The sequence below is a fragment of the Primulina eburnea genome, chromosome 1, assembly GCF_022965805.1.
Source record: "Primulina eburnea isolate SZY01 chromosome 1, ASM2296580v1, whole genome shotgun sequence".
NCBI lineage: Eukaryota > Viridiplantae > Streptophyta > Magnoliopsida > Lamiales > Gesneriaceae > Primulina > Primulina eburnea.
The window spans coordinates 49,711,625-49,783,713 of NC_133101.1; the positions used below are offsets into that span (position 1 = coordinate 49,711,625).

The window sequence follows — 72,089 nt, forward strand, 5'->3', positions numbered from 1 at the left end:
ATGAGATAATTATGTAAATATATATTCTAGATATGATATCAATGTTTAAATATAGTTTATTTCTAATAAAACTCTACCTTCCTTATGAAATATGTTTCCTTGTGAGGTAAAACATCTATAAATAAGGTATCAAGGACATTGGAAAAGGGCTTCTTGAATATCGATCATACATACACGGAGTGAAGATTTTTCAAAGAAGAATAATTCTCGAAGCCGTTAATGTTTGAAGAGTGGTGATCACCGTGTTGCTTTGAATGTTTCCAACATCTACAGACAACATCCGTAACGATGTTGACTGAAGATTGCATCTAATTGATCGTGGTTTTCGGGATCAAGTTTTGCTTTCTTATTATTGGTAGTTGTTAGAAAGCTTTATTTTCTCAAAGTGTTGAGGAAATTGATTTTTCTGAAAATCACTAGTGATAGGTTTTTGTGTAAACTATTTGGTTTTCTAGTGATTAATTTTTGCCATAAGGCACCACACAAGTATTTATACTTGTACAAATCTAATCTCGTCCATTTATTTATTTAAACTAAATTTGTATTACAAAATATAATATTCCACTGCATGTTGTCCAATATGTTGTAACATCTAGCACAACACTTAATTCTGAAAAGACAAAAATTTGCATTCTATACTGATTTGGTTATGTTAGATATACTTTATTAACTATCGAACAACACGAGTTCTTACAAGTGGTATCATATCTTACTCTTGATATACTAAGTGTTGATTCTGGTTTTTGTTTTGTTTGACAGAACTAATCAAATGGACACTTCATTTGCAAGCGCAGCAATTCGACCACCAATCATAGATGGTAACAATTACAGCCTATGGAAGGTCAAAATAAGATACTACATAAAATCCATAGATGAACGGGCATGGCAGCGTGTCATCAATGGATGAACTTCACCAGTCATGATAGATCAAGAAGGTGACAACTTGCCAAAACCTGAAACTGACTGGACTGCTGATGAAGTGCAAAATTTGAACTACAACTCAAAGGCATTGAATGCTATATTTACATAGGTTGACATGAACATGTTCAGTTTAATCACAAACTGTACTTCTGCTAAAAGTGCATGTGATACTCTCCAAAGACACTGTGAAGGTTCTGAAAGTGTGCGACGAACCAGATTGACGATGCTCACTTCCAAATTCGAGATGATGAGGATGGAAGAATCAAAGAACATACTCGATTACGATCGTCGCCTACGATAAATTGCTAATGAGGCATTTAGTATTGGAGACTCTATCTCCAATGAGCGTCTAGTAAGCAAGGTCCTCCATTCTCTGCCCGAAAGATTCAACATAAAAATTTGTGCAATAGATGAGGCTAAGGACACTTCTCAGATGGCTTTGGAAGACCTTATCAGTTCACTACGCACTTTTGAGATGAACCTGGACATGCAGAAGAAGGATAAAGGGAAGACAATTGTACTCCAAGCTTCAAATGACTCCAACAATGAACTCCTTCAAATATCTCAAGAACTCAATGATTCTGATCTCTGCGAGGATTCTATCTCATTTATCACAAAGAAATTTGGTGATTACTTGAAACGAATCAGAGATAAGAAGAAGGATGCATAACCATCTAAATTTCCAAGCCTTCCTGCACCTGAAAGGTCACAAAAGTACCCTGCCAAGCAACAATTTCAACCAAGGACTGAAGGCAAGGGAAAATACAATTAAAAAAGGTATGATTCAGTGCAGTGTAGAGAGTGCAAGTGCTTTGGACACTATGCCGATGAATGTGCTAACAGATTGCGAAAAAACAAAGGCTACAATGTGTCTCTAAGCGATGAGGAATCCGATGCTGAGGAGAAATCCACTGATGAAGAAAATCAAACCTCCTTGACTGCATCATTGATAGAAAATCTCAGATTGCAGGTGAATCCTTTAGGTATTGCCCTAGGTGTTGGCACACATGGCCGCAACATCTGCAAAAACTCAGTATGTTTGAAATCCATAACTTCTGGAAATTTGAGTGGAGATGATGAATCAGAAGCTGATGATGAAGAAATCACTCTTGAGAGTGTGCAAAAGCTTTATGAAGAGTTGTTTGAAGATTGGAACAAAAGAAACAAGTTGAACTGAAGTCTTATGAAAGAGAACATTGATCTAAAATCCGTAGTTGCCAAACTTGAAGTAATTCTAAGCAAAAAAGACTTAGAACTGGGAAAGACCAAAGAAGAACTTCAAAAGGCAACTGAAACCTTGCCCAAGTTTACTTCGAGCACATCAAAGCTTGAATCCATACTTTCGATGGGAAGAGATGACAAGAAGGGTCTAGGGTTCAAAGACAGTGTGCATGAAACTGGTGAATTTTCAAAACCCACTGTCTTTGTGAAAGAAAAAACTGAAACATTCACACCGCCACAATCTACACCTTCAACCAAAAGCTTTCCACCGAAAAGACAACCCACTACACCTCTTACTAAGAAGAGAAAACGAAGGTATGTATGTCATTACTGCTTTAAGCCTGGACATATCAGGCCATATTGTTTTAAACTCAGGGATGATCGCATGAATCAAAAGTCGAGTCGGATGTTGCCCCGAATGTTGTCCAACATTTCCCGCAACACCTCTCACCATCGACCTACAGTAAGACAAATTTGGGTATCGAAGGTAAAACTCACTGTGAAGTAGTTTACACTTCGTTAAAAACTAATACTGTAGGTCATTGGTACTTTGATAGTGGAAGCTCTAGCCATATGACAGGTTCAAGAGTAACATCTCATCGATTATGTTGAACAAAATTTTGGCAGAGTAAACCTATGGAGGGGGAGCCAAAGGAAAAATTGTTGGAAAGGGTACTTTGAATGTTGAATGCCTGTCAAAGCTCCACAATGTGCTTCATGTTGAAGGATTAAATTCAAATCTTATAAGCATAAGTCAATTGTGTGATGATAATTTGCTTGTCAAGTTCTACAAACATGTGTGTGAATTTTTTGATGAATCTAACATATGCATCATGACAGGTACAAGGTCATCGGACAATTGCTACCAGATTGGTGAAGAAGTGTCGTGCAAACAAGAACAAATCACTGAACTCGACCTTTGGCATCGGAAACTCAGTATTGTAAATTTCAAAACTTTGAAGAATTTGAGTAAATATGAGGCAGTGAGAGGTATGCCTAAACTCTCATTTGGAATTCCTTATGTGTGCGGTGAGTGTCAAAAAGGAAAACAGACTCGCGTGTCACACTCGGTGTTGGCAGCATCTGGGACAACACGCTATCTGGTGTTAATTCACATGGATCTTATGGGTCCTATAGAAGTCGAAAGCTGTGGAGGTAAAAAATATTCTTTCGTATGTGTTGATGATTTCTAACGGTTTTCATGGGTTAGTTTTATTAGGGAGAAATCAGATACCTTCAGTATGTTCAAACAATTGGTCAAGAGAATCACAAACTTTCATGATTTGAAGGTAAGAAGAATCAGGACTGACCATGGTAAGGAATTTGTGAATTCTTCTTTCTCATCATTTTGTGACAGGAAAGGTGTCTCACACGAGTTTTCGGAACCAAAAACTCCACAACAGAATGGAATTGCCGAACGCAAAAACAGAACAATTCAAGAAATGACAAGGGCGATGCTGACCTCAAAGAATATCTCAAAGCGATTTTGGGCAGAGGCCTTAAATACGGCTTGTCATATCTCAAACAGAGTATATTTGAGAAACGGCTCAACTATGACATCTTATGAGATAATCATGGGAAAGAAGCCTAATCTCAAATACTTTCATATTTTTGGATGTGTTTGTTACACTTTAAATGATAGGGATCAGCTTGCTAAATTTGATTCAAAGAGTGATAAGTCTCTGTTTTTAGGATATGTTACCAATAGTCGAGCCTTTCGTATGTTTAACCTAAGAACGAGGACAATTATGGAATCTATTAATGTTTTTTGTGATGATTGTGCAGACCTCAAGAAGAAAACTGCTGAGGATGACGTTGAAGACCTTCTGGAAACTCAAACCTCAATGGACAATACAAATGTTGACCCAAGGGTTGCAACATCTGGCGCAACATGTGACACTGAAGTCATCGAATGACTAGAAGATGTTCACAGCGATGATGAGGCAGTAGATGATGGACCATGTATTCCAAAAAAATCCAAAAGAACCATCCGTCATCTCAAATCATTAGAGGATGCGTGAGGATGTCCAAACCAGGAAGAAAGATAAAGTCGACTACCGAAAAATGGTTGGACTAGTGTGCATGAACACCATGTACTCACAGGTTAGATTTTCATGCTTTGTATCCCAAATTGAACCTAAAAATGTCGATGAAGCTTTAAAATATGAGTTTTGGATCAATGCTATGCATGATGAACTTGAAGAGTTTGTTCGAGATGATGTTTGGGATTTAGTTCCTCCTCCTGACCATGACAATATAATTGGAACAAAGTGGGTTTTTAAAACTAAAACTGATGAGTCAGGACATATTATTCGAAACAAAGCAAGGTTGGTTGCTCAAGGGTACACATAGGTTGAAGGGGTTGATTTCGATGAGACCTTTGCTTCTGTTGCCCGCATTGAGTCAATCCGAATTTTGCTAGCCATTGAATGCTACATGAAAATAAAACTATTTCAAATGGACGTCAAAAGTTCTTTTTTGAATGGTTTCTTGAGTGAGAAGTACATGTTAGACAGCCTAAAGGATTCGAAGATCCACACAATCTAAATCATGTGTACAAGTTTAAAAAGACTCTCTATGGTTTAAAACAAGCACCACGTGCTTGGTATGGCAGAGTGACTGACTACCTACTTGAAATTGGATTTAAACGAAGTGAGGTAGATAAAATGCTCTTTATTCAAAAATCCGAATGTGAGATCCTCATTTGTCAAATCTTTGTTGATGATATCATTTTAGGCTCTTCATCCTAAAAGCATTCTAATGATTTTGTTGAATGCATGTCTACTATAGTTGAAATGAGCATGGTTGGTGAATTAAATTTTTTTCTTGGTATGCAAATCAAACAAATGCATGATGGGATCTTCTTGTGTCAAAGTAAGTATGCTAAGAATCTACTAAAGAAATTTGATAATGAAAACACCAAGCACATGAAAACACCGATGGGCTCAAATGAAAAATTATCCAGAGATGTTGCGGCCGAAGATATTGACAATACCCTTTACCGCAGCATCATAGGAAGTATGTTGTACTTAACTGCCAGTCGCCCTGACTTAATGTTTAGTGTTTGTTTGTGTGCTAGATATCAATCTAATCCTAAGATTTCTCTCTTAAAAACCGTCAAACGTATCTTACGATACATAGCCGGAACCATTGACTTAGGATTATGGTATACTCATGATACCAACTCAAATCAAGTAGGGTTTTTTTGATGCCGATTGGGCATGGGATTTGGATGATAGAAAAAGTACCTCAGGAGGTTGCTTTTACCTTGGAAATAACTTGATATCATGGCGTAGTAGAAGACAGAACTGTGTTTCACTTTCAACTGCTGAATCCGAATATGTGGCAGCAGGAAGTGGTTGCACTCAACTCTTGTGGATGAATCAGATGATAGAAGACTATGGTCTTAAGAGTGAAACCTTAGTGGTGTACTGTGACAATTCTAGTGCAATAAACATTTCACAAAATCCGGTACAACACTCTCGTACTAAACATATTGACATGCGTCACCACTTGATTAGAGATCTAGTAGAGAAAGGATTGATTCGAATGGAGTTTGTTGATACAAATAACCAACTGGCTGACATATTCACCAACACATTAGATTTTGAGAGATTCTTCAACCTTAGGAAATCTCTCAGCATGTGTTCTGCCTACTCATTCATAGATGTTGTCTCAGATGTTACAACATCCCTGGACAACATCTAACATGCATGTGCATCTTTAGGACTTAGAAATTTTGCATTTTCATGTATTCTGTGATATGATGTGTTGGAGTGATGTTGCTTAATCTTCTGGTACACTTACAATTCTTTATTCTATTTTCTTTAACACACTTGGACATGCAAAATATTGTACTTGAGTCACTAAATAATGAAGGATAATCATGTACATCATGAGTTTGTTCCATGTGAAAGGGATTTGAGTAGATTGAAAATACTTGCAAATATGCTCTGTGTCAGAAGAAAAGAAGGAGAAAGCTACCTAAAAGAGTCAAAGAAGACTGTATTTTTTGTGTGGGCTTATGAATTCAATACAGAAATCAAAATAGAAGGATTGGAAAAAGCTACCTAGAGGAGTCCAAAAGAAGACCGCTCTTCTAGTGTGGGAGCTACCTCTTCTATGATCTGAAAATGGTAAGTACCTAAGTGTGAGGAAAAATCAAAAAAAATTTTAGGAATTGGACGTGTTGCCGAAGATGTTGCCAACATTTGTGACAACATCTCATCTGTAAACATATTTCATATTTGTTTCATGTTTCTATTTCTGTTACATTTTGTTATTAGGAATAAATAGGTCATGCATAAACATATCATCGTGAATGCCACAAGGATATGTGTATTTCAACAAAGTAAAATCCAATGAAAATCCAGACTTTGCAACAATTTCTAATCTATGTGATCCTTAATGCCTAGTGGGGCTAAAATTCGATGAGAAGTTATTTCTGAAAATTTTGAAAGTTGTTAATCTTAAGTTGTCTCAGTACTGTCTGAAAATGTGTTAATCCCTTAATCATTGCTGTTATTTTTTTTTTGTTGGGAGAAATTTATGTGAAGTGAATCGTTTTTTTTACAGTTTGGACTCACTTGATTGTTTGATTTTGTTACCGTTGCAGTGATCATTCATTCTTATCTCATTTTTTTACCGTCTAATTCGTCATTATTTGCCTAATTATTTCTCGAATTTCCGTACCATCTTTTCACAATTTCTCTCTGCAAAACTTTTCCCCAAAATTCAATTCTTATCTTCGCTTGAAACTTATCTCGTGAAAATGGAAGGAAAAGGCTTTGATCCACACGATATCCGAAGCGAAATGGGGAATACAGAGGATGTTTCCTCACCTCCCGCAACATCTGCTACAACACATTCTGCCCAGAACCTGCAGATCAATCCTGCTGCTCTCATGCCCGAACCTCTGGAAGTTATTGCTCCCAGTGAACCTGGGAATGCGATTGATCTGGACAATCCGCCAATAATCCAGTTCTTTGATCCTCCGCGCCCCCATGTTCGCTGATCAAAGAGACAAGCTGGATATAACCCCGATCTTACTCCCAGGAAGAGATTTCGCCACAAGGGCCAACCCCCCACTCGCCCCTCGCTGATTGACGACGGTAAAACATCGGGCGATGATTCTGGTGATGCTAACTACGAGTTTGTAGCACGCAAGAAGACTGTCTCTCCGCCTAAGGAAAGTAATTCTTCCTTCAGCGAAGCCACTGAATCTGATAAGGACACAACCCTTGTTCCTCCTTCTCAGCCCTCACCATCTACTGAAGAAGAAATCATGTTGGTCCAATTTATGGCCAACCTGAAAAAATCAGAAAATTGATGCCTCTGCTGCTACTATTGCTTCCCAAGAATCTGAAGGTTCTACTGAATCCAGCAATTTTCCTGACAAAGGTGCCGAAGACGATGTTGTTTCTGCTGAAAATTAGTCTGCTACACAGGATGTTGCCGAGGAGGTTGCCCACATTGAGGACAACACTGACCTCGGTGATTATGATTTGGACTCAACTTTCGCTACAAAATTCTACACCGAACACGCAGTTTCACAGTGGCATCTTTATGCAAATCGTGACGTTATCGAGGAAAAGAACATCGACACTGATGCCTTTGAAAGGCATAATCTGATTACCTTCCTGAAACACTGCTCCCTGCTCTCCACAGTCTCAGCAGTCACCCCGTTTAGTCGCTGGCCGGTGCTGGAATTCAACTCAAACCTCTCACCTGGAGTAGGTGATGAGAGATCTGCAAAGTATGGGAAAGTGTTTGTTCGCAACAAAATCTTTGAGTTCAATCCTTCAATCATCAATTCGCATTACCAGACTCCTACATAAGATGAGGATGGTCTTTCCCCAGACATACACTTTGTCACTTGCACAATCACTGGGGCTTGTCTCTCACTTTCCAAACCATTCGCAGAAGTTATCATATAATGGCCCGAAAATTCGAGTTTGAAAATTTGCGGAAAAATTAAAATTTTCTTTTTAAAATAATCATAATTGCCTCATCCACAAAATCAACTGATAAATCAAATTTAAATGTTCAAAATAGCAGCAGAAGAAATTAATACTCGCCAAAATAACCAGTTAAAGTATTCAACAACTGACAAAATGTTTGAGCATAAAAAAATTATGGCGAATGCTGTAAATGAGGTCCTCGGGTTCCACTACTGCCGACCCAATCTAGCTCACTGGTCCCCGCCCTCGGTCCCGACATCATCGGTACCTACAACAATCAAGTCTAGTGAGCCTAAAGACTCAACATGCATATATCGTAAATAACGAGTAAATAATATAGTAAAATTTCATGGGAGTAAAAATATCATGTCATGAGCAATTATAATACGTGCATAACTGACTGAAAATTATAAGTGAAATGCTTGCTCAATCGAGCCCTATCGTAAAATAGCATGTAATAATTTTCTGGTGAGATTATGGTCTACGCAAGTGGCCCCTGCACTGAACTAAATTGACCGGTAACTAGCGACCGGACCGGTAACTGGCGATCGGGTGAAATAATGAATGTCTGATCAGACTAATGCCACAGTATACTGGGTGGTACATAACTGAACTGACCGGATAATACAATGCTCCCATGATAGTGAAATGGCCACAAGCAATATCGCATAAATCTCAAAAATGAATATTTTATATTTTTATGCACGTAATATAATTAAATGGCGTAATGAAATATCCTGTATTATTTTACCACATGGATTAGATCGTTCCCAGGCTCGCTGCGACCTAAATTTATCATGAAAAATATGCAAATGAATTTTCTCGACCAAACTTAGTAATTGAATCCAAAAACGAGACAATTACGCCCAACGACTTCGTATTTAATCATGACTTCTTGCCAACCCGAACCAACACCGAACCATCCTTTAGTCATGATTAAAATACACTCAAAATGATGAAATAATGCTCCAAACATTATGCAAGTCGAAATTTTGGTGAATGGAGGCCAAAATAGGAAACGCTCTTTCGAGAGTCAATTTGGCACATCGCACCGTAATTTCTCGTACGACCTCAAAAATGATCTGAATCATGAACGGCCAAAAACATGACCTTCCAAACTTGATGGGTCACTGTCCAGTCCAAGGCCATAGGCTAAAAGCCAACTAAGAACTCGTACGAGCCACTGAACCGAAGCACCAAGTTGCTGTCCACAAAATACAGCTGATGGCCATTGGGACGTGAACCACCGACCATAACCTCTTACCAACATCCTAAGGAATGATTTGAACCATGTATAAGGGCCCTAGGCCAGCAACAATTCGCATCACACAAGAAACCAACCGAAAGTCCCACCCGAGAGCACCCTTGCATGCGTGGGGTGTTTTGCTTCGTTTGTTGTCTCGTGTCATTCCAGTGGCCATTTTATTGACCATGGCACGATCTAGACATCCAGAGGTATGGTATGAACCGTTGCTAAGGGCCATAGGCCAACCAAGATCCACACTATTCCGCAAAACCGAATGTTACACTTGTTGGAAAATGAGGAGGCCGAAAGGGGGTAGGGGTTGTTCTTGTTTTTTGATTTAAAAACCGATGTAACCATAGGACCAAGCCTCAAAAGGGCTACTTTTTATCATCTTAGACATGCTAGGGAAGTGTTCTAACCATAGCTATAGGCCCCTAGGGCAGCCATGATCAGAAACTTCCTCTATGGACAGCAACTCAAGAAAAATCGAGCACACAATGACACTTAATGGGGTGTTGCTGTCATCTCTTGATTTCAGCTAGCATGGGACTCGAACCAATGGACAAATGTGTTCCTAACATATCCTAGTACATGCCTAGGAGCATCCTTGGAAGCCTGGAATCAAACCAATACCTGAAACCATCAAAACAAGGCGACCCGTGAAGCAAGAAATGGAGGAGCCGAAATTCTGCACTCATTTTTCTCAAAATATGGTCATGTATTTCGGTTTTTGGCTTAATGAAATCATGAGTATGATGTTTAAAAATATTAATATGGCTTGATTGAAGATCAAAGAAGAACATATACATGCCTGGTTTCGTTTTGAAAAGAAAACGAACGAAACACAATGACGCGGCGCGGAGGAGATGGAGCGTTTTGCTACCTTGCTTGCTACTCGATTTTTCCCTCTTGTTATTAGCTATGAGGCGCACGAATTTTCTACTCTGAAATGCTCTGAATTTTGGTCATGGGGGAGGGGAAGTGATGGTTAGGAGAGTGAGGGAGATCCAATAATAAAGGGATACAAATGGTATGACCAAGTCTCCTCTCTTTTGAATTTTGAATTGGTTAATATCAAATGATTGTTGGAGGGATCTAGAATGAGGTGTGGCCGAATTCTCATGCTAATCTATACTAGGATAATGTTCTAATATTAATTAATTAAGGGTGAAAAGATTACCATGCTAAGGAGTGACAAGGAAATGGTCAAAGGGTGAGTTGGCATAGAATTGTTGTCTCACTAAGGGGGGTGGCCGAAATTATTCAATAAATGGAAGGGAAATATTGTTTGGTTAGTAAGTTTTTAAACCTTAAGAGCCTTACCTATCCTTTAAATAATTTAGTGAATTAACACCTCAATTAAGGAACCTAAATGAACTTATTTCCTACTCACCTCAAGTTACTAAAATAATTCCTTAAACCTCCTTTTTAACTTAAATCAACTTACTAGCTAGCTAAAATAAACTCTGGGAATGATTTCTTAAATCTTAAATTTTATCTCAAAACTCCAACTCCAGTCCGGCCTCACTGAATTAACTGAAAAGATAAAAATTAAACTACTGCATAAAATAATTAACTTTAAAGAAAAGCATTTAAATACTCATGCAATGAAATCATTTTAATTTAAAATACTAGAATTATGCATGTCTTATACGTAGTCTAATTTACGGATTCTACATATCAGCAGCAAAGTTAACTTCATTCTACTCGGTGCTTCACAAGCTGTCAGTCGGACACCCTCTACCAATACCACTACTTTCACTCGACACCAAGCTTTAGTCCTATACTCATTGGAACAAATGGGGTCTTCAATTTCGGGAAGCTTGTGTTCAACACAGTAATGAAATACGATAATGTTTGACTTAAATCATCGAAGATCCCATACCCAAGCCTGATTTATGGGCTTCTGATCTCACAAGGCTTTGTTATGGATCTTACTGAGCATCTATCTGACCTTGGTGAACCTTTCAAGATTTACCCTGCCTTCTTCAAAGGAAATATAAAGATTGATCTTCCTTGGTCTGGTCCCGGTCATGCATCGGCAACACCTACTGGACCGCGCAACCCTCATGCTTCTCCTATGACCACTGATTACATCATGATCTCTGTACCTGATGCTCACGCTCACATTGATCATGCTATGGCAAAGGTTGAGCAAGCCAAGGCTACTATTGCTCATGCCATGCAGATGATTGAGCAAGCCAACACTGACATTACCTACTACGAAGTTGTGGCCAGAAACTTTCGGCTCTTTCTGGATGTAGCAGTCTTTCCCGGACAAAAAGGGGGAGATGATGATCAAACAACAGCTGGTCCATCTGGGACCAAGGATGATGAAGAGGATGAAGAGGAGGAAGATGATGATGATGGAGCGGGCGCTGCTTGAATGTGATTTTGTTTTTGTTTTTAGTAAATTTGTTTTCTGGTGTGATAGAACTGCTTATTTCTCTATGTTGTGAACTGTTAATGAAATGGTGCAGGTGTTGTCTCAAGTGTTGCCAACAATTCTACAACACCCGTGCTAACCTTATTTTATTCAGGGGGAGAAAAGTTCTCTAACTCAGGGGGAGTTGATTTGAGCTAATCAAAGATAAATGGGTTTGATCTCATTTTGTCCAAGAAAGGCAAAAAGGGAGAGATTGAAGGGAAATCATAATTCCGTATTTAATTAATATATTTCTTAATTTAAAGTATTTCTCTAATATTATTTTTCCTTGTTGATTTAAATTGAGTATAATATTTAATGTGATTTTGTCTTTCTATGATAATGAGATAATTATGGAAATATATATTCCAGATATAATATTAATGTTTAAATAGAGTTTATTTCTAATAAAACTCTACCTTCCTTATGAAATAGGTTTCCTTGTGAGGTAAAACTCTTCATCTATAAATGAGGTATCAAGGACATTGGAAAATGGCTTCTTGAATATCGATCATACATACACGGAGTGATTTTTTAGAGAAGAATCATTCTCGAAGCCGTTGCTGTTTGAAGAGTGGTGATCACCGTGTTGCTATGAATGTTGCCAACATATACAGACAACATCTGTAACGATGTTGACTGAAGATTGCATCTAATTGATAGTGCTTTTCGGGACCAAGTTTGCTTTCTTATTTACGTTTTAATATTATTGGTAGTTGTTAGAAAGCTTTATTTTCTCAAAATGTTGATGAAATTGATTTTTGTGAAAATCACTAGTGATAGGTTTTTGTGTAAAAGATTTGGTTTTTTAGTGATTAATTTTTGTCATAAGGCACCACACAACTATTTATACTTTTACAAATCTAATCTCGTCCATTTATTTATTAAATTGAATTTGTGTTACAAAATATAATATTCCGCTGCATGTTGTCCGAGATGTTGTAACATCTGGCACAACACTTAATTCTGAAAAGACGTGAATTTGCATTCTATATTGATTTGGTTATATTAGATATACTTTATTAACTGTCGAACAACACGAGTTCTTACAATCCAATTTTCAATTGAAAACAATATAATTTGTCCAAGTGTTGACGAGATTATTCAACATCCTATTTTCAATAATTACAATTTGGATTTCAGATCACATGTTTTCTTCCTTGACTTCCTGAAATGTTTGCGATAGTTTTTTATACTCCGTTACCATCTTATTAATTGCAGTGACTAAATCATCTCGTGTAAATTAGCCATTAGACACTTCCATTGGATGCATAATATAAGCTGGTGGTTTCTGAGTTCGACTCAGCCCACTTGTTTTTTCTCTTTTCTACCATCAACACCTTTTGTTCTCTTTTTTCTGAAAGATTTCTTTTCATATCTAGTTTGTCTCTTTTTAGGTGGATTAGTTTCATCCTTCTTTGGTCAGGTCTATTCTTAAACAAAGTGGCATATTCTTCCACAATTAAAACAAGCTTGATCAGATGAAATATATTTTCTTAAATTATTTTTCGTACTAATGTTCTGAAATTATTATCATTATTCCTCGTGAAATTTCCTAACTTCTTCGCAGAGAGGGGCATGACATCATCGCTTAGTTGTTCAGTAGATTTTGATGAAGATTATTTTGATACGACAAGATCCTTTGTTGGTTGAGAGGTAGATGGTTTTAAATCATTAAAAAGTGCAAGTTTTGCCCTTAAATTATTGGTAAGAATCCATAGGAATTATGCTAGTTTTGTATAGAATCATGTGTGCTTTTGTTTAGTTTTGTGTTAGCACGGATATGATAAATTATGATTGTGTAATATATGGTTGGCAGAAGGAAAAGATTTCAAGTGACAAGAAGAAAAGAAAAGAAGAGTCCAATGAATTCAAAGATACGTGGAGTTGAGTCCTAGCACCTCAGTGCTTGCCCGTAGGCGCATAAGATCAGTCGAATTATGAAGAAACAAATGTAAAACACCGTAGCTTTCGCACCTCAGCACCATTTGCGCGGCGCCTCAGCATCAGTGCGAAGTTAAGAGAAACGTCTCAGCGTAGACCACAAAGCCTAAATTCTTAGGACATGCATTTTAATGTCTGAGAATGAAATTCGGTGCCTCAGTGCCACCTGCTCGGTGCCTCAATGCCGACAGTCCTGTGAAAATTGGATGATTATATATGCAACTTGGCCATGAAAATATTTGACATGGGCTTTCTACTTTGAATATTAGGAGATCTTGAGTAACATATGATGGGGATCGGATGTCACACATAAAGTAACACACGACACATGCAGAAATCACGCGAGAAGAGATCGAGGAGCAAGAATTCAAGGTACGAAGATGAAGATGGCAGATTCCTGATGGAGAAGCAATATTTGGCTTTATTATTACTTTTATTTCGTCCCATATCTCTTACATTCATTCTTAGATTCACTAATGCTTAGTTTTGTTTTTTTGCTATGAAATAATTTCCCCTTCTAGAGGGACGACGCAGCTTCATTTGAAATGGTGTTCAATATATTTGGACTTTTATGTTTGAATTATGCATAATTTATTTGTGTATTGTTAATCTTCTTGCTTTCAATAGATTGGCCAAATGAATGATGTTATAACATGTGATCTAATCACTCAGGAGAGAGGACCTATATTACAATAGTAGAAATACATTGTGGGTCTTTATATTCCCCATAAGACGTATAACCTCATCTAAGTCTGGCAAAAACTTGTGTGAGACGGTCTCACGGGTCGTATTTGTGAGACGGATCTCTTATTTGGGTCACTCATGAAAAAGTATTATTTTTTATGCTAAGGGTATTACTTTTTATTGTGAATATGAGTATGGTTGACCCATCTCATAGATTATAATCCGTGAGATGATCTCACATGATACTCACTCTCTAAGTCTCAGTAAGAACATCGTTGCATATATTTTTTGATCTAGAGTTTAGATAGAAATATCAAAATTGAAGTTAAATGGTAGATTATATTCTTTACTTGGGAGAGAGGTAATATATATAAATAATTTTTCTTGGATAATAAACGAGTTGAGTTCATTAATATAATCGTTATTTTGAAATAAAAATAATGGAAAATAACGTGAAATCGAACGTGTGTTAGAATTTAATTTAGTGATTAGTTAATTGATAAAAACTCTTCACAAATTTCGAAATAAAATTGAGATTACTTAAATTACAGTACTAGATTTAATTTTAGTAGACACTTCTCGTGTGAACGCCACTCTACTTATTATATATTATAACTTGATATTGTGTGCTTGCGAGTGAAAATACGCAACATGCATTCTTGTTTCCCAGCTCGAAATCCCAATCTTTTAGATCAGCGAACAGGTCATGTAGCTTGCGCTTATTCGAATATTTTGATTCTCGGATGGCTACGGTCTTGACATTTCATTTTCTTGGAAGGGCTCGCATCACTTTTAGTGCAACTTCCCAATTGTTGTATTTCTTCCCAAGAGTAGCTAACTCGATTACAATTCCACTTAATTTTTCATCAAACTCATTTATGGTTTCTCTAGCTTTCATTTTGATGTTGTCAAAATTCTGAATATCCACTGTCAACTTGTTCTCTTTCTTCTAGTCATTTCCTTAGTATAGTTGTTTTTGTTTCTCCTGTTTCTCCTTAGTTGTTGACATGTTTTTAATTTTACAAAGTATATTTTTATCTAAATTTTTTTGAATGATATATTTGACCACATTGTTAAGATTGACCTTCATCTTATCATTGCAATCCACTCAATTCTTGGTTTCTCAATAATTTTTGGAGCTAAATCTGGTATGACTACAACACAGTGTTTGGTTCAAATGATAAGATTACTGAATGATTAATACATAAATGATAAATATATGATAAATAAAGATTTGTATGGTGTGCTAAAATCCTTGTTGTTTTTGGTGAGATTTGTAAGGATCCGATTAAATAATCACTTAATTTTGTACTACCAAAAATACCCTGTGATATATTTGTTTATTTTTTAATTTTATACGTAATTTTGTTACCTATCCGCACATTTACTCCGCACACTATCTTCAAAGAAAACCCTAGCCGACAAAAATGTAAAGAGCACCGCATAGATCTACGAATTTTTGTTGAAAATCTCTAGATCGTAATGTGTTACAGGTCAATCTGACATCCAAAGGAGTGAAATTGGATTGTGCAAAATCGCGAGAATATGTAATTGATAACATAATGTGGGGAAGAAAATTCGATCTCCAATCTTTTTACTGCACGTGAATGTAAGTAATTTTGACAAAATTTAAGAGTTTCTTTTTGTACAAACATTTGTTCATTCACTACAACAAAAACGGCATACGACAATGGATTTTATCTGTTGTCGTAGTCTTTTTAAAACTGTTGTAACTGAGGGTGTTGTTAAACGTCCGTTCAAAGTAACAATTTTTATCCGTTGTGGTAGGTAGAATTTGCGACGATTTTGAATAAAACCGTCGCTACAATTAGAGACGATGTATTAAACCGTCGCTAAAATTAGCGAAAGCAATCAAGACCGTCGCTAATTTAGCGACGGTCTTGATTAGCGACGGTAGGTAATCATGATTTCCTGTCACTAATTTGTTTCGAAAATTTAAAAATATTTTTAATAATATAATAAATCTAAAAGAAACTAACAATCGAAACTAAAATCGTGTCAGAGAGAAAAATTTGAAGTGTTGTGAAGTAGTAAAATCGTGTAAGAGAGAAAAAATTTAAGTGTTATGAAGTGGTGAGAAAAATTTTAAGTGTTGTGTGAAGTGATAAAATCGTGTAAGAGGGAAAAATTTTAAGTGTTGTGAAGTGTTGTGGAGAAAAATGGACCGAAAATGGTGGTATTTAGAGAAAGTTTGCGACGGTTTTAGAAAATCCGTCGCTTAATATTGCAACATTTTTCAAAAACCGTTGTTGTTTGTCCAAAAACAACGCTAATGAACAACGATTTTTTAAAACCGTTGTCGATTGTCCAAAAAAACTACGCTAGTAGACAACTGTTAATGTTGACCCTAAAAAAACGCGCAAAGACAACGGTTTTATAGAGCCATTGTCATTGACCCTAAAACCGTTGTCTTTGACCCCAAAAAGACAACAATTTTTAAAAATTATTGTCTTTGACCCCCAAAAGACAATGGTTTTCGCTAAAACCGTTGTTAGAAAACATACGACAATAGTTTTTCACAAAAACCGTTGTCGTATGTGCATTGTTTTATGCAGAATTTCTTGTAGTAATTTTCGTTACATTTTTAGAAATATACTTTGAAATATACAACAACCCAAATGGGTTGCAAGTTGTATGGGTGTAGGTTGTACATGTTATTCAACTTTGATTTCTCTGGTTTTCGGTGGTTTAGGATTTCATTGTCATATTCTCCGTTGCCAAACAATTAGTTGGGTAAAAATTTATTTTAACCACATATGTATAGCTATCTAACTCATTTAAAAATTCATTCAATGAATCTTTAGCATAGCTTTTGATATGATCGGTTGATAGGTGAATGAGTGTTTAGATGGAGGGGGGGGGGGGTTGAATAAACACTTGACAATTTTACCACATTTTCAAATAATGAGTCAGTTTAGTGATAAACTGAAGTCCAGAATCTTGTTATGTCAATGTCGATCAGTTAACTAATGAAAGTGCGGAAATAAACTGAAATTAAGAGACACAAGACTTGTATCTAGAAGATTGGATATTCACTAAAAGACTTTGACCATTACAAGACTTGTATAGACCCCCTTCAGTTTTGAACGTAACAATGTCAAACTGAAACTCTTAGTTTCAATACAGTTTATCAGTTCTCAACTGATCTGAAACTACTTAGCACAACTGATCTCTATAAGATCGAATATTACAATGATAAGAGTTAGTGCTTGTAAGCTCCATGTATAGCCTTAAATGCTATGAATGTATATGCTAAGTGTGAGCTTTTGAAATCTTTTAATTATGAACAGAAAGCTTGTGAAGAGATTTCAGCAGAATAAAAACTTGGTAGTTCGGTTCGTGTCTTCTCAGCTGCTTTTCTCGGTTATTTATAGGCTTTGCTTCCAACGGTAACAATGAATGCATTTGAATCTTTCTATCCGTTGTTTGTCACGTCATATTCTTCTGACAATCATGCATTGTAGCATTGCTGAAATACGTCGTTCCCAATACATGTTTCAGTCTGCTTTTGTACAGTTTTCGGTTGATAGCTACGTTCTTAACTGATGGTGTGTCAAACTGTTTTATCAGTTTGACACAACCGATAGAATTAGCTGATAGCTTTCAACTGATTGTAGTAAAACTGATCAGTTCCAACTGATCATCCAGTCAACTACATAGTTCAGTTAGCTTAGTTCAGTTGCCTTATTTGTGCACTAATCTTCAGCTAGGCAACCAATAGTTTGCGTATTTTTTAGATCAGTTCTTTTAAGTCTTCTGGATCAGTTTGTTAAATCTTTTTACGCTCGGTTTGTCAAACTTCCGAAATTAAGTTTCCCAAAATTTCCCCATTTTCGGTGTTTGAAAAAACTTAGAAAATATGAAATGATCAAGATGAATATTTTGTAGATAAAATAATCATTTATTGATAACTCTTTCAATGTACAGATTCGTATAAAGAATGAAAGAATAAAAGAATCTTCCGTTGACTAAGAATCCTTCAAAATCTACCAAACTCTTCAAATGAGTAAGAATATAAATATCGTTTTATAACTGATCTGGGTCTCTTTATTTCTTTGCTCTTTTATCAGCTGGTCCTTGATCAGTCAGTTGACTAAGTCTCTTCTTGAATTTTTTCTGCTGATCTTTTTCTTTTTCTTCTTCCCCCTTTTTGTCAAACTTATTAACCTTGCTGGATAAAGCATGAACTTCCGTAGTGGCATTTGATAAGGCATGCACTATATGTTCTTGCAGCAAATCCATTCTCTTTGTGACTACATTCTGGAGGAAATCCATGTGTTTTGTGAATACTTCTTGAGCTTGGAAATGAGTTTGAATCTTCACTCAGTCCTTCTTTAACTGAAATATTTGGAGAAATAGTGAAGTAATATCCTTTGTGGCCTATTGTAAACTCTTAAAATTATTCTCCTTTATAGAATCAATCTTCAAGGTGTGCTGCAGATGAGTTGATTTGAGGTCAGAAATGGATGAGATCACATTTTGAAGGTTGGACTGAATGTCTTCGATTCAGTACCCGTTGGTATCTCAAGAGACATAGCTCCAGAGGATTCTTGTTCCTGCTCCTTGTCTTTTTGATTAAAGATTACCAAGGCTTTATCAGTTGATTCAGTCACAACAGTAACCGTTTCTGAAACATCTTCTGGTATTGCTTCATGTTTAAATTCTGGAGGAGGACTGAAAATATGAACAGTAGTTGAGCTGAAAGGCTCGTACGTTTGTTTATCAACTGATACCGTAGTTGGTTCTTCAGTTTGTTGATCAACTGATACTGTAGTTGGCTCTTCAGTTTTCACTTCTACAGTTGGTTCTTTGTGCAACTGAGCCACTTCAGTTTCATCTAGAAATTCTTGTTTAGTCGTGGCAATTGACTGAACTAGTTCTTCAGTTTCTTGCAAAATAGCCACTGAGGCCGGTTGTTCAATTAAGCTTGGTTCTTCAACTGTTTCTGTAGTTAGAATATTCAGCTGGATATCAGTTGCGACTGATTGTATTATGTTGGAAACTAAATTCTGTAGTTTGACAAAATATGAATCAACCAAAAATACGAACCAACTGATCGAGAAAACTGAACTCAGCATCTGAATCAATGCAACTGAAAATTCAGTTATTCTCCTCACCAGTAACTGAAACACGTCAACCGACAAAAAGACTGCAACTGAATGTGGAACGACGCACTTCAATCAATACAACTTGGAGAAACTGATCAACCAACTGATACGCACAAGAAAATTCAACAACTGACTCAATAACTGAAATCAACTGACTGATCAGTTGGAAACTGATTAGTTGATATATTCAGCCGTATGCTAAGCACCCTTCAACTGAACATGTCTCGGGAAAATCAATCTTCAAGAGACATAGAAGATTGCAATGCCGCACTTCAATCAATACAGCTTAGAACAACGTATTTCGGCGAAAGCAATTAAGACGCTGCACCACAATAAATGAAGCAAACAATGTCCAAGGAATAATCAAGTAGAGATCAACGGATACAAAGATTAAAATTAATTTCAAGTTACCGTTGGAGAAAAGAAGACTATAAATATGACAGAAGAATAGCTGAAGAAAAAAAAAACTCGATTAACAAGCTTACTGTCACTCTATCAAAATCTTAGCTCACTCTTGCTTGATTTATTCGTAGCAGTTAAGGCTACAATTTGAGCTCACTAACAAGTTGTACATCGTTGAAATTTGATAGTGCTAAGATCAGTTACGCACTGAGAACATTCTGTTAAGCTAAGAGTTTCAGTTTTTGGCAGTGTTAAGTCCAAACTGAAGTGGGTCAGTACAATTCTTGTATTTGATCAAAGTCTTTTAGTGGATATACTATCCTTGAGATAGAAGGGGTGACGTAGGAGTAATTGAAATCTCCGAACATCCAGAAACAACCATTGCGTATATTTATTTTTGTATTCTATCTTCTTCAGTCAGTTACTTTCCGCAACTGATTCAGTTTAACTGATTGATATTGACCAACAAGATTCCGAGAATCAGTTTGTCACCAAACTGAACTTAAAATTCGAAAAGATTAGTTTTAATTGTGAGTGTTTATTCAACCCCCCACTCCTTCTAAACACTCTTGATACGTGATCGAACAAAACTTGCACAGTTAAATCCCCAATAAATTATTATTTTGTATGCTCAACGATTAATCGCAAGTGCACGATGTCAAGTTATAATATAGTGTACGTGAGTACAAGTATCGTTCCGCTGAAGACTGTGTTTAACAATTATTATTTTCAGTTATTTAACATTTAGCAACGAAAATTGAGTTGTGTGATTATTCATACTATACTCAAATAAATATGCAACTAAAATGATTTAGCAAGTAATGAATGAGAATTTAATCTAAAATGTTGAGTTAAAATTCAATGAGAAAAGGATTTGTTTGGAATCTCGGTTCACCTACCCTCGTTATTTATTAATTCGTTCGATCGTGATCTACGCTTCCGACAGGATTTCCTAATATATTGAACACACTCTCTCGAGCTATGCCAAACTAATTTTACTCAATGAAGTAATTAAATATCTCTAATTATTTATCAAGAGAAAATCGCATTTCGATCTCTGAAATCCCTTAGTTTTCGACCCTTAGGACTATGACTACCCGCACGTATCAAATTTCATATATCTATGTAAATTGTAGATCGTGGATTATACTACTCAATCCTATCACTCGTTATTCTCTCGAACTCACTCATGATATGAAAACGTCGTTAAAGTTAGCTACGCTTTAATGACACGATAAAACAACAATAAAATCAAGAATAACGCACAATCAAAATATAAATTAATTCAAATCAACATTCGGGGTAGGATCCCCTTTAATCCCAACAAATAATAAAGTTTAGCTACTAAAATTCATAATTAAATTCAACAAAACAAAGTTTAAAAGATGCAAACAAAGTTAGAAATACTAGAGTTGACGAAAAACGCAAGAAACGATGCCCGGAATCTTCAAATCTTCAATCCAAGCGAGAAAGTGCTCTCAAAAACTCTTGACGGCTGAAGAATAATGTCTGAATACCTCTGAAAGTCGACCCCCAATCCTTCCCATAGCATTCTTCTTCCAAAATAAGGTAAGAAATCGAGCATGAAATTTTTCCAAAAATAGGTGGCGCTCGGGCGGTAGAAAAGTACCGCTCGAGCGCCACACCTTCTGTAAATCTCCTTGAGAAGTGCGGCATTCGCGCTCGGGCGGTAGAAAACTACCGCTCGAGCGCCGACTCTTCTGTACTTGGGCATTGTAAAACATCTCTCGCGCTCGGGCGGTAGAAAATTACCGCCCGAGCGCCGACCTTTCTATCGACTTGGTCACCTTTCGCGCCCGGGCGGTAGAAAATTACCGCTCGGGCGCCGCTCATTCTGTCCGTTGCCTTCTCTTTTGTACACTTTGCTCAATTTTGTGGTTTTCCGGCCATTTTTCCTGCAAATTCGTCATGCCCGAGTGAGATATGATAAAATGCAAATGTTTACTCTAAAATGAACAGAATGTAAATGAAATGCATGCATGCACAATGCAAACACAACTAAAACTATTACAATAAAACGCGTAAAAACCACTCCTATCAACCCCCTCATACTAACCTTTTGCTTGCCCTCAAGCAAAATAGGTTACAACCCACAACCAAAATACGAAATAAACACAAAATGAAAGAATTAAACTAACGAAACTAATGGTGAAGTAGCAAACCGGTATCTCCTGCCTCAGCGGGTGTTTGAACCACATCCAATTAGTCAAATCCCAACATTCATCAATACCCCTTTTAAAGCACCTTATAACATTTTGATTTGACCAGAAAGTGTGGTCGCGTGTGTGCTGTGGGTCTCACTAGCTCGTGCTTCAGATAGTTTTTGTTTGCAAATCATGTGAGTCACCAAATCAACAATTCAATGCAAGTCTTCCTATCCTGAGTTCTGTTTCTAGTTGCGACCAACAAGTAAACACAAAGTGGCAAAATTTTAAGGTTGTACAACAGGAATTTAGGGAGTCAATATCATGAGGTTTCAAATGGCTCGAAAAGATGGGACGTACACTGATCATTTTCATTATGCACTTGTCAGAAATTTTTTCTGACATTCCTCAACGCCTTACATCTCCATCTATTTAGCCTTGGGATAGGATTTTATCCCTTTTTGGCTCCCCCACACCTTACATCCCTTTTTCCATTTACAACACTCTTGTTGTAATACTTCTCTCTTTTTTTTTTTTTTTTTTTGTTGGTGCATAATTTTCTCAAGTGTACTCCCTAAATTTTGAGTATATGGAATGTTTGTTTAGTTGGCTTAGGGATAACTCTTGAGGTATTATGCACAATTGGGACGAAAGTTATTCCGGTGGGTTCAAAGGATCTACGCTATTTCATGTCACTGGTCGGTCGCGACTGTCAACAAAGTTCATTCAAGTTCGACTTGCATCCCGTATTATTCTAGTTCCTCCCACAGATTCTTAAACTCGACTATCGTGTACACTACTAATAATACCCACAATGTACGCATATAAAATAAACATTTCATTTCACTGAGGGTATTCATAACATGTGATACGACTAAGTAACATGCAGTTCATTCATCCACAATCATCATCGGCTACCAATTCACTAATTTCACCATCACGGCTACTCATGCAAGACACAGACGAATGCAAACAAATAAAAAGACGTACAACGACCCCCTCATACTAGAAGTGTGCAATGTCCCTATTGCACAAAAGACTCAGACACAGAAATGCAAACACAAATGCAGACTAATAAACATGAAATTTAAAACATGCTAGAAATAAACTATAAGAAAGAAAACAGAAAGCGGTAAAGAAATAAAAGTGCGAAGAAGGGGAAACAGTAAACTCCCCTGGTCAAGACTCGTCGTCGTCGTCGTGCTCGGGTGGTGGCACTCCGGCAGCGTCCCCCTGCTGAGAATAATCATACTGGAACTGGAATGGGGGAGGAGGTAGCGGAGTCGGTGGAATGGTCGACGGGTCAACGCCCCCGTGCACAAGCAAAGAGCGCATCATGGAGTCAATGTGAGATAAATGGTCCGTGACGTAAGAGTCGAACTGACTCTGATGCGCTTGGAAGGCGAGATTTTCATCCATCTTGTGATTCTGAGTTCGCCTGCGGGGTTGTGGTGGGCGATGTTGTGGCACGGCAGTGCTTGATCCACCGGCATCCTTCGCCCGAGGGGGAAAATCCGCCCGTCGTTTCGCTCTTTTTCTTTGTTCGTCCTCCTGACAAATTGGCTTCATCGGTTGAAGCCACTCCTCATCTTCGCGAAACACCACTCCCGCTCTCGCACACAATTCCGAGACAATGGTGGGGAAGAACAAGCCCACATGACTGTTGTGGGCACTCAGTGTGATTTGTGAATTGATAAGTGTGCCCACGTTGATGGCGTATCCCTCGGTCAAAGCATAAAGCAGCACCGCCCGCTCTTTCTGGACCTCGCTCTTATGCGAGACCGGCATCATTCTCCGAGCCACAAATAAATACCAAAGGGCAACTTCGGCTTTCAAATACTTCTCGTCAAAACAACTCGGCGAGCAGCCCAATGGTTTCCATATTGCGCCCGGATGGCACAATGTGGCGAGAATCGTATCATTATTCGGGTTGGCAACTAATGTCTGGAAGTGGCAGTCGTCAACCTCCGCTGTCCCTAACAGTGCATTGATCGTCACCGAGTCATACGGTACATGTTTACCCCTAACAAACACCAAACATTTCGCCCCTCCGCTGCATTGGCATAAAATTCGCGAACCACAGAGACTACCGCCGCCTTAGGTTGCTCACCGAATTTGTCCCAATCCCCTTCTTTCCAATTCCACAATAGGTGTCATGTATCTATCTTCAAAAGTGCGACGAAATCCCCTCTCGGATATGGGATTTCTATGTATTTTAGCATGATCATATCTCTCCCTAGCCGCCGCACTGACAAAACGTGTTCTATCAAATGAGGATGAAGAGGAGGAGCTAGGATTACCTCGTTGCTTCTTGGGAGCCATTGTGTTTGAAGGGTTGAAGATGAAGATGGTGCCGGAGAAGAAGACCCGATTGATGGAATACGCGTGCGTCCCGAAGAAGAATATTCGCTTTGCCTAGGATTGGGGAAGGAATCGACCACCTGCACACAAGAATTGAAGAGGAGAGTGGGGGAGGGTTAGGGATTTGAGGGGGGATTTCGCACAGAATGAAGGGGAAAGGGGTTCTCGTGACTTTAAAAGCAGTCGCGCTCGAGCGGTAGAAAACTACCGCTCGAGCGCCGAGTCCTCGGGAAAAAAAATTTTAGAGGCAAATGTTCGCGCTCGAGCGGTAAAAGATTACCGCCCGAGCGCCAAGCTCTCTGGACATTTTGCATTTGCTTCGCGCTCGAGCGGTAAAAAATTACCGCCCGAGCGTTGAGTTCTCGGGAAAATTCACACTTTACTTTTTTTTTTGTTAAATAAAACAACAGTAAAATAAAATATACTGACATGAAAGAAAAAGAAAATTAAATTAAATGCACGAGAAGGGAAAGGAAAGTAAGTTCTCAATTTATCGTCGAGAGCTAGACTGTCGGTCTGTCTAGTTCGGCATGTCTTGGAACCGGGTGATTCCAAGTTGTGGCTCAATTGTGCCACCCATGTAGTGCTTCAGGCGCTGGGCATTTATCGTAAATATCCCATCCTTCCCGTCTTTCAATTCTACAGCTCCCGATGGATATACTTTCGAAATCACAAATGGACCAGACCATCGTGATTTCAACTTTCCGGGAAATAGTCGCAGCCGGGAAATAGTGCTTTTGTTGCCCAATATGCGCGATGCTCTAACTCTACAGGTAAGTGACATGCTTTACCAAACAATAATCTGTACGGTGTCGTGCCTATTTGTGTTTTGAAAGCAGTCCTATATGCCCAAAGAGCATCATCTAACCTCACCGACCAATCTTTCCTATTGACACCTACCACTTTTTCTAGAATTCGCTTAATTTCTCGGTTAGACACTTCCACTTGACCACTCGTCTGGGGGTGATAGGGGGTAGATATCTTATGTGTGACACCATATTTGCTCAAAAGTTTTTCAAATAGTTTGTTGCAAAAATGCGTGCCACCATCACTAATGATTGCTCGTGGTGTTCCAAATTGGTTAAAAATGTTTTTCTTTAAAAATTTTAGGACCACTTGAGCATCATTAGTGGCATACGCTTCCGCCTCTACCCACTTAGACACATAGTCCACCGCCACCAAGATGTATTTTTTCGTGAAAGAGCTGGGGAACGGTCCCATGAAGTCTATTCCCCACACATCAAAAACCTCACATTCAATGATATTATTTAAAGGCATTTCATGACGGTTAGAGATGTTACCTGACCGCTGGCATTTATCACAATGTAGCACATAAGAACGAGCATCTTTAAAGAGAGTTGGCCAATAAAAGCCACATTCAAGTACCTTCGATGCCAGTCCTTGTTGGTCCGAAATGACCACCTACCTCACGGTCATGGCAATGGTTGAGAATTTGATCAAACTCTTCCTCCGCAACACACCGTCTTATCATGGAATCTGCACAAATTTTAAACAAAAACGGTTCCTCCCAAAAATAGTATTTCACGTCAGAAAAGAATTTCTTTCGTTGGTGAAACGATAGGTTTGGTGGAGGTGTGCCTGTGACAAGAAAGTTAGCGAAGTTTGCATACCAAGGACAATTTCTCACCTCAAAGAGTTGCTCATCAGGGAACCAATCATTGATAGCACGATCGACAGAATCATCACAAATAAATTCTAATCTAGACAAGTGATCTGCTACCACATTCTCGACTCCCTTCTTATCTCTTATTTCTAAATCAAATTCTTGTAACAATAAAATCCACCGAAGAAGGCGTGGCTTTGCATCTTTCTTAGCAAGCAAGTATTTAAGGACAGAATGATCAGTGAATACAATTACTTTGGACAAAACAAGGTATGAATGAAATTTGTCAAGTGCGAATACTACTGCAAGTAATTCCTTTTCAGTTGTCGCATAATTCAATTGAGCCTCATCTAAGGTCTTACTTGCATAGTAAATTGTGTGAAATACCTTGTTTCGCCGCTGGCCAAGTACGGCCTCCACTGCACTGTCACTGGCGTCGCACATGATCTCGAAGGGCAGGTCCCAATCCGGTGCCACCAAGACAGGAGCCGTCACCAAGCGCTCCTTTAAATCCTCGTATGCTGCAAACAGTTAGAATTAAAATCAAAGGGCATATCTTTCATAAGTAGAGAAGATAGAGGTTTGGCAACTTTAGAAAAATCTTTGATGAACCGCCGATAGAAACCGGCGTGGCCTAAAAAACTTCTAACTCCCTTTACTGAGGCTGGTGGTGGTAGGTTCTTTATGACTTCAATTTTTGCTTTGTCCACCTCAATTCCTTGCTCCGAAACCTTGTGCCCTAAAACAATCCCCTCTTGTACCATGAAATGACACTTTTCCCAATTGAGCACCAAGTTCGTCTCCTCACATCTTCTCAACACGGATCTCAAATTCTGCAAGCACTCATCAAACGTTGCACCAAAGATAGAAAAATCATCCATAAATATTCAAGAAAGGTTTCAATCATATCATGGAATATAGCAGTCATACAGCGCTGAAATGTAGCAGGTGCATTACAAAGACCAAAAGGCATTCGGCGAAAAGCAAACGTGCCATAAGGACAAGTGAAAGTGGTTTTCTCTTGGTCCTCAGGTGCGATTGTGATTTGATTATACCCCGAATACCCATCTAGAAAGCAATAAAATTCATGCCCCGCTAATCTCTCCAACATTTGATCAATAAAGGGAAGGGGAAAATGGTCCTTACGGGTGGCATCATTCAACTTCCTATAGTCAATACACACTCTCCACCCCGTAACAGTTCTCGTGGGAATAAGTTCATTCTTTTCATTTGTGATCACCATAATACCACCTTTCTTAGGCACACATTGAACCGGACTTACCCAAGCACTATCGGAAATAGGGTAGATAATACCCTGAATCGAGAAGCTTAATAGTTTCCGCTTTCACTACCTCTTGCATCTTTGGATTTAGTCGTCTTTGAGGTTGCACGAGAGGTGAGTACTTCTCTTCCATCAAGATTTTATGCATGCATATCGATGGACTGATTCCCTTGATGTCTGCCACCTTCCAAGCGAATGCCCTTTTGTGCTCTTTGATAACTTGCAACAATTTGTCCTCCATAGCATCTGTCATAGCAGCAGAAATAATGACATGCAATGTGTTATTCTCACCTAGGAATACGTACTTTAAGTGCGGAGGTAAGGGTTTGAGCTCAAGCGTCGGTGGCTTCTAGATGCTCGACTTTGGAGGGATCAAATCTCTGCGTTCTCCTAGGTCCTCCAGTCGCATCTTCATTGGCTTTCTCCATGGATGGTTGGCATTGAGATGTGCCACAATTTCAGTTTTTTCATCGTCCAATTCCTCTTCTCCCAACTCAGTAGTGATAGTGGCCTTCAAAGGGTCACTAAAAGCATCCTGCACATAGTGAGAAACAAGAGAGTCAAAAGCATTAATTCTAAAACAGCTATCAGAATGCAGTGTGTGCTTAAGTGCATTAAAGACATCAAAAGTAATCTCCTCCTCGCCCACTCACAATCTCAACTTCCCTTCTTGTACATCAATCAGTGCCTTGCCAGTCGCAAGGAATGGTCTCCCCAAAATGAGGGGCATCTCTGTATCCTCCTCCATGTCGAGCACCACGAAATCGGCAGGAAAAAATGAATTTGTCCACTTTCACTAGCACATCCTCAATCACTCCGCGGGGGTACTTGACAGATCTGTCAGCTAGTTGCAAGGACATCCTCGTCGGCTTAGGTTCTCCCAACCCAAGTTTCCTAAACACAGACAATGGCATAAGATTAATACTTGCACCAAGATCACATAATGCCTTATGAAAAATAACATCACCAATCATGCAAGGAATAGAGAAACTCCCTGGGTCTTTTAATTTCAGAGGGATTTTGTTTTGCACCAAAGCGGAGCAATTTTCGGTTAAGTTCACTGTCATGTGACCCTCCAACTTCCTCTTATTTGCTAAAATATCCTTCACAAATTTAGCATAACTAGGCATTTGCATTAGAGCATCGGCAAAGGGAATATTGATATGCAACTTTTTAAACACCTCAAGAAACTTACCGAATTGTGCATCTAGTTTTGCTTTTTTCAATGCAGCAGGAAAAGGGGGAGGTATCACAATTTTAGGTTGTGCAGTGGGTGCTGGTGTAGAGTTTGAAGACTTACCTTTAGATGTCGCAATCTGTTCATCCTGGCACTTGAATTTTTTCTTTCTCTCTTGACTCCAAAACTTTCCCACTCTTCAACTCAATGGCCTTCACTTTCTCTTTTGGATTAGTCTCGGTATTACTTGGCAAGGTGCCCGGCTCTCTACTTGCTATCATCTTGGCCAACTGTCCAATTTGATTCTCGAGCCCCTCTATCGATGCATCTTGGTTTTGGAGTCTAGTTTCAGTGGATGAAATAAACTTAGACATCATTTGCTCCAAGTTGGACTTTTCTTCTCTAGGAGGATCGGATCTGTACATCGGTTGTTTCCCATATTGTTGTCCTCCTTGCGGTCTATTCTGACTGTTTTGACCGTCCCATGATGAAGCTGGGATGTTGCCTCCACCCAGGATTGTATGTGTTCGAATAAGGGTCATTCCTTGGGCGGTTTTGGACGCCCACTTGATTCACCGGCGCCTCATTTTGCCCATAGAAGGGATTTCCATCTTGACAGTCTTTCAAATAGTGTTCTCCTCTACACTTTTCACAGAATATCTCTTGAAGACGCATCGCCGTGCCACTCACATTCAAGCCGTCTATTTTCCTGTTTAAAGCATCCAGTTGTGCAGTAATAGCAGAAAAATCAGTTACCTGGTGCACTCCTGCACTTCTCCGCTGGTTGTTCCTGTCAGATTGAGGATGATAGCTGCTAGCAGCCATTTCCTCTAACAATTCATATCCTTCCTCCGCGGTCTTTCTCAACAGGTTTCCACAAGCAGCCACATCTATCATAGTACGGTTAGGAGTAAGCAAACCATAATAAAATGTTTGAACGACTAACCCAAGTGGTAACTCGTGATGTGGGCATCTTCGAAGTAGATCCTTGAAACGTTCCCATGCCTCATATAGAGATTCTTGATCGAATTGAGCAAATGTTGTAATGTCTGCCCGCAACTTCATGGTCTTGGAGGGAGGGAAGTATTTGATGAGAAAAGCTTTCGCCATGTCGTCCCACGTAGCGATCGAACCTACAGGCGAAACAATTTAACCACGATTTAGCTTTATCACGTAAGGAGAAGGAAATAAACGCAACCTAACAGCATCATCAGAAACTCCATTGAATTTAAAAGTATCGCAAATTTCAAGAAAATCCGCGATGTGCGTGTTGGGGTCATCCATTGCAGTTCCTCCGAATTGGACCGTGTTCTGAATCATCTGGATTATGGCTTGGCTTGATTTCAAAGTGATTTGCCCGCACGATAGGCCTCACAATGCTAGGGCGTGCACCCTCCAAGGAAGGTTGGGCATACTCCAGCATTAGTATGCGACGCGGTATCTCAACTTGTCTATTGTCATGCTGTTCCTCTCCACGTTCTTGCTCGTGTCGTTCCATCAGTTCTTTAAGCCTTTGTTGTTGTCTTCGCCTTCGGAAAGTTCTTTCAATTTCAGGATCAAACTCAAGCTCCACGTCAAGTGACTTTGGCATGCACTGGAAGTGATATCTGTAATAAAATATGGGGTGTTAGCTCAAGAGAAATAAAATAATGCCAAATAAAATAACTAACAATAAAATTGTAGATTAACAGTCCCCGGCAACGGCGCCAAAAAACTTGATCGAACAAAACTTGCACTAGTTAAATCCCCAATAAAATATTATTTTGTATGCTCAACGATTAATCGCAAGTGCACGATGTCAAGTTATAATATAGTGTACGTGAGTACAAGTATCGTTCCGCTGAAGACTGTGTTTAACAATTATTATTTTCAGTTATTTAACATTTAGCAACGAAAATTGAGTTGTGTGATTATTCCTACTATACTCAAATAAATATGCAACTAAAATGATTTAGCAAGTAATGAATGAGAATTTAATCTAAAATGTTGAGTTAAAATTCCATGAGAAAAGGATTTGTTGGGAATCTCGGTTCATCTACCCCTCGTTTATTTATTAATTCGTTCGATCGTGATCTACGCTTCCGACAGGATTTCCTAATCTATTGAACACACTCTCTCGAGCTATGCCAAACTAATTTTACTCAATGAAGTAATTAAATATCTCTAATTATTTATCAAGAGAAAATCGTATTTCGATCTCTGAAATCCCTTAGTTTTCGACCCTTAGGACTATGACTACCGGTACGTATCCAATTTCATATATCTATGTAAATTGTAGATCCGCGGATTATACTACTCGATCCTATCATTCGTTATTCTCTCGAACTCATTCGTGATATGAAAATGTCGTTAAAGTTAGCTACGCTTTAATGACACGATAAAACAGCAGTAAAATCAAGAATAACGCACAATCGAAATATAAATTAATTCAAATCAACATTCGGGGTAGGATCCCCTTTAATCCCAACAAATAAGAAAGTTTAGCTACTAAAATTCATAATTAAATTCAACAAAACAAAGTTTAAAAGATGCAAACAAAGTTAGAAATACTAGAGTTGACGAAAAACGCAAGAAACGATGCCCGGAATCTTCAAATCTTCAATCCAAGCGAGAAAGTGCTCTCAAAAACTCTTGACGGCTGAAGAATAATGTCTGAATACCTCTGAAAAGTCGACCCCCAATCCTTCCCATAGCATTCTTCTTCCAAAATAAGGTAAGAAATCGAGCATGAAATTTTTCCAAAAATAGGTGGCGCTCGAGCGGTAGAAAAGTACCGCTCGAGCGCCACACCTTCTGTAAATCTCCTTGGGAAGTGCGGCATTCGCGCTCGGGCGGTAGAAAACTACCGCTCGAGCGTCGACTCTTCTGTACTTGGGCATTGTAAAACATCTCTCGCGCTCGGGCGGTAGAAAATTACCGCCCGAGCGCCGACCTTTCTGTCGACTTGGTCACCTTTCGTGCCGGGCGGTAGAAAATTACCGCTCGGGCGCCGCTCATTCTGTCTGTTGCCTTCTCTTTTGTACACTTTGCTCCATTTTGTGGTTTTCCGGCCATTTTTCCTGCAAATTCGTCATGCTCGAGTGAGATATGATAAAATGCAAATGTTTACTCTAAAATGAACAGAATGTAAATGAAATGCATGCATGCACAATGCAAACACAACTAAAACTAATACAATAAAACGCGTAAAAACCACTCCTATCAATACGTTAGTCGAGACTATCAAGTGGTATCAGAGCGGGCGAATCTTGTTCTTGAATACTTTTGATCTATAAACTTGCTAGCATGACTTCATTCATCAAAATTCCTATGTTCTTCTGAGAAGAATTTGATGATTGAAAATTCAGAATGCAGGCTCATTTAGCTGCACAAGATGATGACATGTGGTATGTCATAACTGATGGACCCATGAAGATTCTAAAAGCAAATACAGCAATTGCCATAACAAAAAAGGAACCACGAAGAATAGAAAAGCCCAGAGATGAATTGACAACTGAAGACAAAAGAAAAGCAAATCTTGACAATGTGGCTAAGGACATTCTGTACAAAACGCTGGACAAAGTGGCTTTCAGCAAAATAAATATGTGTAAAACAGCCAAAGAAATTTGAGAAAAGCTGATCTAGCTGTGTGAAGGAAATGATTCAAACCAAAGTAAATAAACTCTCTGTTGCTGTTCAAAAGTTTGGTAACATCAAAATGAAAGTAGGAGAATCAATGCACGAGTATGATGAAAGAGTGATCAGTATCATCAATGAGTTAAATGCACTTTGAAAAGTGTATACCAATAAAGAAATTGCACTAAAACTAATGAGAGGTCTTCCCAAGGAATGGATGTCAAGACCATGGCAATGAGGGAGTCCAAAGATCTAAATCAGATTGAACTTCATGATTTGTTTTCTGATTTAAAGGCTTATGAGTTCGAGCATGCAGACCAGAGAAGGATAACCATCTACCCCCGCAGCCACAACTGCTCTAGCTGCTGTCAGAACAGAACCAATCAGTTTAGTCGAAAAATCTGCTGATCAGTTGAGCAATGATGCTATGTCATTGTTCTTCAAAAAATTTGGAAGGTTCATGAGAAAGAATCAAGGGAACTTCCAGAAGCCATATCAAAGGAACAATTCCAAAGATGAACCAAATGCCTGCTATAACTGTGGCAAATCAGGTCACTTTATTGCCGATTGTCCTAAACCCAAGAAGGACAGTCAAGGCTCAACTGATAGAAGAAAGAAATCATATGAACACAAAATAAGACCTAAGGAAGATAAGAAGGTCTTCAGAAAAAAACATGAAGTACTCTTAGCTGAAGAAAACAAATCCAAATGGGCAGAAACTGACGGTGAGGAGTCAGAACCAGAAAGCTCATGCAGCTCCAGTGATGATGAGGAAGTCAAGTGTTCGATGGCTAATGATGCAGAAGAAGAGTCATCTAGACAACATGTATTTGATTTCAGTTCAACTGATTTTACACGAGAAGAACTTATTCTAACACTACATAACATGGCTAAACGAGTATCAAAAGCTTGCATCATCATTAGAAAAAATCAAAGCAAAGCAACCTGATCCCACAGACAATAATACCAAAACTGGTGAATCAGTTGATGAGTTGAGTCTAAAAAGAGAGATTGCTGAGTTAAAAGCAGAGAGAAATAAAAATCAGTTACTAACCAGAATTTGATGCTTGAAATAACTCAAAACAGACTGAGCTCATTCAGTCTTGGAACAAGTCATCAACTGCACTAAGTGAGATGCAGAATTCACAAAAATCAGTTTCTGATAAAACTGGTTTAGGTTTCAATACTCAAGGAGGAGTGTATTCAAATGATGCTCAACCAAAGACAAAAATAGACAAAGGAAAATAAATTAACTTTGTCAAAGCAACAGTGGTACAAGAACAGATTGTGCCCAGTAAACTGATTGAGCAAACTACTAAGAATATGAGTAAGGCTAGAAGATATGGGATTGGTTATAGCCAAAAATTTTCAACTGATTCACAAAGTCAGTCATCAAAAAGGTTTCACAAGAACTATTCGAACATCTATTTCAATTACTATAACTGCAAGCCAGTTCAGAAGAGATATAGAGTGAACAATCAGTTGAATAAAACTAAATCACATACTGTATCATCTGTACACTACACAAGCACACAAAAGCCGAGAAAAACCATTTGGAATACAGCTGCTGGAAAGTCTGTAAGACTAATCCAAGTATGGGTTCCTAAGGGACTAATCAGTTCAGGACCCAAATGGATATGGGTAACAAGTTATATTACGTGTGTGATTGCAGGTAACAGGTACAAACAAGGACTCAATATGGTATTTCGATAGTGGATGTTCGCGACATATGACAGGAGATGCAAGTGTGCTATCTCAACTGATCAAATACAGTGGTCCAAATATCAGTTTCGGGGACAATTCCAAAGGTAGAACTGTGGGTAAGGGTAAGCTTATCCATGGTAACTTTACTTTTAAAGATGTTCTATTAGTAGAAAACCTGAAGTATAACTTGATCAGCATTAGTCAGTTATGCATCAGAGGATTTTCAGTACATTTTGACAAAAATTATGTTCAGTCAAAACTTCAACTGATAAAGTCATACTAACTGGCAAACGTTGTGGAAACAGATATAAAGTCAGTTAGAATGATCAAACTTATACACCAGTTTGTTTTATTGCATTCCAAATCATCTAAAAACTGGTTGTGGCACAAGAGACTAAGTCATCTAAACTTTAAATCCATTGCCTATCTGAGTAAACATGAACTTTTAACTGGTTTGCCCAAAATAGAATTTTCAAAAGAAAAACTTTGCTCAGCATGTCAGTTTGGAAAACAAGTAAAATCTTCTCTTAAAAAAAAGGGCTGTAAATCTTCATCCCGATGCTTAGAACTATTGCACATGGATCTCTTTGGTCCTATACCAGTCATGAGTTTAGGGGGAATGAAATACACTCTGGTGATTGTTGATGATTTTTCAAGATTTACTTGGGTTATCTTTCTCAAATCAAAAGACCAAACTGCTGCACAACTGATCAAGCTTTTCAAAAGACTTTTAAATGAAAAATCAGTTGGAATTGATCAAATCAGATCTGATCGAGGAACTGAATTAATCAATCAAACTCTTTCAAATTACCTAGAAAATGTTGGAATCAAGCATGAGCTCTCAGCAGCCAAAACTCCTCAGCAAAATGGTGTAGCTGAGAGAAGAAATCGGACCCTTAAAGAAGCTGCTAGAACTATGCTTGCTGATTCTGGTATTTCTCAAAGATTTTGGGCAGAAGCAGTAAACACTGCGTGTTACACTCAGAACAGATCAATAATTAATAAAAATCATATGAAAACACCATATAAGATCTGGCATGGAAGAAAAAGTATAATTACTTATTTCAAAATATTCGGCTGCAGATGTTTTATCCTTGACAATGGTAAAAATTATTTAAAAAACGTTTGATGCTAAATCTGCAGAAGGAATATTTCTTGGATATTCATCAGTTAGTATAGATTATAGAGTCTCAACAAGAAAACCTTAAATGTTGAAGAATCTGCTCATGTTGACTTCGATGAAACTAAACTAACTGATAATCCAACTGATCAAGTTGAGCTAGTTGATCGATTTACAGATATCAGTTTGGAGTATGATGATGAAGAAGACAATCATAATAATCAAAACAATCTCCAAACACCCGAACCAGAAGTGTCAGATAAATTAGCTGAACCAGAAGCCATTCCTAATGCTCAGTTGATAGAGCAAACTGATGATATTCAGTTACCAACTGAAGAAATTGCTGATACAACAAATACTGAGTACAGATGGAGAAAATCACATCCACCAGATTTGGTAATAGGAAATCCATCTGATCCAGTTAGAACTCGCAATCAAATGCTAAATCTATTTATCTATTCAGCTTTTGTTTCACAACTAGAACCAAAGAAAACTGATGAAGATCTTGGTGATCCTAACTGGGTAAATGCAATGCAAGAAGAGCTAAATCAGTTCATTCATAACAATGTCTGGAACTTAGTTCCAAGACCAGTTTCAAAAACTGTTATAGGTACAAAATGGGTGTACAGGAACAAACTGAACGAGGATGGTTCAGTTGTGCGCAATAAAGCGAGACTAGTAGCACAAGGATATAGGCAAGAGGAAGGAATTGATTACGATGAAACATATGCACCAGTTGCAAGACTTGAGGTAATCAGAATATTCCTTGCCTATGCTTCATTCAAGAACTTCAAAGTCTATCAAATGGATGTCAAAAGTGCATTCCTAAATAGTCAACTACAAGAGGAAGTATATGTTGAACAACCCTCAGGTTTTGTAAATCACAACTTTCCTGATCATGTATATCATTTGAACAAAGCCTTATATGGTCTTAAACAAGCTCCCAGAGCTTGGTATGAAACTCTTTCAAAATTTCTAACTGATCAGTGATTTTTCTGTTGGATCAGTTGATAAGACCTTGTTCAAATTTGCTAAGAATGATCACATTTTATTAGTTCAAATTTATGTTGATGATATCATATTTGGATCAACTAACCCCAAATTATGCGAGAAATTTGCTAAGCTGATGCAGGATAAGTTTGAAATGAGCATGATGGGTGAACTGACATTCTTTCTTAGACTGCAAGTGAAGCAACTGGAGACTGGCATATTCATCAGTAAAACTAAATATACAAAGGAGCTGCTGAAGAAATTTGGTATTGAATCATGTTCAGCTGCAAATTCTCCCATGAGCTCATAAGTAAAATTGGATATTGATCAAGGGGGAATATCAGTTGAGGCGACATTATATCGAGATTTAATAGGGTCATTAGTATACCTAACTTCAGTCGCCCTGATATTGTATTTGTTGTCTGTATGTGTACTAGATTTCAAGAAAATTCTAAGCAATCACATTTTTCAGCTGCTAAAAGAATTTTGAGATATCTTAAGGGTACACAAAATGTTGGGTTATGGTATTCTAAAGACTCTACTTTCAATTTAGTTGGATATTCAGATGCAGAATATGCAGGATGTAAGCTTGATCGTAAAAGTACAAGTGGATCTTGTCAGTTTCTAGGAGACAGGCTGATCTCTTGGTTCAGTAAGAAGCAGACATATATAGCTACCTCAACAACTGAAGCAGAATACCTTGCTGCTGGTAGTTGTTGTGCACAAATGATCTAGATCCAGCAACAACTGAGAGATTATGGAGTAATTACAAATGAATCTCCCATATTTTGTGACAAACAAGCACAATTGTCATCACCTATAATCCAGTTCTTCACTCAAGGACAAAGTATATAGATGTCAGACACCACTTCAGTAGAGATCATGCTTTGAAGAAAGAAATGAGACTGGAATATATATCAACTGAGCAACAAGCAGCTGACATCTTCACCAAATCATTACCCGAGACTAAGTTTTCTTACTTTCGCAATATTCTTGGTTTAATTGATCTGTCATAAAATTATTACTAATGTTGCTTTACTAATAGAATTATCTGCAAAAAATAAGAACACAATAAATTGAAAATAATACTTTATTAAGAATACCATCGATCCCAGTTTACAGAAGATATCATAGAACCAACTGAATCCTGCCATTCTCTAATCCACTTATTCAACTCATAAATTTGGATTCTAGAAAATGACCTAGTAGTAGAAATCTTCTCAACCACATGTCATTCCTTCCATAACATTGCTTCTAAGAGACATTTATCATCAATCAGATCTGTAACATGCCTAAGTTCAAAACGATCAATATATTTTCTTGCTGTTGCTGCTTGAGCACGAGTAGGAACAGCACCACTACTACTTACTCTCTGAAAATCATGAATCTTGAACCATGTTGACATCACTTTAATCAAGACATATTCTTCCATTGTCTTCTTCAATTCTTCTAAATAAGGACTTAATTGCTCATTAACTTGAATATGCGAACTACTGCATGCATCAGAGTTAGTTGAATCCAACATATTGAACTGTTATTGTCTCACATTCTATCATCTTATTTATAGACAGATGAAATCTAAATGTTGAAGAAACTGAAGAGACTCAAGTCAACCAAAGCGATTTTCTCAGTTACCGAGGCTTCTTAACTATCAGTTGTTCATTATCAACTGATATCATTTTAACATTTATTACTTAACGCTTAACTGATTTCAGTTCATAAGTCAAATTATATAAGTTAGTCTTTCATCAGTTCATTTGCTTAAGTTCGCAATCCATATATAACAACTAATGAAAATTATCATTTGCAGAAAAGAGAAAAACAAGATTAAGCTTAGATAAATATTTCATTCAACCATACACATTTTCACGAATTACATCATCATATTTTCCTCTACATCATCTATCCACATCTTCAACCAAGTGGATAAAGCAGAGGAAGAAGTCTTAAGAAAGCTATGAGAAATAGCTATGTGATTGAGGATGTTAAGTTCCTTCCGAAGCATTAGCTGATAGATGTGACCATCCTTGAAGACGTCCACCCACATAGCTATGTTTAAGTGCTCCCGCACTTCTCTCAACTCTGCCATCAATTCTGAAGTAGTAGCCTCTCCAGTATTATACAAGAACTCAAGCTTCTGTAGTTTTTCCCAGTAGTGAAAACTTTTGTAGAAGACTTCGTCTTCTATAACTGCCTTCCTAGCTTCCAGAGTAAACGATGAAACACTTGAGCTACTAACACCTGCCAATTTCTTATTGAGTATAATTTGCTAATATATTTGCGACTAATAGAGCTGCTCTTATTTATAGAACAGGAAAAAGAAGATGAAAGGACTATTTCAATATAACAGACGTTTACACTACTAAGCATCAGGATTTCTTTTAATTAATCTTGTTTACATTCTCGAAATTTTCTTTTATGCACCAATTAAGGGGTAATAATGGTTTTAAGAGGTTAACTGAGAAGACACATGTTAGTAAATTCTCAACTGAAAGGACACAGTCTTACAACTGATCGCTCAGTTAAGTTTTTCACTAATCTTCTCATATAAGTTAACTAATTAACCATTCTTATATTCCAAATCAAGTGACGTGACTGTCTTTCAAGCATTAAATGCTATCCTTCAGCAAATGATTAGTGGAAATGTGGACACCTTTTGAACCGTTCAAAGTACACACGCTTACAACACACGTACACATCGTTTTACTCAAAAATTTTAATGGACTGACACGTGTGCCCGAATTTGAACAGTCACGAACAACTGTACTAAGCCCGCTTCAATTCATTTTTCTTCTTACGTAGACAATCAGTTTCTGAGAGCATACTAATTCTAGAGCTTATCGTTTACGAATTTCAGATTATTTTCTCAATCGAAATGGCGAATCAAACTCCTGCTTATATGCTGAATGCAATGGCTATCAACTTCGGATCCATTCTATCTTTCGTCAACGATGATGTCAAGAACGTATTTTAAAAAATCGAAACTGCTGGGTTAAGGACATTCTTGGGACAATCATCACAAGAGATCTACCCCAAATAACTTCAGGAATTCTACTCTAACGGTATGATCAATTCTGAGGGAAACATCGCTTCTACTGTCAATGGTCAATTGCTGACCATCTCTGAAGATTCCTTCGGAGAAATTTTTTCTTTGCCATCTGATGGACTGGCACACTTCACTGATATTAAAGCATCTGATGTTGAAAAAATGTAAACCTCACTTTCTGCTGATGGACGGAAAATCAAAGTTTCCGATCCAAAGAAGGAACTGAAGCACGAGGTTCAGTTACTTGCTGATATTGTCGCCAAAGGGATTTTGGCGAAAGCTGGATCTTTTGCTGCACTTACTTTGGAAAAATTTCAAGCCATCTCTATCATTATGGATGAACCTAAATTCAACTGGAAACATCTTATATTCAATATTTTAAAGAATATGTTTCTATCATCCAAACAGTCCAAAGGCTTTGCAGTGCAACTGAGCTATCTGCTGAGAGTGAAGGGTTTAGTGGCAGATGATTCAAAAAAATCATCCAAATTCAAAGTCTTCAATGCGAAGAATATTATGCCACTCAAGACCAAATTGGACATTTTTGCTGCTCAGTTTGTAAAGGTAAAACAGGAGATTGGGACTCAACAGGAGGCTCCTAAATCGGTGAAGAAAGCCAAAACATTGGCCCAACTGAAGTCAGCAAAAAGGAAATTAGTTGTGGATGAATCCGATTCAGAGAAAACTCCTTCCCCAAAGATCGCCAAGAAACCGAGAACCCAGAGGATTAAACCAACAACTACAGAGGAATCTATACCTACTGACAAGCCAATATCTTCAGATGCTCATAAACCAATTGAAGCAGTTCCTCTGAAGATCATCCCACCAGAAAAATCAGCTGGTGCAAAGAGAGAAATAGTTAGGACCAAAGCTCCTCTGATTAATATTATTCGTCCTACTGCTCTAGCACCTGCCCGACCCAAAGGAATCAAGATTATAGAACGGGTGGACACTACTCAAACTGGTCTGGAAATTCCACACATTCTCAGTTCTGATCAAGAAAAGGGCAAAATGATTGAAGAGCCCAGGCCGTCCAATCCAATTCAAACCTACATTGACCTTGTTTGGGATAAGGTTAATAATTTTGCAGCATCAAAACTTCAACTCTATGATGCTTGGACAGTCTATCGTACTCAGATTTTTGCCAAACAACTGAAAAAGAAATCCCAACTGAACAAATTCATCAAACTAAAAGCTTTTGTCCTCAAGATGGTCAAAGCTGCCACCATTGTTCAAGCTATGGAGAGAAAAAACATATTTGTTTGATCAGATGAGAGTAAAAAAGTTAGCACAAATTCTTGACAAACTGAAGGCTAACTACGTTCCAACAAATCCTACTGCCTATGCTGATCATGCGGTGATTACTCAGCTAGACACCGATATGATTGGCTTGCAATCTTAGATAAAGTTTTGGGAAATGGATCAAGAGTTATCCTTCATAAAGAAGATATAGACGATGATGAAGAGGAAATAATTGAAGAACCTCCCTCTCAGCAGAAAGAGTCATCAGTAGAACATGCTATTATTCCAACTGAAGAGCCAGTTCAAGATATGTGTCAATCACCTACTGCTGAACATCAAATGTACACTGAAGCCGAATTATCTTTCGTAAACATTGACGAAATTATTCAAGCAGTGATGCAAGAATCCCAAGTGAGTGAACCTATTTCTGATAAAGTTGATCACCGCTTTGATCAAATCAATCCAGAGGTTCCTATCTCTTCAGAAGCACCAGTTCAGCCAGATTTATCAGCTGAAAAAGCTATTCCATCTATTGTGCCAACTGATTCCCAAGATCATCCTCTAGAGGCACCAGTTTTGGCTCCATCAGACTCTATTATTCATCCAGGCAGCTCATCTGCTGATCAAAATCCACTTTCTCCACCACAAGTTCCAGAAGACATTGCTGTAACAATCACTTTAGTTCAGAATGTTGCCGAAACAGTAGCAACTGACCAAGAGTTGGTTATATTTGATCAAAACACAAGAGGACCGGAATCCTCTCATCAGTCTCCTCCCCATCCTCATTAGATTTTGATTTTGTTCTTGAGGAAATACAGAATATGCAAAACAATATGCAGCAGATGCTCACCGAAATAAAGAAAATTCAATCCACACAATTTTCTCGTACCGTCCAATTGGATTCCTCGATTGAATTTAATACAGCAAAACTGAAAGCCATCCAAGCCAACATGGAGTCTCTTATCCAAACTGTGGATGAGATGAAAAACAACAGAGGTCTAGCTCAAAGTCTATTTACAACTCAAGATATAATCAGCAAACGAGTTGAGCGACTGGAAACCTCCGTTTCTCATAAAATGGAACTGTTGCAGACTTCCTTACAAATCGCTGTCTCAAGTATCTCCTCAGATGTTAAAATTATGTCCACTGACAGTTCGAAGATTATCTATGAAGATGGATGAGTTTGACAAAAAATGGGAAGAAATCAAATAGCATCTTGAGAAACAGCAGAAGAAACCATCTTGTTAAAAAGCAGTTAATCAGATTATTAGATTCAGCTGTTATTAATTCAAGCTTCTATCAGTTCAAGAAATTCAATTTCTTATTTTATCTACAATAAGTCCAGACGTTCAGTTATTATTTACTAAGTTCTGTCAAACACCATAAAGGGGTAAATTGTTGCAAACTAAATTCTGGAGTTTGACAAAATATGAATCAGCCGAAAATACGAACAAACTGATCGAGAAAACTGAACTCAGCATCTGAATCCATGCAACTGAAAATTCAGTTATTCTCCTCACCAGGTAACTGAAACACGTCAACCGACAAAAAGACTGCAACTGAATGTAACGACGCACTTCAATCAATACAACTTGGAACAACTGATCAACCAACTCATACGCACAAGAAAATTCAACAACTGGACTCAATAACTGAAATCAACTGACTGATCAGTTGGAAACAGATCAGTTGATATATCCAGCCGTAAGCTAAGCACCCTTCAACTAAACATGTATCGGGAAAATCAATCGTCAAGAGACATAGAAGATTGCAACGCCGCACTTCAATCAATACATCTTAGAACAACGCATTTCGGCGAAAGCTATTAAGACGCTGCATCACAATAAATGAAGCAAACAATGTCCAAGGAATAATCAAGTAGAGATCAACGGATACAAAGATTCAAATTCATTTCAAGTTGCCGTTGGAGAAATGAAGTCTATAAATATGATAGAAGAACAGCTGAAGAAAAAAACAACTCGATTAACAAGCTTACTGTCACTCTGTCAAAATCTTAGCTCGCTCTTGCTTGATTTATTCGTAGCAGTCAAGGCTACAATTTGAGCTCACTAGCAAGTTGTACATCGTTGAAATTTGATAGTGCTAAGATCAGTTACGCACTGAGAACATTCTGTTAAACTAAGAGTTTCAGTTTTTGGCAGTGTTAAGTCCAAACTGAAGTGGGTCAGTACAATTCTTGTATTTGATCAAAGTCTTTTAGTGGATATCCTATCCTTGAGATAGAAGGGGTGACGTAGGAGTAATTGAAATCTCCGAACATTCAGAAACAACCCTTGCGTATTTTTATTTTTGTATTCTATCTTTCAGTCAGTTACTTTCCGCAACTGATTCAGTTTAACTGATTGATATTGACCAACAGGATTCCAAGAATCAGTTTGTCACCAAACTGAACTCAAAATTCGAAAAGATTAGTTTTAATTGTGAGTGTTTATTCAACCCCCCCACCCCCTTCTAAACACTCTTGATACGTTAATCGATCCTATCATATTACATTGTCGATATTTGCGAGTGATAACTCATCATCAGTTTAGAGTTGAAGATCTGCAGTAGAAGATTGAGGAACTGAAGGTGATGGTTGAGCATCCTTTGAGGAAAGAGCAGTTGCTCGCTCAGTTGATTCAGTAACTGGTTCCTGGGATGGCTCTAGGTGTTGAACTGCTTGTTCAGTTTGCTCTTCTGATGAAGGACTTTGAGCATTTGTTGGAATAATCAACTCTTGATCCATTTCCAAACTTTTGATCTTCATCTATATTGATCGTAGATCTGTGTCCATCTTATCATGAACTGCTCTGTCATTGAAAGTAGTTGGACTGGTTGGATCATAATTTTGGCGGAGCTGAGCGATCAGTTTTGCGAGTTTCTTGACACGCACCAGATCAAAGAAGTATGTCTTCCTTTCCAGTGCTTGAACAATCAAGACAACTTTGATTACCTTCAAGACTACAGTTTCCAAAGCAATGAATTTCTTCAAAAATGCTTTCTTCTACATTGCTTCACAAAAACTTTGTTTCTAAATCTGACCCATTCATTTTAAGTCTTGAGCTTTGATTCAGAAAACTCATTGACCTCTTTCCATATTAGGTTGATATGAGTTTGAATTGAGTTTGTCGGCCGGGCCTCTTCAATCATCTTGCCCTTCACTTTCGGGCCAGTTAGGACATGAGAGATACTTAGTTCTGGTTCAGTTGCATCCACTTTCTCCCTGATGACTACTCCTTTTGGTCTAGAAAATGGTAGAGTAGTTGGAGCAGCGATGGAGATCAATGGAGCTTTGACTCCTACTTGTTTTTGCTTATCACCAGATTTTGTGATAAGCTTCTTAGATGGATCAGTTGGAGGTGTTCAGTGACTTTCAGTTTAATACTCGACTGGAACTACCCTCAAAGTTATGGCGCTGATAGGCTGTTCAGCTCCAGTCAGTTTCAATCTTTCAGCTGGGATTGTTTCCATAACAGCTGTTGGTTTAGTTTTGAAAGTTCTTGGCTTCTTCGTGATTTTTGGAGATGGAGTTCTCTCTGAATCAGTCTCACTGACAATCAGTTTCTATTTTATTGTCTTTTTCCAAGATAACTTCATGACTTTCTTGAATGATTTGGGAGCTTCCTGCGTCCCAATCTCCTTCTTCACTTTAATGAGCTTCTCGAGTGACATGTCCAGCTTGATTTTTTGTAGCTGAACACTCTTAGCATTGAAAATTTTGAATTTGGATGACTTCTCAAAAGAGTCACCCACCAAACCGTTGTTCTTCAACAACTAACTGAGTGGTACATCAAATCCCTTAGACTGTTTGGAGGATTGAAGCATGTTACTGAGGATAGAAAAGATGATGGCTGACCATTTCAGTTTTCGTCCAACCATGATAGCAGTAATCACTTGGAACTTTTCCAAGGTAAGAGCACCAAATGAGCCTGCTTTGGAGAGTAGTCCCTTGCCCACAATGTCAGCCAGTAAGTGAATATCTGGCTTCAGTTCTTTCTTAGGATCAGAAACCTTGATTTTCCGTCCATCTGTAGATAAGAGCGTCCGCATCTCCTCTAAATCAGACGTCTTAACTTCGGAGATATTAGCCAAGCCATTAGAAGGCAGTTGGAAGAGATTGCTGAAGGAGTCATCGTCAATGATCAGTAGTTGACTGTTGATGCTTGAAGTGATTTTGCCGTCAGCAGACATGAGTCCATTAGCATTTGCGAGAAAAAGCTCTACGTATTTGATTTTCTCTGAGAGTTTTAATGCGCGTAAAGAAACTGAAATGAAGCGGGTTCAAGTTCTTATGTTTGTGACTATTCAAAATTTTGGGCACGTGTCAGTCCGAGATAAAATCGTATGTACGTGCGGCGAAAACGTGAACAGAAGTCTAATGGACCACGTGGAACCACATTTCAATTAATATTCATGAACGACATTAATTAAATGCATGATTTTAATAGTCACATCACTTAATATTGAATAATTATCGATTAATCAGTTAACTTATTGGATAAGATCAGTGAGGTCAATAACTGAGTGATCATTGAAAACTGAGTCAGCTCGTTTGAAGACCAACTGACTATTGTCTTATCAGTTATCCATTTAAATTTGACATTCCCCCTCAATAAATGGATATTAATAAAAGAGGGTAGAAGAAACTAGTCTGAATCAGTCAAGTGCATTCTGTTAACTTATGTCTCTTTGTCTTCTTCTTCTTATCCAATACGGGTCTGTCTATAAATAAGATAACTGTCATTAGATAATAACAACAAAAATTAAGCATAGATGGATAGATCAAGCAGTTCCAACATCCCTCTTCCTTCAGCAATGCTTTGCCGTTTGGAGAGTTTGAAAGAAGCTATTGAGGATCTCGTCTTGGAAAAATTCATGTCCACCTGAACTAAAATACATGACCTCCAGACCATTAAGTGAGATGGATCAGTTGCTACTTATAAACAGAGGGCAACTGAGATCAAGTATAAGAGGTGTCTCGATGTTTTTCATACTTCTGATCATGCCACTGATGAAGGTCTTTTACAGTTGAAGCTTTTAAAGCAACAGAGAGTGCTTGAAAATATTTCTTTATCAGAAGGCTTCATAATAATTTCCTATAATGGTTCGTCTAGTTGGATTTTCCTTTGGCTAGATTCCAATGAAAGGGAAATGAATCGTGTAATATGTAAAAGATATTATCAATAAAGTTGTTGTTTCGATTCATTTATGTTTCCTTTCTCCATACTAACTGATATCACTTGACTAACTAGCATTTTACTAAATGACAATTGATTAAATGAATAATAATTAGCAATAACTGACATATCAGCATTAAAACAAATATAATTAAGACGGATCAATTAAACCAAGAATATTGTGAAAATGAGAAAACTTAGTCTCGGGTAATGTTTGCCGAAGATGTCAACTGCTTGTTGATCAGTTGGTTATTGCAGCTTGATTGCCTTCTTTAGAGCATGATCTCTGATTAAATTATTTCTGACATCGATATGCTTGGTCCTTGAATGAAGAACTTGAATATACGTAATCGCAATTGTTCTTGTATTATCACAAAAGATTGGTGATTCTTTTGCAATGAATCCATAGTCTTTCAGTTGTTGCTGAATCCTGAGCAGTTGAGCGCCGCAGCTTCTAGCAGCAAGATATTCTACTTCAGTTGTAGAAGTTGCTATGGATGTTTGCTTCTTGCTGAACCATCAAATAAGTCTGTCTCCTAGAAACTGACACGATCCACTGGTGCTTTTACGAAGCTTACATCCTGAATAATCTACATCTGAGTAGTCAACTAAATTGAACGATGAGTCATTAGTATACCATAAGCTCACATTTTGTGTGCCTTTAATATATTTCAATATACGTTTGGTAACTAAAAAGTGTGATTGCTTAGGATTTGCCTGAAATCTGGCACACATACAAATAGAGAATAAAATATCAGGACGACTAGCAGTTAGATATAATAAAGAACCTATCAGACCTCTGTAGAGTGTCGTCTCAACTGATATTACCCCTTGATCATTATCTAATTTAATCGATGAACTCATAGGAGTATTTTCAGCTGAACATGTTTCCATGCCAAATTTCTTGAGCAATTCTTTCGTGTATTTGGTCTGATTGATAAAAGTACCAGTTTCCAGTTGTTTCACTTGCAGACCGAGAAAGAATTTCAGTTCACCCATCATACTCATCTCAAATTTTTCCTGCATTAACTTGGCTTATTTCTCACATAATTTATTTGGGGTTAGCTGACCTATAAATAATATTATCAATATATATTTGCACAAGTAAAATATGATCATTTTTTGAAAATTTGAACAGAGTCTTACCAAGTGATCCAACAGTCAAATCATGATCAGTTAGGAATTTTTAAAGTGTTTCATACCAAGCTCTTGGAGCTTTTTTAAGACCATATAGAGCTTTGTTCAAATGATAAACATGATCAGGAAGAGAGTGATTAACAAAACATGGTGGTTGTTCAACATATACTTCTTCCTGCAACTGAAAATTCAGAAAAGCACTCTTCACGTCTATTTGGTAGACTTTAAAGTTTTTGAATTAGGCATGAGCAAGGAATATTCTTATTGCTTCTAGTCTTGCAACTGGTGCATATGTCTCGTCGTAATATATTCCTTCTTCTTGCCTATATACTTGTGCTACAAGCATCGGTTTATTGTGCACAACTGAACCATCTTCGTTCAATTTGTTTCTCTACACCCATTTCGTACCTATAACAGTCTTAGAAACTGGTCTTGGAACTAAGTTCCAGACATTGTTTTGGGTAAACTTATTTAATTCTTCTTGCATAGCATTTATCCAGCTAGGCTCAACAAGAGTTTCATCTTTTTTCTTCGGTTCCAGTTGGGAAACAAAAGCTGAATGAATAAATAAATTAATCATTTGATTTCGAGTTCTTACCAGATCAGATGGGTTTTCTATCACCAATTCTAGTGGATGAGATTTCTTCCATCTGTATTCAGCATTTGTTGCATCGATTTCAGCAACTGTTTCAGTTGGCAACTGAATATTCTCTTCATTTTGAGTTGCTGCTGGTTTAGTTGCTATTTGAATATTATCATTTTGCTCCACCAACTGATTATCAAGAACAATTTCTTGTTCAACCGATTAATCTAGCACTTCTGGTTCTGGTGTTTGAGAAGGATCTTTTGATTGATGTGATTTTCTTCTTCACTATCATCCTCCAAACTTATATCTGTAAAGCGAACAACTAGCTCAACTGGATCAGTTGGCTTATCAGTTAGTACAGATTCATCAAATACAAGATGAATTGACTCTTCGACACTCAAAGTGAATTTGTTAAATACTCGATAAGCTTTACTAACTGATGAATAACCAAGAAATATTACCTCTAAAGATTTAGCATCAAAATCTTTTAGCTGATTTTTGCCATTATCGAGAATAAAACATCTCCATCGGAATATTTTGAAATAAGAAACCACAATTTTACGTCCATGCCAGATCTCATATGGCATTTTCAAATGATTTTTATTAATCATCGATCTGTTTTGAGTGTAATACGCAGTGTTTACTACTTCTGCCCAAAACCTCTGAGAAATACCAGAATTAGCAAGCATTGTTCTAACAGCTTCTTTAAGGGTTCGATTTCTTCTCTCAGCTACACCATTTTGCTGAGGTGTTCTAGCTGCTGAGAGCTCTTGCTTGATCTTAGTATTTTCTTAAATTAGTGAAATATTTTGATTGATGAATTCAGTCCCTCGATAAGACCTTATTCTATCAATACCAACTGATTTTTCATTTAATAATCTTTTGAAAAGTTTAATCAGTTGTGCAGCAGTTTGGTCTTTAGATTTTAGAAAGATAACCCAAGTAAATCTTGAAAATCATCAACGATCACTAAGATGTATTTCATTTTCCATAAACTCATGACTAATATAGGATCAAAAAGATCCATATGCAGTAGTTCTAAGCATCTGGGAGATGATTTACTCCCCTTATTTTTAAATATAGATCTTACTTGCTTACCAAACTGAGATGCTGAACAAATTTATCATTTGATAATCTATTTTGGGCAAACCAGTTACAAGATCATGGTTACTCAAATAAGCAATGGACTAAAAGTTTAGGTGGTTCAACCTTTTATGCTATAACCAGTTCTTAGAAGATTTTGAAGCTATAAAACAAACTGGTGCATTAGGTTGATCAGTCCAACTAAATTTGTAAGTATTTCCACAACGATTGCCAGTTAAAATGATCTAATCAGTTAAGTTTCTAACTGTGCAAGTGTGTATGTTGACCTGAACAGAGAAATTATTGTCGCACAACTGACTGATGTTAATCAAGTTATATTTCAAATTTTCAACTAGTAAGACACCTTTGATAAGTTACCATAGATAAGCTTACTCTTACCCACAGTTTTACCATTAGAGTATTCTCCAAAACTGATGTTTGGACCAATGTATTTTATCACTTGGAATAACAAATTTTCATTCCTTGTCATATGCCACGAGCATCCAATGTCCAGATACCAGATTGATTCTTTGTTTGTACCTTTCACATGTTTACTGGTTGATTCTAGTTCTGTGTCATCAGCCATCATATACTTTCATCATCGTTGAAGCTGCTCAAGCTCTCAGGTTCTGATTCATCGCTGTCAGATTCTGCCCATTTGGATTTACTTTCCTCAGCTAGAAGAACTTCGTGTTTCTTTCTGAATGATTTCTTATCATCTTTGGTTTTTTTCCTGTGCTCATGTGATTTCTTTCCCTTTTAAGCTGAAACTTGACTATCCTTCTTTGGCTTAGGACGGTCAGCAATGAGCAAGCATTTGGTTTTTCCTTGTTGTTATCCTCTGATATTGTCTTTGAAAAGAGCCTTGACTTCTTCTCATGAATCTTCCAAATTTTTTGACAAATAATGACATTGCGTCATTACTTAACTGATCAACATTTTTCTCAACTGAACCAGTTGGTTCCAATTTGACAGCACTAAGAGCTGTTGTAGCTGTTGGTGTGGAAGGTTCTCCTTCTCTCGTTTGCAACTTGAACTCATATGCCTTCAGATCTGCAAAAAGATCATGAAATTCGACCTTATTCAGGTCCTTTGATTATCTCATAGACGTTGTCTTAACATCTCATTCTTTGGGAAAACCTCTGACTACCTTCAACGCTACTTATTATTTGAATACACATTTCCAAGTGTATTCAATTTTTTTATTATGCCAATAATTCTCTCACTATATTCGTGCATAGATTCTCCAATCTTCTTTTTATATTATCGAATTTTTGAACAGCAACTGAAAGTTTATTCTCTTTGGTTTGCTCCTTGCCTTCGCAGAGCTGAGTCAACTTCTCCTAGATTTCTTTTGTAGTCTTGCACATCTTTATTTTGCTAAAAGTGATTTTATCCAGCGTTTAGTACAAGATATCTTTGGCCACATTTTCCAAATTGGCTTTTATTTTTTCCTCTGCTATCCATTCTTCTCTTGACTTCTCAATATGGTGTGGTGCGCCACCAGTTATGGCAACAACAGTATTTTCTTTCAGTATTCTCATGTGTCTGTCAGTAATGACATTCCACATGTCATCATCTTATGCAGCTAGATGAGCATGCATTCTAATCTTCCAGTCATCAAACTATTCTCTTGAGAACAGTGGAATCTTGTTGAAGGAAGACATGATAATCAGATTTTGTAGGTAGGAATATTCAGGAACAATATTACAACGATAGGTGTCTGTGCTTGTAAGATCAATGTATAGCCTTGAATGCTATGAATGTATATGCTAAGTGTGAGCTTTTGAAAACTTTTGAATATGAACAGAATCTTGTGAAGAGATTTCAGCAGAATAACAACTTGGTAGTACGGTTCGTGTCTTCTCAGGTGCTCTTCTAGGCTATTTATAGGCTTTGCTTCAAACGGTAACAATGAATGCATTTGAATATTTATATCAGTTGTTTGCCACATCAATATTCTTCTAACAATCGTACACTGTAGCATTGCTGAAATGCGGCGTTCCCACTACATGTTTCAGTGTGCTTTTGTACAGTTGTTTGTTGATAGCTACATTCTTAACTGATGACGTGTCAAATTGTTTTATCAATTTGACACAGAATATATAATTAGCTGATAGCTCTAAACTTATTGTAATAAAACTGATCAGTTCCAACTGATCATCCATTCGACTACATGGTTCAGTTATATTAGTTCAGTTGCCTTATCTATGCACTAATCTCCTGTTAGGCAACCAATTGTTTGCGTATTTTTAGATCAGTTCTTTTCAGTCTTCTTGATCAGTTTGTTCAATATTTTTACGCTCGGTTGGTCAAACTTCCGAAATTAAGTTTCCAACAGCTTTCATGGATGTGAAGACACCACCACAATGCGAGTGCAGCAATGGGTTTATATTATTACGTGAAGCTGGTGAATATTCAATCCGACCCGGCCACTATTAATTTATATGTCCAGCCTGTTTGATACATCAGAACCGATTCTTTTGGTACGATGAGTATAATGTTGAAAAAGTTTCTGGGAACAATGAACCATCATCCAAAATTGAAATGGGTTCAAATTCGTCACAAAATCCCACTTGCCCTTTTACAATGCGCCGGCACACACAAGCATACAATGCATCTTCTAGTTCACAATCTTTTACTTTGAAGAATGCTAATACAGTTGACACGGAACACGCTGTTGATCACATAATCTTGTATCTCATTTCTAGGACTTACTACATCACTGTTCACTTCCTCAATTGGATCATCGGGCATTTCAGACCCGATGAAGTTATTTAACAACATACATTCTATTATGATTCTGTTTTGTGTTTTCAGTGGATAGGAAGAAGGACTTTGAAGTATGGTCTATCTTTTTTCCAACAAACCGAAGGCACTTTCGATTACGTTTCGGGCTTGCGAGTGTCTACAATTAAATAACTCTTTATAATTAAGTGGGCCATTAGCACAGTTTCTCCAAGCATCCCTATAATAGCATACTCGCCTGTAAGGAGTCCAGAATCCCTCGACATTGGCATATCCATTGTCACATAGGTAATAAGAACATGAAAAAAAGAAATTTATTATTATGTCATTAACATTATGTAAGCACTAAATTTAAGAAGAAAGAAATGCAATACGAAAAGTAGTAGTTTCTTTACTATTAACAAAATCATCACTATTTAAAAAAATATTCGATTATTATACGACCATTGCTACTTCAAGTCTTTTAACCCCTGGGACGAGAGCACCTATCCTATTCAGATTATTGAATGGATAGATAGGCTACAGGACGTCGGGTATTATTGATTCCTACATCATGAAGGCCACAAGTTGTCCGATACATTTATACAAAACTTCTACCCCGAGCACACCTTTTGCTCTCGTTTAGCTACTAGTCGCATGATGTTAGCTGTTGTTATGAATTTTTGTTTCATACTAGGTACCCAGGAGGTGAGTTGGAAGCGGCTTATATAGGGGAATCCATGGAGGACCATCATTGAAATTGTATTTTTTTAGCTTAGCACATAGAAATGTATGTGTGGCTTAAGATAATTTTTTTAAGGAATACAAATATACAGGACATTTTATAAATAAGGAAGATCCATACAAGAAGACCCCATTAAGGGGCTCCCCATAGCTGCGGCGGCTCACACCGTTGAGTAGTTTCTTCGCTTCCCGCCTATTCATATACGGGAACACTTCCAGAAGTGAGCTACGGGCTATTCCCTCTAAAATATGTTTATCTTGAACCTTCCTTTAAGTTCTTTCCTTGAGCTTCTCACTTAACCTTTGAGTTACGGACCTCGTTCTCTTGTTCTTCCAGACATGCTCAACTCCACATATTCTTGTACAGTTATAGTGCCTTAAGTAATAAATTCACAGATGATTATTAATATTTGGTCTTCGATTGTAATGAAATAACATAAATGAAATCGAAAAACAAGCTCGGCAGAAGAATAATATTACAAACGAAAGATACAACGGTTGCCTCAAGAAAGAAACTACAAACACAAAAAAAGACAAGATTGAATTCAACTATGTCAACCAAGAATCGAAAACAAACATCATTTTTTAGAAACCATAAACAGAAATAAATGTCATTTACCGACACAGTGAGAGCCTCCTAGGATTTCTGAATTTTTGCAACTGACAGCAGAAAATTTAACCTAACTTAACTTAATTTTTACAATAGCTTGTGCAAATACACATTTGAAACAAAGAATTACAACACTATTTACCTGATTTCTGAAGATTTCGTCACAAACAGCAAAAACCTAAGCCATGCCCCTTTCTTCATAAGTTGTTGTTTAGATGGAGGAAGACTCTTTTTGTTGGGCTTCTTGGTTGGGAGAAAGGGTATTATAGGAAAATCCATGTTTGATAGAAACAAGATTATTAATGTTGGGCTGTGGCATGAGTTTATTTTAACAAGGTTTGTACAATGTAGTCCAATGGAGAGTAGATTCAGTGGGTTTAATTATAAATGTATCAAACATTGGATTAACATGAAAAAATAAACACAATCCTACCGAATCCATGCTCCCAAACGCTGCGCAAGAGTCTGGGCTTCTAAAATCTTTATGGGTCCATTAATTATGAAATACCACATGTCATCATCTTTAGATGAGAAGTGTGTTTGCATTTGTATTTTCAAGTCATCATACTTTTCTTCAGAAAACATGAGAATCTTATTGAAAAATCCATAACTTTATATAATATATTCATATATATCAGAAAACCCGCTCTGATACCACTTTGAGGAATCGAAAATGAGTTTTGAGGAGGGATGAATAAACTCTTTAATTATAATCATAAATATTTTGCAAACTTAAGCTGTGTGAGCAACTCAAGTGAATTTTTTGATTAAACTAATTACATAGAGCAATTAACAGGTAAGTACATAAACAACTCAGTATATGCCATGAATAAATTATTTAAAAATATGATCAGATCAGGTAAGTAAATGACTGAAAGTAAATAGATACGAGAGTTTGTTTATGAAAGTTCAAAAGAAAATCTTCTATGTCTCCCCTTCTTATATTTCCAAGAGCATTCATTAAAAGATTTTATTGGTACATCTGCTTGTAAAACCGAACACACTTCAGGTTGGTTCACTAATCTTATTAAGCTCAAACTCCTAGAAACTATTCAATCAACTCGATCTATTCATAAATACTTTTCTGATAGTTAAAATGATTCTCACAGTACAATATAACTTGTGTAAAAAATGGTAAGTGAGAATAAAATTGTGCACTGAATGATTTTTTAGTATATGTAGATCAACTTGAAATAGAACTTTAAGTGATGCTACGAATATATAAATGATTGAAAATGATCGAGTTTCAGAGAAATAGTTGTTGTAAATGTTCCTAATGCATTCATTTTTTATAGGTGATGATCCAACGTTCATAAATATGGACGTCACTCATAATTGTACTGGATGTCCGACAAACTTGCAGAGAATGTCACGTTTCCTTTTCTTTTTCCCAAATATAGTACTGGATAATTAAATTCTTTCGGACACTAACTAAATGAGGCAAGCAATGGATCTTTTAATATGAGAGGAAAAATATTCTTGGTTTCCAAGATATAATTTATTCCTTTAATTAATCTTTTCCTGAAATATATCTTCCTTATTGATAAGATTTTTTGAAATATTTAATAATGGTTTTGTATATGTGATAATTATGATAAGAATTTTATGATATTATATTATTGTTTAAAAAGAGTTTGTTTTTAATAAAACTCTTGTTTTCCATATTTTGTAGGGTTCTTTTTGGAGACAAACCCTAGAAGAGACGGAAGCTATAAATAAGAGAAAGAAGCTATGGAAAAAGACTTTGGATTTTCGAATTTTGGCTTTTGACTTTCGACTTTTCGGTTGGTGATTTTCGTTTTGGGTGGCTATGCACTTTTTTACTTTTACAGGCCGTGAACTTCAGAGAAAAACAACGCACGAGGACATTGCAGTTTTAAAAAGTGTTGTTTCATGTGTTGCCTGTGATTGTTGGAGACATCTGCAAACAATACGCATGAAAGTGGTGACTGAAGATTGTGTTTTATTACTACAGTTTTCAGAACCGTGTTTTTTCTTTTTTGAATAGGTTTTAGTCTGGTTATTTGTTTTAGAAAGCAATTTGTTTTCTCAACGTATTGAAAATTAGTTTCCATTAAAATCACTATTGTTAGTTTTCATGAACCCAATTTGGTTTTCTAGTTATTAATTTGCTTTGATGCACCAACCAAATATTTATACTTGTGTACAATTAATTATGAGTTATTTTTGTTTAAGTTATTTATTTGTGTGTTATATTATTCCTCTTCGTGTTGCCACAAGGTGTTATAATATCTGAGATAACATTTAAATCTGATACACACAGCCTTTTACACTTTATGTTAAACAGAATATTCCCCTTACATATTCTATTACAAATAGATAATATATGTCTTTGCTCATCGAATTCAGATTAAATTTGGAGAACTACTTTTTGTACTACGAGATTTTCTTCACATCAGGTTGATGGTGAACTCGGAGAAATTATGCTTAGTTCATGTTAGTAGCGCTATGTTGTAAGCTCATCAGATTATGAATCAACACAATTTCTATTTGCTTATTTATCCGATGCAGTCTTAATATATACTTGACTATCGAATAATATCGGATCGGCACCATTGTGTTACATCAGATAAGATAAGTTCCTTTAGAAATGTGTTTATCAGTTCAGTTAAGTCGGACCTGTATAGATCATAATCACCAAAAAATAAATCAAACTTTATCGACAATTTATGTACAAGATTAAATTGATAAATAATGAAAGATTACTTGCTACTTATACTCTCTCTCAGTATCTCACACACACACACACACACATATATATATATATAAATAAATAACGAAATGTCAACAAAGTGTGTGTGTGTGTGTGTGTGTGTGTATATAAAGAAATGTCATCAAAGTAAATAAGAGGATTTCATTCCATCATCCTTCGCCACGAAGGATGTGAGTATCGAAACGACAATTAAGTTCACATGAATATGGAGCTAGTGAGGTATTATCATCTCAAACTCGAGCCTTTGAAGTGTTAGAGTAGGTGTCCGACAAGCCAACTTGTGGCTAGGGATCTTATTGACTCTAATGTAAACAATATTTATTTTAATAATATTTTACGATTTTATTCGATTATGGAATTATACTTTATCTATATACTCATGAAAGTTGCATAGATAAAGTCCTTGAATATACAATAGGTATCATGAGGTATGCATCGCAACTTAAGATCATGAAACTCATTAGAAAGTGTACTGTATATTCTAATCATGTTTCCAGTTGAATCAGCTGTCTAAAACAAGGATAAAGGTCGCTCGAGCTCGAGACTAGCATCTTTGATGTAAACGATATGTTTCATTGGCAATGGCACGAAGATGTCCATAGACACAGATGGGTGATCAAATGATGATGCACTGAACAACCCTCCATCGGAATGTCTAAGTGGTTATAGTCCGCATTTATGGTTGTATATCATTAGTACTTTGACCCAGGACAATGTAGGGGCTATACATACTAGCATGCACTTTGATCCGTTTATCGACTCCATTGATGGTCATCAGGTGACGAGGTTGGGTGTAGTTTCGAAATACGTAGGAGCAAATGTATTGTAGTCGTAGATTCACTGTTCACCTACGGGTGAAGATATCCTATGTGATCTGATGAGTTAATAGTGCAAAGAGTCTCTAGACAGAGCAAGAAATGTGGTTTAGGGAAATATGTTTTCCTACTTGCACGTATCATGCCACTATTAGTACTAAAAAATAAATCGAATCGTTATCGAATTCATATGCAACTCTCGATATATCAATGGTTGCAGATTCGATCGGGATATATGTGATGAAGGGACACTACTGTATCCTAACCATGACTAAAGGTTCTTGCAGACACTATCAGTGATACCTAGGGGATCATGGGACGATGCTACTAGACACTCTTACCATGATCTGATGGGTGCAATAAGAAATGAGTTCTGACATTCTTGATCAAGGAGTTTATGAAAAGAATGGGGTTAACTAGGGTAAACTCGAATAAGAATAAATGTTATTCTGAATCACATGAAGATGTGAAACCACGGCTGGCTGTATCCCTGAACCATTGAAGGTTATACAAGTATCAGATTTTGTGTTCCTGTTGAGATAGTCAAATTTCAAGGAGTTGGAATTTGGCGACTATAGTTTGATGGAGATCAATCAAGAAGATTATAAACGAGTTTATGAGCTGATTCCATAAGATGAAAGAAATGGAGAGTGAGACTGCCTGTTTTAGTAAAGAATTTTACAAAACTGGCAGCTGCCCAATTTGGGAAGTGAAATTTTGATCTTCAAAATTTTCAATTTTCATTATATGAACAAGATTTGTATCCTTTGTATATCGGCGTTTTCGGATCGTCGATCGGGGTTATAATGAGTTCAGAATTATTTTTCTTGTGAATTTGGAATTTACTAATTAAATGATTATGATAGAAGTGGTATGATCTAAAGGAGTATAGAATTAAATTAACCAATGAGTTAATTTATAAATTAGATAACGGTTATTTAATTTAATTAATGTACATATATATTTTATACAGTGATATAAAATATATGTATATGGTAATATTATATCATTTATTATTAAAAGTTAATAAATACATTATATATATGAGATTTTAAATATAATGAAATTATAGAGTCCTTATGAAAGAGGGACTCCTAATGGGATTAAGAGTCAACTTCTATATATACACCACTAGGACTGATAATTGATAACCATAATTATTTTTCACACAAAACACAAGAAAATTCCATCCTTTCTCTTTTGAAACCCACGGCCATCTCCTTTAGATGGTTGGAAAAGTTTGGACACAAAAGGCAAATTTGATTTGCTTAATTATTGATTAAAACTCAATAAGTATTTGCTTAATTATTGATTAATAATCAATAATTACATAATTCATGATTCACAATCATGAATGTAAGGAATTGTTGTACAGGAAATCAATTGAGACATTATAATGTGTGTATCAGAAGTTAGTGTTGTGTCTGGTGTTGTCAACACTGTACACAACACGGCAGCGGAAATTAATTATTTAACACACAAATATAACTTTAGTAAATTAACACCAGATTTAAATTATGCACAAGTACGAATACTTGTGCGGTGCCTCATGGCAAAAAATTCACTAGAAAAATTATGTAAATCGTTTACACCAAAAACAACAATAATAGTGAGAAAACAAAACCAAATTTCTTGACACTCCACGGAATTAAAAATGCATCAAAACAAACCAATAAAAACTAGATGCATAAAATAAAAAGCGTGTTGCTTAAAACCAAACGACGACACTCTTCGATCAACACTCTGCGTCAGTGTTGTTCTCGAGTGTTGGCAACACCAATCGGCAACACGGTATAACAGTGAATCAATCACACAAACTTTGCACAATCTGAACTTTGTATGTGCACTCCCGAAAAACCTCCAGCAGATCCTCTCCACAACAAAGTGATCACACAATCACACAAAAACGTCTCAACAAAATATAGGTTCGGCTTTCGTATTTTTCTTCTATGTATGCGCTCTTCTGCCGACCTCACGAAAGAGTCACAGCAAAGGACTCACACGAAAAGCTTCAACTCTCCAACTCTCTCCTCAAAACTCTACTGCGGCCGTCCATCCTCTATGTATATATATCCAATGCTTGACCTAGAAACACTTCCATAAAAGAGTCCTAAAAAATATGGAAACAAGATTTCATTAGATATAAAACTCTTTTAAACAAAGATAAAATATCTTGTTTTACCCAAAACACTAATTACGGTTCTATCCCAAAAACAAATAGGAAAATTGATTCAAACTCGTGTTACGACGATTTCAAAAGAATATCCTGTGAAAACCCACGTCGATTATAACCCACTGACACAAGTAGTCACATAAATTCAAAATTTAGGTAATCAAGGTTTTCATCAACCGTCATGAGTCAATACTGATATGTCACTGCACATGATGAATTCACGAAACAAAAATCAATATGCATGTCCTAAATATGCCTCCAATATGATGAGATATCGAAATGTCAGACAATGTATAAATTGTGTCGTGGCTGAACTTGGTGTTGGCAACACCTCCAGGCAACACCATTAAGTTTTATTCAAACTTCCATAGAATTCTTTTGAATCAGAAATGGTAGCTCCCACACTAGAAGAACGGTCTTCAAAGGACTCCCCTAGGTAGCTTTTTCCATTACTTTTTACTTAGAAGTGGTAGCTCCCACACTAGAAGAACGGTCTTCAATGGACTCCTCTAGGTAGCTTTTTCCATTTTCTTCTAACAATTTTTTTTATTTACCTCTTTTCTGTTTTTCTCCTTTTGCTCACATTTTCCAAGTCATCTTTTCTCTTTAGACAAAATCACGATTTTCATGAATGTCCTCAACTACTCAATGCCTTGGATTTGAGCAAAAACTATTTCTCAACATACGATTGGAAGTATGAACTACTCAGAGGGTACCTTTCAGAAATTTGCCTTCACTGTTCAGTCATTACATAAATAAATAGGATGATTATGCAGTATGCCTAACATCCTAAAAATAGTCATGCACAAACGGATGTTGTCTCTGGTGTTGGCGACACCATCGATAACACTGAACAAATGTTTAAAATACACACATGTTGAGAGATTTCCGAAGATTGGAAAATCTCTCAAAATCCAAAGGTTTCGTGAATATATCAGTCAGTTGATTCTCAGTCCTAACAAATTCCAGTCGAATTATGCCTTTTTCAACAAAATCTCGAATAAAGTGACGTCTTATATCTATGTGTTTTATTCGAGTGTGTTGAATAGGATTCTTAGAAATGTCTATAACACTAGTTGACACAATGTACCATCATTATTATTGTTGGGTTCAATTTGAGACACAAAACACGAGTGACTTACCTGGAAAAACGTGGAGCTCATGCATATTAAACCAATCATTTTGCGGTAGTCCACCTTTTCTTTGTTTCTTGTTTGCACACCATCATGTAATTCACCAATGATTTGTGATGATGGATGATTCTTCTGAATCTTGCTGGGAATTTCTCTTTCACAATTGATCACCACATCATCATTATCATCGTTATCATTATCCACAGTTTCTGGTTGGTTCAGAGGCGGTGTTGTGCTCGGTGTTGCTTCACTGGTCTCAACACCAGACTCAACACTGTTTCTGGTCAGTGCCTCACTTATATCCAGCAATTCTTCTACATCAGCCTCCGGTGTTTTAACTGTCAGATCTGCAAGATCATCAAACACAACGTTAATTGATTCCATTGTAGTCCTAGTTCTCAGATTAAATACACGATAAGCACAACCATTTGTAGTGTATCCAAGAAAAAGACATTTATCACTTTTTGAATCAAATTTATCTAGATGATCTCTATCATTCAACACATAACCTACACATCCAAAAATATGAAAATATTTAAGGTTTGGTTTTCTTCCCATTATAATCTCATATGAGGTCATTGTAGAACCACTCCTTAAATAAACACGGTTGGAAATGTGACATGCCGTATTTAAAGCTTCGGCCCAAAAACATTTTGACACATTCTTAGAACTAAGCATGACCCGAGCCATTTCTAGGAGGGTTCGATTTTTCCTTTCAGCTATGCCGATTTTTTGAGGGGTCTTCGGAGATGAATAATCATGAGTGATACCTTTCTTATGGCACAAAGAAATAAAATGAGAATTTTCAAACTCCTCACCATGATCGGTTCTTATTTTAACCACCCTCATATCATACAGATTTTTTATCATAGCATGCAACTTCTTAAAAGCATCAAATGTATCTGATTTTTCTCTAAGAAAACTTACCCAAGTAAAATGAGAAAAATCATCAACACAAACAAACGAATATTTCTTACCACCCAAACTCTCAACATCCATTGGACCCAGTATATCCATATGCAAAAGTTCAAGGCACTGTGTTGTCCCAAAATGTTGCAACACCGGGGGCGCAACACGGGTTTGTTTACTTTTCTGGCATGCAAGACATACACAACACCTAAATTTAAATTGGGCATACCTCTCACAACATCAAACTTACGCAGATTCTTCAAGGTATTGATACTCACGTGTCCCAGTTTTTGATGTCATATGTCTAAATCACTCACCTGGGCACTTCGGCAATCATCACCTTCTCCCAATTGATAGCAATTTTTTGCAGAACGAGTACCTGACATCACACAAACATTGGCATCATTAAAAACTTCACAATTATTTTTATTGAACTTAACATGTAAATCATCATCACAAAGTTGACTTATGCTTATTAAGTTTGAGTTAAGTCCTTCAACATGTAGAACATTGTGAAGTTCAGGAAGCCCATCAACATTCAGGGTTCCTTTGCCTACAATTCTTCCTTTGGAACCACCACCATAGGTTACACGCCCACTTTTTATTTCAACATAATCCGTGAGGTGTTCTTTAGATCCGGTCATGTGGCGTGAGCACCCACTGTCGAAGTACCATGCACCTGCAATGTCAGTTTTTAAAGAAGTATAAATGATATTGCATCGAATAACAGTTTTAGGTACCCAAACTTTCCTTGTGGAAGATTTCTTGACTGCGGTGTTGCGCCTGGTGTTGGACAACACGGTGGGCAACACCCGATTTGATTTCCAATTCAGGTAGTCGGCTCTTAGTTTGTAGCAGAAGGGTCTGATGTGCCCAGGCTTATAGCAGTAGTGACAGATAAAATGTCGCTTTCTTTGCTTTAGTTTGAAAGTTGACACTGGTTTCTTGATTTGTGATATCTTCACTGGAGGATCAACTTTCAAAGGAGAGGAAGAAGCTCTATTTTGTTTCGGCCTTTGTTCCGATGCTAGCTTTGAGATTGGCAGATTCTCCATAGGAGGGTTCACCATTAAAGAGACAGGATTGTCTTCATTTCCCTTTACAAACACAGTTGATTTTGATCCGGAGTTGGAAGTTTCACCATGTTCATATGTGCTTTCAACATATCCAAGACCAGTTATGTTGTCCTTTCCCATAGTTAGCATTGAGTCAAGTTTTGACGAACTTGAGTTGAATTTTGCAAGAGTCTTTGAGGCCTTCTCATGCTCCTCCTTGACTTATCACAATTCAAGATCCTTCTTGCTAAGCACAACTTCATGTTGAGACACAGATTCTTTCAGATCAGCATTATCCTTAGAGAGGATGGAATTTATTTTATTTCTTTTGATCCAATCTTCGTATATCTCCTCATACATAGCCTGCACACATTCAAATGTCAGTTCATCAGAATCAGTATCTTGGATTTCATGATTACCTGAGTCATTGTGAAATTTAGCATTGAGACACAAGGATTTTGAATTGGTGTTGCGGCCCGGTGTAGCAACACCGTGCGGGTTGACTTGCAGCCAGCATTTTTCCTTCAAAACAGCAGTGTTTGTAGACAGTACGTCCATTGAGATTCTATAAAATTTCCTGCAAACAAAAACAACAATAAACCAGAATCAATCACTTAGTGTATCAAGCGTTGGCTCTGATACCACTTGTAAGGAATTTTTGTACAGGAAATCAATTGAGACATTATAATGTGTGTATCAGAAGTTAGTGTTGTGTCTGGTGTTGTCAACACTGTACAAAACACGGCAGCGGAAATTAATTATTTAACACACAAATATAAATTTAATAAATTAACACCAGATTTAAATTATGCACAAGTACGAATACTTGTGCGGTGCCTCATGGCAAAAAATTCACTAGAAAAATTTTGTAAATCGTTTACACCAAAAACAACAATACTAGTGAGAAAATAAAACCAAATTCCTTGACACTCCAAGGAATTAAAAATACATCAAAACAAACCAATAAAAACTAGATGCATAAAAAAAAAAGCGTGTTGCTTAAAACCAAACGACGACACTCTTCGATCAACACTCTGCGTCAGTGTTGTTCTCGAGTGTTGGCAACACCAATCGGCAACACGGTATAACAGTGAATCAATCACACAAACTTTGCACAATCTGAACTCTGTATGTGCACTCCCGAAAAACCTCCAGCAGATCCTCTCCACAACAAAGTGATCACACAATCACACAAAAACGCCTCAACAAAATATAGGTTCGGCTTTCGTATTTTTCTTCTATGTATGCGCTCTTCTGCCGACCTCACGAAAGAGTCACAGCAAAGGACTCACACGAAAAGCTTCAACTCTCCAACTCTCTCCTCAAAACTCTACTGCAGCCGTCCATCCTCTATGTATATATATCCAATGCTTGACCTAGAAACACTTCCATAAAAGAGTCCTAAAAAATATAGAAACAAGATTTCATTAGATATAAAACTCTTTTAAACAAAGATAAAATATCTTGGAGATAAAAATCATATTAAAACAAATCATATAATATCTATACATATATCAATCAAGATCTTATCATATAGAAATTAGTAAACCAATATATTATCATTTAGAAATAAATCAAGCAAGATTTGATAATCTAGAAATAAATCAAATAAAATCTTTTTAGTCTAGAAAGGCAAAATCTTAAATTGATATTATCAATTTAACAAAATAATAAAGGAATAAAATATTCCTTTCAATCTCCCCCTTTTTGCCTTTCTGGACAAAACATCCAAAAATGATAATCTTGGTAAGCATCACCGTCATTAAGCTCCCCCTGCCTTCTCCCACTGAGTCAAGGTTCGTCTCCCCCTGAATTAAACATGTAAGAGCACTGATGTTGTTGACAGTGTTGTCAACACCATCATTAGAACACCTGAAAACATAAAGAATAAGAGCAACCCAAAAACAACATTAAAGACAGAGAATAAGTATTCATTCAATCTCAGCAACTCCAGATGCTTCAGCATCATTGTTTTGCATTTTTGGTCCTCATACTCCCCTTTTTTGGCCAGAATATAAGCCAACTTACAAAAGCAGATTATACTCAGCTATGTGTAGAACGTGAGAGAAAATTATAAAGATATATCATGAGTTAAGCTCAAAGAAATCACGAGAGTAAGAAAGATTGTGAGGGTAAATGAGAACAAGCAAGAGTAATTATCAGGCATTTAACAACAACAAAACATATTTACTCTTAGAAAAGAAAATTGATTCAATCCTTCAGCTCCAGGAATTTGCACGGTGAAGGTAATATGTTCGAAATTTACCCAAAACACTAATTACGGTTCTATCCCAAAAACAAATAGAAAAATTGATTCAAACTCGTGTTACGACGATTTCAAAAGAATATCCTGTGAAAACCCACGTCGATTATAACCCACTGACACAAGTAGTCACATAAATTCAAAATTTAGGTAATCAAGGTTTTCATCAACCGTCATGAGTCAATACTGATATGTCACTGCACATGATGAATTCACGAAACAAAAATCAATATGCATGTCCTAAATATGCCTCCAATATGATGAGATATCGAAATGTCAGACAGTGTATAAATTGTGTCGTGGCTGAACTTGGTGTTGGCAACACCTCCAGGCAATACCACTAAGTTTTATTCAAACTTCCATAGAATTCTTTTGAATCAGAAATGGTCACACTAGAAGAACGGTCTTCAAAGGACTCCCCTAGGTAGCTTTTTCCATTACTTTTTACTTAGAAGTGGTAGCTCCCACACTAGAAGAACGGTCTTCCATGGACTCCTCTAGGTAGCTTTTTCAATTTTCTTCTAAACAATTTTTTTTTTTATTTACCTCTTTTCTGTTTTTCTCCTTTTGCTCACATTTTCCAAGTCATCTTTTCTCTTTAGACAAAATCACGATTTTCATGAATGTCCTCAACTACTCAATGCCTTGGATTTGAGCAAAAACTATTTCTCAACATACGATTGGAAGTATGAACACTCAGAGGGTACTTTTCAGAAATTTGCCTTCACTGTTCAGTCATTACATAAATAAATAGGATGATTATGCAGTATGCCTAACATCCTAAAAATACTCATGCACAAACAGATGTTGTCTCTGGTGTTGGCAACACCATGGACAACACTGAACAAATGTTTAAAATACACACATGCTGAGAGATTTCCGAAGATTGGAAAATCTCTCAAAATCCAAAGGTTTCGTGAATATATCAGTCAGTTGATTCTCAGTCCTAACAAATTCCAGTCGAATTATGCCTTTTTCAACCAAATCTCGAATAAAGTGACGTCTTATATCTATGTGTTTTGTTCGAGTGTGTTGAATAGGATTCTTAGAAATGTCTATAACACTTGAGTTGACACAATGTACCATCATTATTATTGTTGGGTTCAATTTGAGACACAAAACACGAGTGACTTACCTGGGAAAACGTGGAGCTCATGCATATTAAACCAATTATTTTGCGGTAGTCCACCTTTTCTTTGTTTCTTGTTTGCACACCATCATGTAATTCACCAATGATTTGTGATGATGGATGATTCTTCTGAATCTTGCTGGGAATTTCTCTTTCACAATTGATCACCACATCATCATTATCCACAGTTTCTGGTTGGTTCAGAGGCAGTGTTGTGCTCGGTGTTGCTTCACTGGTCTCAACACCAGACTCAACACTGTTTCTGGTCAGTTCCTCACTTATATCCAGCAATTCTTCTACATCAGCCTCCGGTGTTTTAACTGTCAGATCTGCAAGATCATCAAACACAACGTTAATTGATTTAATTGTAGTCCTAGTTCTCAGATTAAATACACGATAAGCACAACCATTTGTAGAGTATCCAAGGAAAAGACATTTATCACTTTTTGAATCAAATTTATCTAGATGATCTCTATCATTCAACACATAACCTACACATCCAAAAATATGAAAATATTTAAGGTTTGGTTTTCTTCCCATTATAATCTCATATGAGGTCATTGTAGAACCACTCCTTAAATAAACACGGTTGGAAATGTGACATGACGTATTTAAAGCTTCGGGCCAAAAACATTTTGACACATTCTTAGAACTAAGCATGACCCGAGCCATTTCTAGGAGGGTTCGATTTTTCCTTTCAGCTATGCCGATTTTTTTAGGGGTCTTCGGAGATGAATAATCATGAGTGATACCTTTCTTATGGCACAAAGAAATAAAATGAGAATTTTCAAACTCCTCACCATGATTGGTTCTTATTTTAACAACCCTCATATCATACAGATTTTTTATCCTAGCATGCAACTTCTTAAAAGCATCAAATGTATCTGATTTTTCTCTAAGAAAACTTACCCAAGTAAAATGAGAAAAATCATCAACACAAACAAACGAATATTTCTTACCACCCAAACTCTCAACATCCATTGGACCCAGTATATCCATATGCAAAAGTTCAAGGCACTGTGTTGTCCCAAAATGTTGCAACACCGGGTGCGCAACACGGGTTTGTTTACTTTTCTGGCATGGACCACAGACATACACAACACCTAAATTTAAATTGGGCATACCTCTCACAGCATCAAACTTACGTAGATTCTTCAAGGTATTGATACTCACGTGTCCCAGTTTTTGATGCCATATGTCTAAATCACTCACCTTGGCACTTCAGCAATCATCACCTTCTCCCAATTGATAGCAATTTTCTGCAGAACGAGTACCTGACATCACACAAACAGTGGCATCATTAAAAACTTCACAATTATTTTTATTGAACTTAACATGTAAATCATCATCACAAAGTTGACTTATGCTTATTAAGTTTGAGTTAAGTCCTTCAAAGTAGAACATTGTGAAGTTCAGGAAGCCCATCAACGTTCAGGGTTCCTTTGCCTACAATTCTTCCTTTGGAACCACCACCATAGGTTACACGCCCACTTTTTATTTCAACATAATCCGTGAGGTGTTCTTTAGATCCGGTCATGTGGCGTGAGCACCCACTGTCGAAGTACCATGCACCTGCAATGTCAGTTTTTAAAGAAGTATAAATGATATTGCATCGAATAACAGTTTTAGGTACCCAAACTTTCCTTGTGGAAGATTTCTTGACTGCGGTGTTGCGCCTGGTGTTGGACAACACGGTGGGCAACACCCGATTTGATTTCCAATTCAGGTAGTCGGCTCTTAGTTTGTAGCAGAAGGGTCTGATGTGCCCAGGCTTATAGCAGTAGTGACAGATAAAATGTCGCTTTCTTTGCTTTGGTTTGGAAGTTGACACTGGTTTCTTGATTTGTGATATCTTCACTGGAGGATCAACTTTCAAAGGAGAGGAAGAAGCTCTATTTTGTTTCGGCCTTTGTTCCGATGCTAGCTTTGAGATTGGCAGATTCTCCATAGGAGGGTTCACCATTAAAGAGACAGGATTGTCTTCATTTCCCTTTACAAACACAGTTGATTTTGATCCGGAGTTGGAAGTTTCACCATGTTCATATGTGCTTTCAACATATCCAAGACCAGTTATGTTATCCTTTCCCATAGTTAGCATTGAGTCAAGTTTTGACGAACTTGAGTTGAATTTTGCAAGAGTCTTTGAGGCCTTCTCAAGCTCCTCCTTGACTTTGCACAATTCAAGATCCTTCTTGCTAAGCACAACTTCAAGTCGAGACACAGATTCTTTCAGATCAGAATTATCCTTAGAGAGGATGGAATTTATTTTATTTCTTTTGATCCAATCTTCGTATAGCTCCTCATACATAGCCTGCACACATTCAAATGTGAGTTCATCAGAATCAGTATCTTGGATTTCATGATTACCTGAGTCATTGTGAAATTTAGTATTGAGACACAAGGATTTTGAATTGGTGTTGCGGCCCGGTGTAGCAACACCAGAGGCAACACCGTGCGGGTTGACTTGCAGCCAGCATTTTTCCTTCAAAACAGCAGTGTTTGTAGACAGTACGTCCATTGAGATTCTATAAAATATCCTTCAAACAAAAACAACAATAAACCAGAATCAATCACTTAGTGTATCAAGCGTTGCCTCTGATACCACTTGTAAGGAATTGTTGTACAGGAAATCAATTGAGACATTATAATGTGTGTATCAGAAGTTAGTGTTGTGTCCGGTGTTGTCAACACTGTACACAACACGGCAGCGGAAATTAATTATTTAACACACAAATATAACTTTAATAAATTAACACCAGATTTAAATTATGCATAAGTACGAATACTTGTGCGGTGCCTCATGGCAAAAAATTCACTAGAAAAATTATGTAAATCGTTTACACCAAAAACAACAATACTAGTGAGAAAATAAAACCAAATTCCTTGACACTCCAAGGAATTAAAAATGCATCAAAACAAACCAATAAAAACTAGATGCATAAAATAAAAAGCGTGTTGCTTAAAACCAAACGAAGGCACTCTTCGATCAACACTCTGCGTCAGTGTTGTTCTCGAGTGTTGGCAACACCAATCGGCAACACGGTATAACAGTGAATCAATCACACAAACTTTGCACAATCTGAACTCTGTATGTGCACTCCCGAAAAACCTCCAGCAGATCCTCTCCACAACAAAGTGATCACACAATCACACAAAAACGCCTCAACAAAATATAGGTTCGGCTTTAGTATTTTTCTTCTATGTATGTGCTCTTCTGCCGACCTCACGAAAGAGTCACAGCAAAGGACTCACACGAAAAGCTTCAACTCTCCAACTCTCTCCTCAAAACTCTACTGCGGCCGTCCATCCTCTATGTATATATATCCAATGCTTGACCTAGAAACACTTCCATAAAAGAGTCCTAAAAAATATGAAAACAAGATTTCATTAGATATAAAACTCTTTTAAACAAAGATAAAATATCTTGGAGATAAAAATCATATTAAAACAAATCATATAATATCTATACATATATCAATCAAGATCTTATCATATAGAAATTAGTAAACCAATATATTATCATTTAGAAATAAATCAAGCAAGATTTGATAATCTAGAAATAAATCAAATAAAATCTTTTTAGTCTAGAAAGACAAAATCTTAAATTGATATTATCAATTTAACAAAATAATAAAGGAATAAAATATTCCTTTCAATGAAGTTCGGCCAACATTATTTTGGGAAAACTAATTTCGGCCATCAAGAGTCTTCCATCGCTGCACAGCCGTCGTCGCACCGTCTCCGCATTTTAGAAATTCGGAGGCTACAATCTCAACGCACAAATCGTTTGGATTTTCTAGTGCAAACCAAACGAGAGAAACAGTCTTCGATCGTGGACCTGATTAGATGATCAAAGAGGAGAGTCGTTCGTAGTGATTTACGGGAAGGGCAATATCCTCTTAAACAAAGAAATAATTTGGAGTCCAAACGTTTAGAACACAAAGGTAAAATTCTTAGAACATCTTATGAATGTTTTGAACACACAACGCCCAACAACAAAATTTTTAAACTTCCGCTGCGCCTTGAGTGCGAGAACACGATGCCCCAACATGAAGTACCAAACAATCTCACTCAAAACTTTCTTAAAACCGCTTGTCTTCCTTGATTCGTTCAGTTCCCCAAAGCGAAAAATTTAGCTACACATTTTGCTTCTGTCTCTAATAGTAATTTGTACTTAATTATCATTGGTTTTATCCGTTGTAATTGTAATCTAACAAACTAGCATTCCCTAAATCTCAAAGTACATGTGTTAATTGGACGAGATATTTGTTTTAAGGAAACGGTAAGTTTCATATATTTTGACGACGTTGGTATGAATTTCATAAGATTGAAAATATCTTGTATTTGTCGATTATGTACTTTTTCTTAAATTAATTCCAGCAAAGGACAAAGTTTTGAACTAGAGTCATAGACCATAGCACGAGGAGTGTTGCAATCGGTCTTTATCTTCGCTAGTCACGAGTGTTGAATACGTTCTACTACCAAAGTATATGTTTGAAGATAATTCAGGTGGCCCTTCTTGCTTAATATTGGCTCTCCTACTTCCATCGGAACTATTTGTACCCATAGATAAAAACTTATGTGAGACGGTCTCACGGGTCGTATTTGTGTTAAGAGTATTACTTTTTATTATCGATAGGGTTGACTCATCTCACATATTAGGATTCGTGAGACGGTCTCACATTAGACCAACTCTGTACCATATTATTCGTTTTATTGTGATAAAATAATTCAATCAATTAATATTTATATTGACTAAAATTAATTATGACAATATATATAATTTCAAACGTTAAGGTGTTCTTGGATCAAAAAATTGAAGCATTGAATTTCAAACCAATTTGATTGCTTAGATTAATTTATGTTGGGTGAATTACAAATAAACTCATTTTTAGTTTATGTAGATGCGATGATATATAATTTTAAAGATTTTAAAATACACAAACAATGGTGTTATTTCAAACCTCTCCTTAAATCAAATATTCTATCCAAGTACAACCTTAGAGCTGGATTTATGTTTCTTTGGGTGAAAATTTTGGTGTTGTTTGCATTTGTGGTACGACTCTTCCACTTTATATATTTTCGACAAATTATATTAATATTTTTGGACAACTCTCTTGAGTATTAATTTCTCAATAATATGATATAAATTTTGATTTAATATATGTATGTTTATTTATTTATATCCTCAGTATAAACTGTAGGCAAAAACTTGTGTGAGACGGTCTCACGGGTATTATTTGTGAGACGGATCTCTTATTTGGGTCACCCATGAAAAAGTATCACTTTTTATGCTAAGAGTATTACTTTTTATTGTGAATATGGGTAGGGTTGACCCGTCTCACGGATTATGATCCGTGAGACGGTCTCACATGAGACTCACTCTAAACTGTATTAGTGGCGGTGAAAAAATATGGATTGATTCGGTTTTTAATAGAAGCCGAACCAAACCCAGAAAACGGTTTAACTTAATTAATATCAAACCAAATCAAACTATTAAAATTTACAAAAGTTTCAATGAGACCATATTTAGATTAATTTTGTGCGACGGATATCTTACTTGACTCGACCCATGAACAATATTTTGTTAATTCAAAAAATATTACTATATATATATATATATATATATATATATATATATATATATATATATATATATATATATATATATTAATATTTTTTGAATTAACAAAATATTGTTCATGAGTCGAGTCAAGTAAGATATCCGTCGCACAAAATTAATCTAAATATGGTCTCATTGAAACTATATATATATATATATATATATATATATATATATATATATATATATATATAAAAATTACTTCAAGCATTGAATGTGTAGACTCGTCTCACGACTATAGATTCGTGAAACCATCTTATAGAAAACTTACTCTCAAAAATTATAAACAAAACCCAGCCAACCTACATTTTTGGTTTGATTCGGTTTGGTTTGGTTGCATGATCGATTTTAAACTTGATTTTTGTCAAATGAAATATTTTGATTGTTTACTAACTATTATAAATTAATAAAATCAATATGCATATAAAAATTAATTTTTTTTAACAATGTAATGTACGACTACAACATTATAAATTAAGCATGAAAAATATATGTTCGGTATGATGTGAAAATTTGAAACTATAGAAAAGTTGTAGAGTATGTTGCAACAAGTGTCGGACAATCCAGGAACAATATATAACAACCACTCGAGCTCGAAACTGATATCTATGATGTTGTGTATCACGTTTCATTGGTAATGACATAATGATGTTCAAATATACTGATGGATACTTAATTGATGAGTTTACTATACAGTCTTCTCAAATTTTTCAGGTGGTTATCATTCATCAAGTGGATAAATCAATAGTTATTGTTGTGCATCATTAGTCCTTATGATTCTTATTACCCAGGAAAATACTGAAGGTATACATGCTAGGGCTGCACTTTTTTTCGTTTACCGACGCCATGAGGGTGATAATGTGGCGAGATTGAGTGTATTTGCAACATATGTAGGACCCAGTGCATTATAGTTGATGATTTACCGTTCGCCTACAGGCGTGGATATCATGTGACAGTACGTTCCAAGCAAGCCAACTGTAGTCTTAAGCATGATTAAATCTTATGTTAAAAACGAACTTTATTTTAATAAAATATATTATTTTGTTAATTATAAAACTTATTTTATCTGTATACCCATACAAACTGCATAAATAAATATGTGCGATCATAATGAGTTCTGACATTCTTGATCAATGTGTCGATGAAAAGAATGAGGCTAACTAGGGTAAGTCCGAATAATAAAAATGTTATTCTAAATCACATGAAAATGTGAACCCACGGCTAGCTGTATCACTGAACCATTGAGGGTCACATAAGTATCAGATTCAGTGTTCCCGTGAGATAATCAAATTTCAAAGAGTTGGAATTTGGCGACTATAGTTTGATGAAGATCAAATATGAAGCTTATAAAGAAGTTTATAAGCTTATTCAATAGGATTGAAAAAATGGAAGTTGACATGATTGCTAAATAAGGAATGAGAGTAGAACTGCCTGTTTTGTGAAGGAGTTCACTAAAACTGGCAGCTGCCAAATATGATAACTGTCATATATGGTATGTTCTAAATTTGGTAAGTGAAAATTTTGATTTTCGAAATTTTCGATTTTCATTATATGAACAAGATTTGTATCCTTGGTACATCGGCACTTTCGGATCGTCGATCGAGATTATAATGAGTTTGGAATCATTTTTTAGAAAATTTTGAATTTACTAACTAAATGATTGTGCTAATAGTGGTGACTACTAAAATGCACAAATTCTCATAAATATTCTAGAGGAGTCTAGATTTTAAATTAATCAATGATTTAAATTTATAAATTAAATACTAGTTATTTAATTTAACATACATATACATGTATATATTTTATATGATGATATAAAATATGTGTCTATGATATTATTATATCATGTATTATTAAAGGTTATTAAATACATTATATTAATTATATGGAGTTTATAATATAATATAATTATTAGAGTCCTTGTGGGAGGGGG

At 36.7% G+C, this 72,089-nt stretch overlaps 1 non-coding gene across 1 annotated transcript; it reads left to right on the forward strand.

Moving 5' to 3' along the window:
• The first annotated feature begins 29,496 nt into the window (after positions 1–29,496).
• Positions 29,497–29,602, forward strand: LOC140814906 (small nucleolar RNA R71). Its single transcript, XR_012114203.1, has one exon. It is a non-coding gene; the product is annotated as a small nucleolar RNA R71 (small nucleolar RNA).
• Positions 29,603–72,089: the final 42,487 nt, after the last annotated feature.